Source organism: Hippichthys cyanospilos, chromosome 5, assembly GCF_059441005.1.
Source record: "Hippichthys cyanospilos isolate Australia breed blue-spotted pipefish chromosome 5, RoL_Hcya_1.0, whole genome shotgun sequence".
Classification (NCBI taxonomy): Eukaryota; Metazoa; Chordata; class Actinopteri; order Syngnathiformes; family Syngnathidae; genus Hippichthys; species Hippichthys cyanospilos.
In genome coordinates, this window is record NC_142373.1 from 24,547,792 (window position 1) to 24,619,880 (window position 72,089).

General features: G+C 39.0%; 1 protein-coding gene across 2 annotated transcripts; it reads left to right on the plus strand.

Annotated features, from left to right (window-relative positions):
- Nucleotides 1–12,673: 12,673 nt before the first annotated feature.
- On the plus strand, nucleotides 12,674–58,968 carry LOC148424077 (DNA-binding protein SATB2-like). Of its 2 annotated transcripts, none has more exons than XM_088415880.1 (14): nucleotides 12,674–13,007; nucleotides 20,267–20,482; nucleotides 25,126–25,311; nucleotides 37,538–37,664; nucleotides 39,492–39,615; nucleotides 40,165–40,267; nucleotides 41,574–41,624; nucleotides 41,698–42,290; nucleotides 45,106–45,318; nucleotides 45,410–45,493; nucleotides 46,604–46,756; nucleotides 48,480–48,674; nucleotides 56,191–56,391; nucleotides 56,683–58,968. In XM_088415880.1, the coding sequence occupies exons 2-14, from the start codon at nucleotides 20,311–20,313 to the stop codon at nucleotides 57,163–57,165; spliced, it is 2,685 nt and encodes an 894-aa protein (XP_088272006.1). In that variant the 5' UTR covers nucleotides 12,674–13,007; nucleotides 20,267–20,310; the 3' UTR covers nucleotides 57,166–58,968. The 2 variants fall into 2 exon arrangements, with proteins under 2 accessions (XP_088272006.1, XP_088272007.1); XM_088415881.1 differs by having other exon boundaries at nucleotides 56,212–56,391.
- Nucleotides 58,969–72,089: the final 13,121 nt, after the last annotated feature.

Consider the following 72,089-nt stretch of genomic DNA (forward strand, 5'->3'; position numbering starts at 1 on the left):
CAAATAAAAAACCACAAAGAATAATAATTACTAAAAAGTTAAATACTGTACTACTGTACTTTACAATTAGATATACAGTACTAAGGTACTGTGTTTCAAACCAGAATCGCAGTGGAAAGCAGGCTTTATTAAAGCTCCAGTTTCAGTCTGAAGCATAATTTCCCCACCATCATGTTTCATTCTGGGTATGGGCTTCTTCTGGCGTCATAGCCAATAACTTAAAAGTAATTATAAAACGAAGGAGCCGTGAGAAATAAAACAAGGTCTGTGATATCAGTCTGGCTCCATAGACTGTGTCAACAGTAATGTGGCCTTTCACTGAGTCATTAATCTACACACACAAATACACACACAGGTTCGCTAATGCAGATGCTTTGTCAACGAAATCACTGCAACTCTGATTGGTTAATCAGTGACACATGCTGGGTTCTGGCAATGTCATCTGCCATTCTTTTATTAGCACCATTTACATAAACAGCCTAAGCAAATCCGTCTGCATGAACGCTAATTCCTCCGTGAACTCCCATCACTCATCGTTTCCACCAGCATGTGCAAATGTGTTATTGCATTATTCCATACTCAACACATGCATGCACACCCCGCATTACAGTATGTCTTCTGATCTTTCTTGCGCTTTTCAGAAAATAAGCATCAGTCAAACAGTTCCCTGAAGAATATCACTCTGAATTGGACTGACTGTTACCCTGCATGTCACTGTGCAAAATAATGGTAAATCCTTATAACAGGCTATAAAGTGAAGTATTTTTGCACACATTCTACCCAAAGAAAGGGAAAAGTAAAAAAAGAAATTAAAAAATGGTGTTATTCTCCCCTTTTGTAAATTGTGATGGACATTTTTCCAATCACACATTGTTGGCACCTGAGTTCAAGTCTCTAGTTTCATTGATCTCCCAATACTAAGTCCCGAGCTGATACCTCACCATTACAATTAATTAAATTAAAATGATGAAATAGAATACGTTTAAATAAAACATCTGACCACGGAGGAGTGATGCCATTGACTGGAAGGGGGCAAGGTCCAAGTTTTCCCCTGTGGGCTTTTCTGTGAACAAACCACAAAAACCTGGAGTATATCCAAATAGCCAAGAAACTCAACTCATACCAAGCCCGCTCCTTTGTTTTCCACGAGATTTAACTTCAACCTTTCTTATACTCCAGAGTCCTGCATTATCAAGCCTGATAACTTGTCCAGACAGTTCCGGAGAGAGGACTCCGCAAGCAGTGAACCTGATTCTGATATTCTCAGTGTTTTGGGGAGCCCACCCTGGGAAAGGGACACAGGTCTGCAACTAACATGAGCCATATCTCCAGCTCCCTGCTGGCTTGTAGTCTCTACCCATTCCTCCCCATCCCTGGTCTCACATCTCTCTGGCCTTCCCCACTAGTGTGCCCTGTTCAAGGACCACAGGGTCACTTTCTCCATCAATGACCGGTCTAGGCTCCATTTTAGTGTGGCTACCGCTCCCACTTCCCTCTACTTACTGTCCTGGAAAATGACTCCTCCGGTCCTTTTGCCCTTGCGTTCACTGGCGGGCCTGGGCACTGGTGCAATTGAATCTGTGGCATCCGGGGCAATTGTATACCCGTTCCCCCCAACAGGCGGCTACTCCTGCAACTCCCTACGAAAAAGGACCAACGGATATGTCTGTGCACCCATGATCTACTGCTTCTGGTGGAGTCTCACAAGCTAGCACCCCAGTTCATTGGCACTTTTAACATCAAAAGCGTGGTTAACCCCTCTGATATATACCTCACCTTGACTCGCACTGCGCGCATCCACCAAACATTCCACGTGCCGAGGATAGAACGGGCCGGAGTGAGCCCCCTGGTTCCTACTGCTCAACCTTCTCCCCTTGCTCTGGTCTTCACAGTAAGGTAACATCTTCCTTCGCGGCATCAGGATAGGGGTCTCCACTACCTGCTTGATAGGGAGTGGTACGGCCCTGAGGAGCGGTCCTGAGTGCCTTCCCACCTGTTCCCAGACCCCATGATGATCTCACACTTTCACTGTCTGCACCTGAACCAGCCCTCCATCTTGTCTGCACCTTCTGTTATGTCTCGGCGACTGCGTATTCCTTCCTCCCCAGTGGATTTTCTGAGGATGTGGGGGACCTTTACGGTCAGCCAGGTGCAGTAGGTTCACTCTCTCATCTGTCTATCAGCCTGCAAGGTGGAACCAATTACTCACCCCGTGTATAAGAATGCCTGCACTGCTCTCAATGCCAGATTATCTTCACATTGCATACCTTCTGGGACTGACTACTTGGTTAAAGAACCTGATTACCCCCGACAACCCGAAATCCTGCTCTTCTGATACGAAGACTCATATCTTCCGGGATTTTGCCTGTCCATAAGAGGTTTCAGTAGCTCTGGACTGAACCTGTCAATCCTTCTCTCTCCTGAGTGTTTGTGCCCATGGAAACCTCAGTCCATCATTCCGCATCAAGTGGTTCACAATTTCAAGTCCTGAAGGCTACCTCATGCCATTTCCCATACCCTGATCTACGCCTTGCCAGCATCCCTATTTTCCTCTGTTGTCCCAGCAAATAAAGCAATTACTTAACACACCTGTCTGGATGCACATGCTCTTGGGTACAGCCTCTGATCGTGATGAAAATACGAAGTCGGTAGCTTTTTTGAAAATGAATGGAACTCTGACTAATCATTAGTATGAGAGCCTCCGTCCTCTAAGGAGGTCTCGAGGATTGAGCCGTGGATGGAATCGATTGACACGCTTTTTTCGTTCTAAATACTGTAGAAGTGTGTATCAAACAATTTGATACTTGATAGCTGCATCTCTTGTGTCCATGAATTTATTTTCAGCAGCAGTGAGTATGACATCCAAGAATCTGCGTATTCAAAACATAAACCATAATTGAATATTGTGCAAACGAAACAATTTTCCCAAACTTTTGAAACTAAAACATACCTACTGTCAAAACCATTTGCCCTTCCGGCTCAATCCTAACTCACCTCACCCGTAAGCTATAGTGCAGTGGTGTCAAACACATTTTTATTTTGGGCCGCATTATCGTGATAGTTTCTGTCAGAGGGCCAGAATGACTGTGAATTCAAATACATTTTAAGTGTGTTGATCACACATTTACCAAGATTTGATATCAGAAGTCAGCAAAAATTGTTCAAAGGAGATTTGGAGAATAAGAAAATGTTTGTTTTTCTTCCCCGAAATTTTTAAAAGTTAAAGACAACTTGCAATTTTGGTATTTTTGTCAGAAACCTGAAGTCAAATCAGCATTTCAAGGGCCACAAAAAGTGAGGTGGCGGGCCGGATCTGGCTCCCGGGTCTTGACTTTGACACCTGTGCTATAGTGCAACCCCAAGGATATATGCTTTAAATGTTCAATTTGCCCCTTACAATTACTATTATGGCTATAATATAGTCATTCTTTAAATGAAGGCTGGAGCGATATCTTGTTAAGTACTCTGCCCCAAAGTTTGAAGGGAGTTCTCTTGCACACTAAATTCATCCAAGCATGCCATTCCTATACCATGCTTCGTGAATCTTAGCAAGCTGATTTAGGGTGCTTCAAGGTTATGTTGTCTTAAAACTGTAATTTTGAAGGAGAATGGGGCTTTTAAGAGAGGTTACAAAGCCCCGTGATGATTTTAAACCTCTCGTGACGAAACAATAACGATTATGAGGTTATTCTTCCCTCTAAACTCTGCTCCTTCCCTCCAATATGTTCCCAATTAGTGTGTGTTTGTGTCTGCCATGTTCGAAGGATGAAAGTGGAGGAGTGTGGTCCGCACGTGTGACGCACGCAAAACTATCCTCTAACCCCATCAGCATACTTCAGTTTACTGAGCTACAATGCGCTGCTCACAATATTTTAGTGCTAAGAGACTAAGCCAATCTAAAACACGTTGGCTAATATGTATGAGGAGCATTAAATGTGACCAAATACTGCAAAAACATCAGCAGCATAACATGCAAACTTTTAACATTGTACTTTGTTACTTTTCAGAATCTCTACAAAAGAGTGGCTCCAGTTATTTAGCACATTTAAAGTTTTTTTTTTTTTCTTGTGATCGTGAATGGTAGTTTTATATCCGAACAACCAAACTGATTTGGAATGGTAATGCTCATGTCAGTGTGACAAGTCTATTTTAAATGACAGTTCAATATCAGGGCAAGAACTTTTGAAAAATCATTTTCAGTAGCCTACTCATTTTGAATGGTAATTCTAAAATAAGACAAGCCAATAAAACCAATAAGACAAGGCCAACTAATTTTACATGATGGTCAGTGCAATAACCCGAACTAATTAATTCACGTTCAGTATTGTTCCAGTCCAGAGTACGAATTGTATGGATATGATTTTTTTTTAAATTTATTTTTATGTGCAAGTTTTAAATTGAGTCAAGAGACCCTATTTTGAGCATTAGTTCTGTCAGATTAAAAGCCAAACTAATTTTAAATCAGTTTTATGACAGTCCAAAAAAAAACTTGATTGGTTTTGAATGATAGTCTATGTTAGGGCAAGAAGACTATTCCCGTTTTTTTTTTTTTCTTTTTAATGATAGTTCTTTGGCTGTTGTGAATGATAAGTCAGGGCAAGAGCCCAACTGATTTTGTCCAATTGTTCCATGACATGATTTTTTCAAGTCATTTTTACTTTACATTTTTATTCTATGGCTTTTGAAACAGAATTAGATTTATTTTTTTGTGTTTTCTAGTGTTTTTTTTGTCTGTCATTTTTTACTGCCTTTGTAATTAAATGACTATTTTTGCTACATGTACAACACTTTGTATGCAGTGGCGGTTGTTTGAAATTGCTCTATAAATAATTGAGTTGGATTGAACTGACAGACATTGTAACAATTTCATTGATTAAACTTGTTGTCAGTGTCAGTGAAAGAAAATGTTCTGACTTTGAATGATATTCTATGTCATAATCAAAATCCTGTTGTTTTTAATGAATCATCATGAAAAAATGGCAGAATGGTGGCAACTAGTTAGCACATCCACGTCACGTTGCTGAGGTCGTGAATTTGCTTCCGGCTCTGTCCTTCCTGTGAGGACTTTGAATGTTCTCCTCATGCGTGCATGACTTTTCTCCAGGTCCTTTGGTTTCCTTCTACATTCCAAAAACATGCATGGTAGGTATGCTGGACATTCCAAATTGTCCTTGGGTGTATTCGTGAGTGTGACGGGTTGTCTCTGTGTGCCGTGTGATTGGCTGGCAACCACTTTAGGGTGTATCCTGCCTACTGCCCGATGACAGCTAGGATTGGCTCCGGCACGCCTGTGACTCCCACGAGGATAAGCTGTTGAGATAAATGAATGAAGAAAATTCAACAGGGCAGTCTTCTCAAAAGCTCTGCCAGCAAAATCACCTTCAGACTTCCGAACATAATTTATTTTGAAAAACAAATTGTGGAACCTTGGGAAAGCGCCCCCTCAAAGCTGAACCAACCAATATTCTTTATAGACCCTCCTAGCAGGATGTAGGAGCAATCACTATTAATTTTTACTGGTACAAGCCTCAAGATGACCAAGCCATCAGTATTAGACAAATCTCAGCAGTCGACTTCCCAGCCTGGTTGAATTGCTTGCTTAGTTGAAAGGTCATGACTACTTTCACAGTTGAATATAAAATCAAATGAAATGAACACAAATAGATATCATTTGGACATTTGGAGGGTTCCCCCTCCCTATAGAATAATATGTACGGGCCGAGAAGCCTGTGTCTTCATGGTGGCCGTTACGCATACTACTTCTATTCCGTGCACTGATTCTCCAGCTAAAAGCCAGTCAGAGTAATTAATCGTCACCAAGGGCCATTTTACATAATGTCTATCAATGGCTGATTCGTGCTCGTGAACAATCTCATTCATGCAGGTCATTTAATTCTCAGGGCACGAAATAGATTGCAATGGGACTGCTCTGTTTGCCGGATTACACATTACACATCATTCCCATTATCATATTCATCTTCATTGCTTCACCCAGTTTCAACCAGTTTTCCTGTTAAAGGGATACATATCAAATTAGAGGTTTAGTTGTTTACCTTTTTTTGCACAAAGGACAGCAGACAATCTTTTGTTAAATTGCAAACTCACACTGCCACCACAGAGGTATCGTTCTGTCAAATTTAATCAAACTTTATTAATACAGTAAATACAATTTTCTAGAGCAATAATCCACATTCATTTTACATTATGTGGCCTTTTCACACATTAACAGCACTAGCTGAAACACTAGGTCTGCATTTCTTTTATTTTTCTTAAATTAAGTGCCTATTTTATCAAAAGTGAGATGTGGGGGGTTGATTTTTTTAACACCCACTTGAATTGGCAAACATCGTTCTGGATAACACTTTTTGACAGTTTAGATAAAGTCACTCAGGGCCCATCGACACACATGGAAGTGACCCCTTAAGTGTGTGCATGTGCGTGTGTGTGTGTGTGTGTGTATGTGTGTGTCAGAGGAAGTTCACATGCCAGCTGACGCACTCATGTGCTATGTTAACCCGTCCAAGGGCAGCAAAGCAATAACAAACACAGGATCACAGCGATGGGGTGACCTCTGACCCCGCACCATCCGCTTGGCCTTCCAGATCGCTATCACACACACACACACACACACACACACACACACACACACACAAACTCGCGCACACCCATACACACTCACACATACATCTAACTACACTACGAATGGCTAATAGGCGTCTGCCTCTGTGCATGTTTTCAATCATTGACTCTTTTTAGACAAATCGCAGTGCGGCCAAGCGCTTCCTCATTGGTGTCCGACAGTAAATGATTGACAGCTCTCGCTATAGCCCCGCCCCTGTCTTGGAACGTGAGAATCTACACCTTTCTTTACCCAGAAGGCTTTGGGATTTATCGGAAAGCGCGGACGAGCTTCTGGAAGGCCAAGCTTCTTCATGGTAGGATGAAAATCAAGTGCGGTGTTCTTAACATAGGAGTAGCCCCTGCTTTACCTTCCTTCCTTTTTAATAACGCACTCGACCGCCTCCCCCGTATCATTTTTCCACTCCGCCCAAACATGGGCCTTGAAAGCTAACGAGAGCCCGCTTTGCCACTTATTAGGATGGACATGTTGTGACTTTATTGTGCTTAAAACACTGCGCGCCCTTCAGTGAATCTTGTGTTTTCTCAAAAAAGTCTGAATGGGACGTCATCAAGGAAAGACTTAATGGTATAAACATATCTAACAAGAAGGGAAAGGATTCAGATTTAATTTGATTAAGGCAACTATTAGGGGCCAAGTTTAGAGGGCCTGAACCTGAGTGGCGTATTATTTTCCACATTTTAAGTTAATAACAGCAAGCTGGCAGAAAAAAAAAATGCACACGTTCCAAAGGCTCATTAGACAGACCTCCGCTGTTTTGCTGCACCAAACCAGGGGTTCACAAACTGTGGATCAGGGACCCAAAATGTTTCGCCTTGTACTTTCTTTCGCGTCACCAAAAGATTTTGCGTTCTTGTATACACTATACATCCTTAGTATGGTATTATTGGCAAGTTCAGACCTCTCAAAAGCTGTTACTAATGAAAACATTTTTGCAGTGTTTATGTTATCGTGTGTAAAGAGCACAATGAGCGGGCCGGGCAGCATGAGGGAACTTTGGGTGGAACGCTTACTTGAAATGAAGTATTTACAGATAATTCCAACTGTCAAATACTTGCGGCCTGTGACAAAGTGCAGAGTGCCGACACTCATAACCTCCTCGTTAGTGGGGGCCTGATTTCATTTCAGGTAGGGAGTCATATTGGGGGTGCTGCAGAGCAGTGGGGGCCGGGTGCCGGGAGCCATTTAGCAGAAAGAAGGAAGAAAATAATCGCCTGAGCTCCGAGGAGACACACAAGAGAGGCAATTCGCCCCCGAAAATAAGACTCGTGAGAATTGCTGGTAGACCCTCAAGGTCAACTTGTCATCGTCAAGTTTTTTTTTTTTACTTTCAGTTACCATTTGTGGCCCAAGGAATCACCCCCCCCCCCTTCACAAAAAACATTATTATTTCAAATCATATCACTTTTTTTATTCATTGCAAATGTTCCACAATCACTTTAAAACGATATAGAATATTTTAAAATGATTTATTTTAGATAAAATATCCCCACTCTCGAGCTTTGTTTTCAGTGCTGTAAAACTAATGATTGAATAAAATGAACTTGCTTTTCTAAATGTCTGGGCATATTGGTCAAAATTAAATTCAAATACAACTTATATTCATATCATTGTATTTATAGAATGTGATTATAAAGTTTTGCTTTATTTTGGGGGGAATTTTAATGGTGCATGTGTGTATTATGGCTTCATTTATTTTCAGATCTAAAGCTTCGGATGACTGACAGCCAATAAATCTTTTTTTAATTTTCTTTTTTTTTTTTTAGTGATGGACAGGAATCAGATTATTCTTACCTAATAATAATACTACTTCTAATACTACTACTACTACTACTACTAATAACAACAACAACAGCAATAATAATAATAATAATAATAATAATAATAATAATAATAATAATAATGTGACGAGAAATGTGTTTCAAATTCTAAAACATGAAATAAAACAGAAATTAAAACGTCAGACAGCGTCTTAGAGGGAGAGAACATTAATCGACACATGACCTGCAATACAAGCATGTAAGTAGTTTTGATTTAAAAGTGAACTCAAAGACAAATGAATGGTTGATGGAACCGAGACAGTCCTCTACATTGCCAAAACATAAATGCTACATTTCATGCACGTGCAAAAATAATACGTGATTAATTAGAAGTAATCTGTTTTTCTTTTTTTTCCATTTTATACCATTTCGACATAATTTTCCCATTACTCGTTCCGACGAAAACACACAATAATATGTTTGCAATGTTTGCAAAATGTTCGCTCAGTTGAGTTCTTTTTCCTTTCTTTTTTTTTGGGGGGGGGGGATTGTCCGTTGCGTGTCTGTTATTCGTTACTTTCGTTTTCAATTAAAGTTGAGTGGAAGCACGACGCGTTCAAGTGTGCAAGAGAAAAATGAAAAATGCAAACAAAAACAGTATACCCACACGTCTGCCACCCATGTAACCATTATTATTATTATTATTATTATTATTATTATTATTATTATTATTATTATTATTATTATTATTATTATTATTATTATTAATATTATTATTATTATTATTATTATTATTATTACACTTTAGTATTTCGGCCTAAGCTTGATGAAAGATTCGTTGGCTTTAGGTTCTATGTTTAATATGATAAAATTATACCACATTTTTTACGTGTTATTGATTATTCTTGTCAAGGCCATACCGATTAACATTGATGTTTGTGAGAGTGTGTGTGTGTTGTGTACTTATATGTGCGCGTGTACGTATGTGTCTCCAGCGAATTGATATACGCATCCATTAATAAAAGATACAACGCAACGGTGGGCCGTGTTGTTCATTCACAAACAAGGAGGCGCCATCTTCATCTTCATCTGTTTATTCAGCCTCGCTGTAATTCTGCTTTTGCTCAATTTGCCGAGAAACCTCCGTCTGTTTTATCATCGATGTAACACAAACACAAGAGCAGTCCACGTTTAATAGCAAAGAAATATAAAGCAATTGTATTATGCGTTGCTTGTCGTATGCTATTCTTGTAAAATAAGGAAATAATTACTCATCAATAAAATAATAATCAATTAAAACACTAATAAAAAAATTAAAAATGAAAATGAATAAGGATTTATATAATCGATGCAAAGATTTTCAGAATACTACAAATTGTTTATTCACATGATGCCTGCGATTCAAAGCGTGCAGTCCAAACCCCCTCTGCAGTTTTCTGCTGATTTTGAAAATGTAACCCTTCTTCAAATCCCAGTATTTTAATATATTGCGTGTTTTCACGATATTTCTTTTCCGTTGTTTGTGACACACGCTCTTACATGAAGTGCGTGAACGCGCACGGAGGCCACCCACGGTGACGTAAAATGAAATGCATAATTCATCATCCCAGTCCAAGCAGTTTCTTTATTTTTAAGATCAATATTTTATTTTTTTACGCTAGTTTGCGCGCCAACGTGCATGGAGACTCTCCTCATCCCCAAGAAGTGCAAACTAGACAAAGATAGATGGAACACCATTCCCCCGTGGTTGCCTTTAATTATTCAAACGCAAAGGATTAAATGTTTTTGGGGTTGTTGTTGTTTTTTTTTGTATTTTAAACAAAATGTCGCATTGCCCTCAAATCATTTCAATTGATGATTAAGTTAGTTATTTTTAAACAACACTTTTGTCTGTTTTTGTGCATCTGCAAAAGTGTGAACTGTTTTTTACGTATAGCAAAAAACATACAATAACAAAAGAGCTTGGCAAGTTAAAGACGCTAACAACTAATTAGATGTTGACTCTGCCAGTGCGTTTTAATTCAAGAAATATGCACTCGTTGACTGCCAGCTCGGTTGACCTTGTTTTCACTGGCACTTACAGGTCGACCACCCCCAACTCCCCCCTATCCCTCAATAAATATTTTACGTAAAGGTTCACAAAAATTGTTAACAAAAAGTGATGACGACGAAACCCCTCTTGCACTGTGTTTTCACCACATGTTAGTCAAGAAGCATTTGTATCGGTTTAAAACCGAATTTCAGAGCATTTTAACGCAGTGTGAACAATAATTTAGAACAATACAACCCACAGCTAACTTGAAAAAACGTTAAGAGAGATGAAAAACCTCCAGACATTGTTGAAAAATTGTTTACTCAAAGAGTAAAATAAACAAGGCTTGAGCAACTTAAAGTTAAAAATCTTTATGTGTCATTTCATCCATTGACTGAAAAAAAATAACGCACATCAATTTGGGCACTTACGGAAAAACAATGTTTTGTAGTGGCCTACATCATTATCATCATCGTCTTTCACATGCATTTGTGTGGTTTGGAGGAAGAGGAACCTTTAGTTCAAAGTGTCAAATGTTCTTCGCGTCATTTCTTACCCTTGACAATGCAGAGCACAGACACATGCATAGTGACACCCGTCCATCAATTTTTAGTCAGGAGGAGGCGCTGGATAACATAGGGCTGCTTGTGGCAAGGCAAGTTTATTCATATTTAAACAAACACATTTGGTGCACAAAGCAAATCGATGCGCTTCACACCAACTATCCAAAAGCATTTACAACCAGAACAGCTTAATACATTTGCAAATCAACAAGAACAAAAAGAACGCTTAAAGTGACTAACAAAAGATTTGACAACATTTTAAAAATGAAGAGGCAAATAAAAAATCGTATTGTGAAACGAGAATATCATTATTATTATTATTATTATTATTATTATTATTATTATTATTATTATTATTATTCTTATTATTATTATTATTATTATTATTAGGTGGGGGAACCTGAAATGGATGCCAGCCAATTGCAGGGCACGAAGAAACACGCAACCAATCACACTTAAGGACAATTTAGTGTATGTCCAATACACCTGCCATGCATGCATGTTTTTGGAATGTGGGAGGAAGCCGGAGGGCCCAGAGAGAACCGACGCAGGCTCAGGGAGAACATGCAAACTCCACACAAGAAGGCCGAAGCAACGTGGATTTAAACGCGGGTCCTTGAACTGTAAGGCGGACTAATAATAATAATAATAATAATAATAATAATAATAATAATAATAATAATAATAATAATAATAATAATAATAATAATAATAATCGGGGATGTGCGAGGCCCAATTGCATCTAGGTGTCAGGGATACATCTGTATATTTGTGATGGCAGACGAATAAAGGTCGGGTCCTTGGAGCAGTTTCAATTAAGAACAAATGAGAATGATAAAAAGTAACAAAGAATTTCCTAAAATGTTAAGGAAATATTATTGGAACACATTGGTCTTTCTTTGTCCGTCGTTATTGTTTGAGAGCGTTTGTGAATCAAAACTACTAGTCGTTTCGGTGCTTAATATCGGTATCAGTGACTCAAGCGTTGAGTTGAGCTCTGTACTGGTATCAATTTGAAAAAAAGTGGCATCTATTAGTATTAGTCTGAAAATCAAGTTGCATCTATAACTTCAATATCAATATATGAATGGTACAATGTAAAAACTGTACTGAATCCTACTTTTTTTCTATCAAAAAATATAGAAGAGTTTTTTACTATTAAAAAAATGTTGTAGAGCGTTTTATCGGGAGGACAAGGGTAAGGTAAAAACTTCAGAAGACCTTAAAGTCGTTAGACAAAGTAGTTGAAATAAAACTACAGAATAGACTGAATGAAATGTGTGGGTGGGGAGAGGGATTAAGAAAGTGAGAAAGTGATGATATGAAGTTGACAACTTTTATTTAGAATAACGAGCAGACGAAAACGCAACAAAAACGTAATAAAAACAATGGAAAGCATTCTTATAGTAACAAGTAGCCGCGTAATCCGTGGGGAGCTGAGGGATGTAAATAATGAAAATGATGTGCAGAGATGTATGTGCGCAATGTGTTTTTAGCAACACACGAAACAAAAAGAAAGAAAGATGATGAGATCCGGCCCCCTCACTGTTTTCATGGACTACAAGCGAAGCGACGCCCCCTCAGTGCCTCGCTCCCCCTCCCTCCCACCCTCCTCCCCTCTTTGTGTTTCTCCTCCCTCCCTCCCAGCTTCAGTCATTCACTCAGTGAGTGAGTGACGCGCACGCAGGCACTCATTGAAAGTGGCCGATTTCAAAGCCGATCCGAAGCGTTTCCACATTCCGCTTGGTGTCCTCGCTCAGTCCCACGGACCATGCACAGCTCGGTTACGCCACTCTGAATCCCAAAAGAGAAGACGAAAGTGCTTGGTTCCGGTTCGCGAAGACGAAAAGACGCGCATCTTCAGCTGCACTTGCAACTTTTTTTGGATCCCCGACCAGAGTGCGATACGTCCGGGTGCCAAACCGAACCAAGCCCAGCCCTGGATTCACTACTGCTGATCAATGGACAGAACCTCCTGGGCGGCCAGCAGCGCTACACACACGCCGTGAACCGTGAGTATGAAGACCGATAGCCGCAGACCTGCAGCCCGCATGCAGCATGCAGCATGCACGACCACTTGCACCGCGCCCCCCGAAAGCGGAACCAATCGGGCCGGTATACTGACACACAGAGACCAAAACTCGGAAATTGTCAGCCTCATATAAAATATAGTTTTGAAAACAAATAAATAAATGAAAACACTCGCCATTAGAAATTGCCGAATTATCGTATACTAATAGTTATTATTTAGTTATGATTTAGGTCTTTTGCATCGTAGTTAAAATTGAAACAAATTTCATATCTGCACAAATACTGTGCGTCCTTCTATTTGATTTAATATTTCATTCACACTGGAGACCGTTAGTGGTTATCCAGTTAATTTTGATATTTGCCATGCATGTTAAACACGCGCAAAATAATATTAAAATTTTTTTCACACAATTACGCATGGAGCGTTTATGGATAAAGATTGTGTAAAAGCGTCGCAACACCCTTACAATAATATTTTTAATTAGGATATTCTGATTCCTCTGAAATTACTATCATAAATTTCATCCCATACATCTGCGAGACGACCGCAGGCCTCCATGTATGAATTTAACCTCCAAATTGAATAGTTAATCGTGCAAGCGATTTTTTTTAAAGTCGAGTTGTATATCAAGTTCACACAACAAACGTACAGATACATTTTCTGCGTGCAGCAAAATGCGTACAAAAATTTACCTGACCTAAACGGAAATTGTTTCTTTACTATTTCAATCCCTCTTCCTCCAACATTCTCATCAAAAATAAACCTGTAAATCAAACCTCACAAGAATACGCAACAATACTAATACTAATACTAACACGAATACTAACACTAATAATAATAATAATAATAATAATAATAATAATAATAATAATAATAATAATAATAATAATAATAATAGGATGTCTCTGTTTGCCCTGCAATTGGATGGCAACCAGTTCTGGGTCCCTCACCTAATGCCTATAGTGAACCGCGATAGGCACCAGTAGGCCCGCGACCCTAGTGAGCATAAGCAGCTCTAGAAAATTGATGGACAACAATAATAAAATAATGATAATGATAATGATAATGATAATGATAATGATAATAATAATGATAACAAGTATTATTATTATTATTATTATTATTATTATTATTATTATTATTATTATTATTATTATTATAAATAGCACACATTTGTAAACATGAAGTTATTTTTGCGAAACGCCAACCAATCAATGAGAGAATCTATACATTGTAATTGTGAAAAATATTTTTAAAACTATTTTTAAATGACAATAAACTAATACATGTAAGACGCAGCTAGAGAAACGTTTGTTCTTAACTGTCTTTCCACAGTAAGTGTGTGAGACTTTCAAGTCGAACATAATAGTATAATAATAACATTCTTATAATAGTCTACACACAGATTTCACTCATAGTATAACTTGAACAAGCTTTCACTTTGGGACCCAACAGCGCGGTTTCATTTCATGTAGTTATTGCTACTAACACCTCCGATATAAACGATTCAGGCAAACTGGTTGAGACCTTATTTCTCATCATCCTTCCTTGTGCGATTCATGAGACACGCTAGTACACTCGCGTATCAGAAAACTTTGCCTCTGCAACTCAGTGGTAGACAGCACTTTTTAACAACCACCATTGCATACAAATATATATATATATATATATATATATATATATATATATATATATATATATATATATATATATATATAAACGCTCTCTTAACAATGTCATTGAGGTATACAAGTGAGCAGTACTCAAAGTTGTTACCAATATTTTGGTGGATTTAGAGCCAAGACTGGCAATAGCGCTTAGGAATAGGCAATAATTGTACTGTATATCAATGCGAACTGCAAGCACAACAATGAAACAACGGCTAAATTAATGTCCAAAACTAAACGTTAGTGCACACAGCTCCAAATAAAGTTATATAAAGTATACGTACAGTATGTGCCCCACACAATTACGGTAACTTTCTCTCTAACCTATTTGACTTTATATATTGTTTGACTGCATTGAGTACAGTATGTATGTCCACACGTGTGCCACTTAGTATGTGTGTGGTCCTTGGGAAATGAAGCACTGTGTGCGTGTGTGCGTGCGTGTGTTTGTGCGTGTGCGTGTGTTTGTGTGTGTGGGAGAGAGAGAGACAGAGAGCAAAAGAGACAGAGGGAGGCAAGAGACAGAGAGGACAAAAGGGCTCTCATCTTTGAGCTCTGTGTGTGTGTGTGTGTGTGTGTGTGTATATATGTATATATATATATATATATATATATATATATATATATATATATATATATATATATATATATATATATATATATATATATATATATATATATATATATATATATATATATATATATATATATGTTTGTGTGTATGCTTTATGGACGAACAAAACACCAAAACATACACAAGGTCAATAATGTGATCTCTTTTGTTTTTATGTCTCTTTAATATGGTCCTCTCCCCTCTTGCCCCACCTCACTTTATCAGCAGAGACAAGCATTAACCAATAGCGCCATAATCCAATAAAAGTGCATTTCGCTCACGGAAGACTGCTTCTTTTATCGTTGCTATCTAATAATTGATAAGTGTCAATTGCGGCTCATATAGAAAGAGATGAGGCAACTCTGTACTTAACATCTTCTGTGGAAGCTTTCTGTCCTATTATGTAAATTCTGACTCTTGGCTTCACTATGTCAAAGCTATTATTGATTTTCTACTTTTAGGTGTATAAGAAGGAATATGAGACTTGATATGAAACTAATGAATCACTGTACACAAAATCTCACAGTTTAGCTTGGCTATGATAAAACGTATATGCCTGTTATTCTCACTCTCCAGGCAGGTCAACTTTCTGGACTGCTTGTATTTGTTTTACTTTGAGAATGCAAAATTCAATATTCATCTGTTGATATGCAACTTTCAAATTTGGTCGAAATTGGAAACAAAAATCTCTATTAGCATTCGCATATCAAGTATCACTAAAAATTGTCCAAATGACCCAATGAGTGTCAAAACCTCTTGTGTCTTTTCAGGCACAAGTTCTTGAGATATGTTTTTGTTAGTATACTCATTTACCAAATTTCAAGCATGACAAACAGAACACGTCAGCAAAATTTGCAAAGTGTTTTAGTCAACAAAAGCCCACAAAAAGGAATTATAACCCTAAATGAAGAGAGAATCTTCACACCACATGCTAGTAATTAAGCTCATAATAAAACCTCAGAGGAATTATAATGAAACCCACAAATGCTCTTATATATATATATATATATATATATATATATATATATATATATATATATATATATATATATATATATATATATATATATATATATATATATATATATATATATATATATATATATATATATATATATATATATATATTGATGATCATTTCACTTGAAGCAACTGGAAAATGTCCTGAGTTTGTGCTTATCAAAAGGACATCATTTGTCTTACAGCAGATATATAAGAGTGCCTCCTATCGCAGCTTTATTAACAACTTTAATGATCTCCCAACAACACAGCACTGTGAAAAGCTTGTTTGATTTCCTCATCGATGCCCCGTACATGCCATTATTCACTTATCAAGTCGTAAAAAGATGGTACTAAAGAAGTTGCTCAACACAGCACATAAAGTGCAGATTACCATTATTATCAGTTGCTGGATGTTTGGGTAATATCGCACAGATAAATTAACATTATTATTTCCCTGGAATCAGATTGTGTCGTAACATCTTGACACAGGCGAAGGTCTGTGGTGACGCAACAATTTTGCAGGTAAAATGAGGTGTCAGGGTGTGTCTAATTTTGACAATACGCAAACAGTCTTGTCAGGGTAATAATGTGGTTTGAGGTACATTTCTTATTAATTCAAAAAATCTCAATTAACTCAAGCCTCAAGGCCAAAACCAAACCAAACCGTACACAAACATGAATGTGTTTGTAATGTGTGGCGGAGTCGAGATGACCAGGACTTTCAATGGGGATCCCGAGTGCTCTCCAGATATATGTTTGTCGCAACAAAACTGTCTGGTGTGAGGCACTGTGGTGTCACACAGCATCCAGAATGATGGAAAATAAAAAAATTAAAAAGAAAGTCAGTAGTAGTAGCAGTAGCAGACTGCGAGAAAAGATGTTATCTTACTTTGTAAGTGTGCCAATCCAAGACAATATATTTGTAATATTGTTGTGATTTTACACTCTTCTTCTTGTCATTTTACTGAGCTGAAAGACTTCCGGGTGGGTATCTGATGCCACTGCTTTTCAGACCCGTGGTGCTAGAAAACCAGCTAGAAATTGTAGTTTGGTTAAGTTTAAAAGCAAGAACAACACACTTGCGTACACTTTGTTTTTAAATCTCTACAGTTTTTATCTACTGGGTCAAATACCAAAAGGTGACATCATTGTTGAGAGATTAGAGACCACGATGCTGGATAATGTTGATGATGATAATGTGTGCAGGTTAGATGGCGAGATGTCGGCAACAACTAGCTAGCTAGCTCTTGATAGGCATCTGTAACAGGTCGGGGCCTGTTCTAGATGACATTGATGCAAACTCCAAGTTTTGACTTCGGAATAGAAAGTCTCAGTTGGTTTCTTCATTAACTAAAGCTTATGACAATCCTGGCAGGGATAATCCATTCTGGCTCTATATGACATCTTACTCTGAGAACTTTTTTCATTAATAGGTAGTTTGACATAGTTGTAAGGGCTCATATTGTAGTGTAAACCCATCTTTACAAACATTAAAATGCAACGTGTACAATAACTTCAAAGAGATATACATGTATACTATACATCTATACGGATAGAACGGCTTGGAGGAAGAGTGGGTAGCATGTCTGCCTCGCAGTTCAGAGTCCTGCGTTAACTCCGGCCTTCCTGTGTGAAGTTTGCATGTTCTGCTCGAGCCTTCATGGGTTCTCTCCAAGCATTCTAGCTTCCTTCCACATTAAAAAAAAAAACAAAAACAACACATAAAATATAAAAATAAAAGGCAAGCCATGCTCATTTTTCAACAACAGCTGTGATCTTTTCTCTTTACCTTTAATATGTGGATTGTCCATTTAGCCATCCATTTTCTATAGTCGCTTATCCTTATTTGGTTCACTAGCGTACTGGTGCCTATCCCAGCTGTCTTCAAACACGAGGCGGGGAACACCCAAACTGGTTGCCAGCCAATTTCAAAGCACACAAAGACAAACAATCATTCACACTCACAATCACACTTAAGGACAACAGGGAGGAAACCCATGCGGGCACGAGGAGAAACTGATTAGGAAAGGACTTTTTGCTGTACATTTGAACTTAATATTTAGTCACCATGTAGTATTAATTTCTATAATCATAGAGTTTGTGTTGTTGGCTATTTTGACATCTATGGGGAAAGCCTATGCAGCATTTCTAAATATGTATTATAGGCGTATGTGTCATTGTTTAATTGGACCCATCAATTTCTCCACCATGTATACAAAATGAATAAATTATAATTATAAACTTTATCTATGAAATACATTTATAAATGGAACATTTTTCATTAAACAAATTGGCTGATTAAAATTAGCTGAGGCAATTGTTTTTCCACACAGGGTTTGGACAGCTGGTGCATGAAAAAGTGCAGAGGGACAGGAAAGTGTAGATAGAGCACTTTCTAATCAAATAATCATTCAGTTCAAACAATAAGCATGCATTCTCATTTTCTCTGACGAATCAATGGAAAAAGGCTGTCAGCAGAGACGCCCGGTGTGTTGTCACCCTCTCAATTTTTATTTCTACCCTCAAATAGACAAATACAAGTCCATGCTCCCTTTCTCCCGCTCTCTCACTCACTCAGCGCTTCTTATCTTGCTCACCCCTTCCCCTTTACCACACATGCCAGGAGATATTGTCCAGGGGCCTAACCCAGTGTAAATAAGAGACATCCATTTTGCCCTAAGCAAGCTGTGTCAGACTTGGCACAGTTTCTAATGCATTAGCCTCTATTAGACACACACACTCACACAAACACACGCACACACACACACACACATTTGACAGTTTATTTGTACTGCTGTTCTGTTAAGTTTCTGTCCCATTTCTCATGCTTCCTTGACAATGTCCATACAAATGAACATAATATTTTTAAAAAAAGTCTTCGGTTCTCCTCATTGAGTTTGCCATTTTGAAATGGAAGCTCAGTTGCAGCCTGTCAAAACAAAGTACAGTATGGCCAATCATTGATGATGCGAAGTTTAAGATGAACTCTGATAAAAAGACGATAACCAAGTTAAGAAAAACAGACAAAAGTTTATGAAAAACAAATGCTGAGAAACTTAGAATTTGAAAAAAAAAAAACCCATCAGTTGGTCAGATGGGGATGATTAATTGACAATTTATGTATTTGAGAGAACTTTGAAAAAAAAAAGGTTTATAGCTAAAACCCAAAGAATGGTTTTGTGACATATTTAGTAGCAGATATTTTTAATGAAATACATTCTTTGTTTTTATTGTTTCAAATTGCAGTATTTAAATGTAATGTTTTGTAAAGCTTAAGCATGTTTTCAGTGTTTACTTAGATCCGTGGTTTCAAACTAGACTTACATGTAGACTTATGTAAAATAATAAATAAATACATGAATAAAAAAAGTTCAAACTTCAGGAACTGCTAAGATGCAAAATTAATCCAAGTTGAAAACATCAAGGGTGCTCTACAGTGTGAACAGGATCGGCGCATTCAACCCAACCATTCTGTCTCGTGTTTTCCTGGAGAGTGGCTTTTCCCACCAAGCTTTCTCTTAATTCAAGTTTTAAAAACGATAACTGTGACTTGATCGTATACAAATGTATTTTCCTTCCATTTGTTGTCACGTCAAAATCATCTTAAGTCAATGAATGCTGTCATGAGCCCGAGCTAGCCAAAAAGCAATTTAGAATAATCACGAAACAAGAAAACTTGTCAAACACATTTTTTTGCAAAACAAGTGTAAAAATCCACAACTACAGAACATACTTCCCAGTTTTCCCAGTATGCTGTATGTATGCTTCATATTGAAGTGGGGTGACACGGAGCATTATCAAAAACATTTGTGGATTTTTAAATACAAAGATTGTCAAATTAGGTTAAAATTTTTCATAAATTACAGCCATCAGTCAGCCACATAAATGTTATTTGCAGGTAAGGATGTTGTGAAAATGATAGTATGATTTCATATTCTGCTTTGTGTTTGCCCTTAGCCTCTTTCTCTCTGGCTGGAGCTCCACTGGGGGTCTGGAAGAGGATGGAGAGAGGAGGGGAGAGTCCCGTCACGCAGGACAGTCCCGAGTGCAGAGGGGGCAGTCCGGACCTCGGCAGCGTGCCCCCGCCAGGCAAAAAGGGCCGCATGGAACTCAACGGCAGCCCCACGGCGCCGCGCTTACGGCAGAATGGGGTGCCACTCAGACCCCTTGGAGGTAAGCAACGTGGTGGGCACTGTACATTTTCCACTTTTTTCTTTGTATTTAATAAAAAAAAAAAAATGGAGGAAATAATCATTTTACTTACATATGATAAAGATTTACCCTTCAAACTGTCATACAGTAGAAATTCAAGTCAAATGCTGCTCAGGTGCTGAAATACAATCCAAGTACTCAGAACATCATGCCTTTTAAGTTGTAGGACTTCAGAATTTGAATTCCCATCATTCAATGGTCAATACAAGTTAAATGACCTGGAAACTTGATGGGTTATAAAAATACTTTCTTTCAATGTTCCTTTGATATTAGAGTTTCTACAAATCTGATGATTATGTTTCTACCTTTGCGTTTGCACTGTATTTTGACCTTTCATTTGACCTTTGAACTCAGGATGCCATGAAGGCAGAGAAACGGTTACATTTAACACTATAATGTGATGAGGAAGGCGCTTAGCAAATAAAGATGATTGCATCATATACGCAAGATTTACATGAACGGCTGTGGGCTATCGATCCAGAGTTCATGGGCAGAATCATTCTTATTTATGCACATGTGCATGCTGCTGCCATATGTTTGCCCCAAGTTTCATCCCAAAGAGTCCTTTTCCTTTTGACTCACGCTAAAATTAGAAGGATATTTATACATTTGGGCGCTCCTCCCCAATATTTATCATATAACATTCCTGGGGTTCTTTTGCTGGAACGACAAACATAAAATTGAGCAGTTTTGTGGGGACGTAGCGGTTTTCACCATGGGTTGAAGAGGTTATCTAAGCAAGGAGGAGCTGAAATGGGGTGGTAAGGAAGGGGCAAGAGGTGACGATGAAGGAGGAAGGAAGAAGGAAGGGGTTTCCCGATTCAGGAAGAATGACGGCGTCTTCCTTGAAGACAGGAAACTCGACGTGTCTCAGCCAAAACCACGGAGCCGCAGCAGAGACACGCACACACATACAAACACACACACACACACACACACACACACATACACTTCTTATTTTAAACCCCCCTCATACATATTAGAGGGATTAGAGGTTTGAGGCCGCTTCGCATCATCCAAACCAGAGAGCAAGGACTGAAAATAAGAGAGAGAGAGATAGATAGAGAGAGAGAAAGAAAGAGAGAACGAGAGAGAGCGTGTTGACAGTTATATTTCCCTGTTGGGGAAAAATTCACTTACTCCAATTGGCACAGCGCTCTGGTGTGTAATTCACTCCATGAGCGCCTGGAGGGCCCGCGAGTGGAGTGATTAATGAGGAGGAAATAGAAATATCGGAATTGACTGATTAAAACAATGAGCGGGATGGAGCTGAAGTGAGGTGAGTGGGGTGGGGGCTAATGCGACGTTGCATTATTAGTGCTGGGACCCTGCCTAACGCTCTCAAGTCCATCACGTCCATACACACAGCTTTCATCTAGTGCCAGCTGACAGGTGGCTCCACAACAAAAGGCTTTTAGGATTAGAAGAAAAGTTAATCAAGATAGAAATACAGAAAGACGTTTACGGAAGCAGAGAGCAACAAGAACATGTTTTCTTGGTAAACAAGGTTTTTGTTTTTTTTAACATATTTTATGGTTAAAATGGCCCCATGTGCTGCACCTTTTCATCGTGGGAGAGCCTGATGCAATGAGTTGCTTACAAGAGACGAAGCTAGATACGCCACGAGCCCTTGATTGCCTTTCAGGGACGTGCCCAACTTTGCATTTCACTCGATAGAGTGAAATCTGTTCTCATATTGGTGAACTGCACACTGTTTAGTTCTTATGGTTTGATGTCAAGTCTCTACCACGCCTATAATCTCTACCGTCAATTTCTTATGGAACACAAGTCATTCCTGGTTGCTATCCTTCTATGAACTAAGATGCCTTGGCTCCTTGAAACCCTGCCTTGTATCATGTGGTTGCCATCTTCCTTCCATGACGTCGTCCAAGTTCACCGCTGAACTTGTGCAGAAATGAGCAGAAATGCACCAAGATACTATATGAGAATGTTGGGGAAAATACATTTGGATTGTCATTGGTATGTAAATAGCATTCTAAGCTCCAAAAAGTTGACTTTGCATGAAACAGGCCCTTCATGGCTCCAACTAGAAAAATATATCCATTAATCCATTATCTAAAGCCCGCTTATCCTCACAAGGGTCGCAGGCTTTCCGGTGCCTATCCCAGCTGAATTCAGGGACGAGGCAGGAGACATTCCCTGAGTGGGATGCCAGCCAATTATGGGCTTGGGGAGAATATGCAAACTCCACACAGGAAGGCCGGCGCAAGCTGGATTTGAACTCAGGTCCCTTAACTGTGAGGCGGATGTGTTAACCACTTGCTCCACCAAGGCGCCCTAAATCCCAATCCTTAAAACAAATTTATACTTCTTGAGACAGCATCCTGAAGGTGAATTATCACTGGATCTTATGCAGTTCCACCACAGTTGTCATTGATACTACATTCACAGCTAATTACGGTTGACATTTGTCCCTCCATTTCCGCTCATTTTCAAATCAGAGGTCACATTTTTCTTGGAAAAGATCTCAAAATTCCCAGCCTGAACGCATCCACTTACTCTATTATTGGGTTACAATACAGAAATCTATAAAATACAATAACCTGCACCTTTCCTTTTCTTGTTTGCAACTGCTATCTGCACACCACATGATAGCCCGCATTGTTGCATTCATTTGGGATAATAGTAAACCAGTACAATGTCAAGTGAATTGATTCCATTTGGTTCCATTAAGTTGTCAGGATTGAAGTTGAAGACCCACATGCAGGGAAGCCAGAAATCAGAAAGACTGTCAAGAAGGCAAACAAAACATACGGGGAAACAGTGACGAGCCCGGCAACACATTGCCGCATGTGTTGAGCTTATAAAGCGAAACCCCATGGCGGTGTGCATACCTCTTTAAGAAAGAAAGAAAAGAAGAAGAAAACAGATACAGCTAGTTGTATTGGAGCACGTGACCAATACAGCTGCTGTGTCTCTCAATCGGTAACCTATAACTGAGTCGCCAAACTGTACAAAGAAGCGCACCTGTCAGTGGGTGTGTCTTTCCATAATGAATCACAAATCTTTCAGTTCTTCCCTTTGTCAGGATGATACATAGTGATCCCAAAAGAGGAAGAACAGCTTGTGAGATTTTATGTTTTTTGTTTGTTTTGTTTTCTCCAAATAATACATGTTTCGTCGGTAATTAATTTCACTTAATAATTTGTCTCGCTTTCCACCTCTTCATATACAGTGGAGCAGTCTTCTTTTACTCTAACCTGTAACCCGTATAAACGCTGTAAAAAAAAGTAGATACAAGTTGTTGAAAATGGATTTATATTGCTTTTTCAAAAGATATAGTTTTAGGTATACTATACCATTTTAATGCGTAGTAATCTTTTTTATAGTTGGCGCGACGTAATTAGGAAGCATTGATACAGACAAAGGTACGAGTGCATTATTTTTATTTAAAACGCCATACTTGAATGAGGCAATTCCAAAATAGTTTATGAGCTATCACATTTTGCCACACATGGTTTGCATAGGAAATGTATCAATAGGGTAAGTAGTAGATATAATTCATGACTTTAGTATTTAATACATATATAATTTTTTTGCAGCTTCAAAAAATGAAAAAAAAATACCGACAAAACACTGATTTTTTTTTTTTTTTAATGAAAATGCATACAGCAAAATATTTTGCACTAAGCATTGCTGTAAAGACAAGTATCCTGCAACACAACATCATCACCATTCCACATTCATGACAATTTCACTGATTTTCATATTGTTCGTAGTATTTATTGAATACATACTTGAAAGCTATTTTAAACTTGGATTGAAATAGAAAGAATACAAGATAACATACAAGAATAAATAATATTGTGTAACGGTTGGATGCAATGCAAATAAGATCAGTGTAATGACACAATGCCAACACAGTGTCAACACAGTTTACCCATGTGTTGATATGCTTCAGGAGGCCTCATTAATGCATCACTTCCCTTGGAAGAACAAAATCACTAGATTAACAAAGTCCAAAACAATAGTGTGCAAAAATACTAAACACTAAAACTGGGAAGAAGGCACTGAACAGCAAGACCGGGACAAATGACCGATAAGAACTGAAAATAAGCAGGGAACTAAATACAAGGCAAACTGACGAGACATTGAGGAATACCCGAGACATTGAGGAACACCCAAACAAGACACATGCGGTTGAGGGATCTGATTGGTTGACACAAGCACAGAAGGATGCAATCCAACTAAATAAGACACTGTCAACTGGGGTCAAGACATGACAACTAAACTCTATACAAAATCAAAACTGTTTATTAACACATCAAAAATGCCTGAAGCAAAGAAATAACATATCAAAATTAAACAGATTTACACCAATTTATATGTGGTGTGCATTTTTCTTAAAAGATGAATCAGTTTGTTTCTATACATGGGTGTCATATGATTGAAGGATGACATTTTAATAAGTCCAATATTTCAACTTGGGTTGTTTAAATCAAAACCAATTTTCCAATTCCACTTCCAATTCATTGCGTGTATAATGTAGTAGCTGTCACAACTATTTCTTTTGTGCATTTTTTGTGATAACTGAAATAAAAGTTTCGAAAAGCTTAATAATATTTGTTTTATTTTTTTTTTAGGTCTGATGATTCCCGTCTTCTGTGTGGTGGAGCAGGCAGATGGAGGGATCCAGGCCGACGGATGTGATGGACGGGAGGAGCACGCAGAGTTTGTTCTGGTGCGGAAGGACATTCTCTTCTCCCAGTTGGTGGAGACGGCACTGCTGGCCCTTGGCTACTCGCACAGCTCGGCCGCACAAGCACACGGTAAGTCTCATCCATGAATTATGGTAGTTTAATATAAAAAGGAAAATGTGAGTGAAGTCTGGATGAGCAAAATTGGAGTAGTTAACAAAGTCTTCGAGTAGACTGTGTGTGCATCAATTTTCTTTTTTTATCTACTAAAATCCACAATTGCCCTTGAAAGCACTTCAATCAGCTTGCTTTATTATTACTCATTGTCAGTTTAGTGTTTTAGCTTAAACGCATCACAGCAGATGGGTGTCATTGTTGGGACGAAAAGAGGTCCACAAACACTACGCCGCTACAGTGACTATATGAATTCTTCTTGCACTTAAATATGCATCACTCAAAGTTCAGACTTGCCTATTCACTGTTAAAACCAATTAAATAGATCACCTAAAAATCTTCCCAGGAAAGATGATATTTCAGTGAGCATGGGGTACCACGATGGTGTTTATGATGGACATTGCATTGCAATAGTGAGCTGACACTATACTGACAGTGCTTACAGTCAAAGCTGCAGTAGAAACAGCTGCAGTAGAAACTGGACTGTTATAGCAAACATATTCTAAATTTGTGATTTTCAACTGGTAGCTCAGTCTTTGGTTGATGGGCATTAAAGAATCAATCTTTTATGTTTTTTTAACAAAGTTGAAAATCCATTTAAAATGTAATATAAGGAACACGTATTTCCCCTTTTTTTTTTAACAAAAAAAGGTTAGCGTTCTTCTTGATATTCTCAACTTCTTCAAAGTGGCTTGTGACTTTGCAGCAATAGGAAAATGCAGGGCCTAGGGAAGCAATATTTGAGAACCACTACACTAGACTGTTTTCCGAGGCCTCCTTTAAACTGCCAGCCAAATTGTGATTTTTATTATTTTGAAACTAAATGGCTCTCTAGTAGTCTGAACAGTCATATAGCACATGAAATCCATTTTTTTAACTGATGTAGTTACACCATTAGTATCCCCTGCCACTGGAGCGAACATACATTGAGTGGGAAACTAGAAGCCGTGTCACAGTGCTACGCTTAGTATTCTTTGATTTCATTAAAAACATTAAGAACACACCTGTGTGTGTTCTTTTTCTCATGGAAAAGCAAAACAAAAGCAATTACTCACATTTGGCAATTTATTTGAGATTCATTCAATGACCACTATCACAGTTTAAAAACACATACTGTCCACTCCCTCTGCACCCGCTTTAGCTCCTGCTGATCACCGTCTTTAAAGGCCCTCTTCTTCTGGTTCAGAAGGCCTTTGATGTCGCTCGTGATCCAGGGCTTATTGTTAGCATAGCAGCGAACAGTTCTTACAGGAACAACAGTGTCCATGCAGAAGTTGATGTAGTCTGTAGTGCAGTTTGCCACCTCCTCAATGTCTCCCCCATGTGACCCCTGCAGTACATCCCAGTCTGTAGATTCAAAGCAGTCTCTCAGAGCCTGCTCTGCCTCAGTAGACCACTTCCTGAATGAGCGTGTGGTTGCTGGTAGCCTCCTCACTTTTGGTTTGTAGTGGGGCTGAAGCAGAATGAGGTTATGGTCTGCTTTCCCCAGTGCAGGCAGTGGAGTAGCACTGTATGCATCCTTAATGTTTGCATACAGCAGGTCAATGGTCCTATTTCCCCTGGTGTTACAGTCCACATACTGGAAGAAAGCAGGTAATGTTTTGTCCAGAGTCACATGATTGAAGTCCCCAGTGATTAACAGAATGGCCTCGGGGTGCTGTGTTTGTAGTTTAGCCACAGCGGAGTGGATGACGTCACACGCTACGTCCGCGTTGGCGCGCGGTGGGATGTAAACAATGACCACAATGGCGGTTCCGAACTCTCTAGGCAAGTAATAGGGACGCAAACTTACGGCCAAAAGTTCGATGTCCCTGCAGCAGGTGGAAATCTTTGTATTTATATGTCCGGGATTACACCATCTTGTATTCACGTACATAGCGAGTCCGCCTCCTTTCCGTTTCCCGCAGGCTTTTGTGTCTCTGTCTGCCCTAACTGTGCTGAAGCCGGGTAGCTCCACGTTGGCGTCCGGGATGCTAGCCGTGAGCCACGTTTCAGTAAAGCACAGCAAACTGCACTCCCTGTAGGCTCTGATATTTTTCACCAGCGCAGCCAGTTCGTCGGTCTTGTTTGGTAGTGAGTTCACATTTCCCATGATCACAGACGGGACAGAAGGCTTGTATCGCCACTTCGCCGCTAGCCGCTTAGCCTTTAGCTTGGCTCCAGCTCTGCAGCCACGATAAGGTCTCCTTACCTCGTCAGGTAAATGTGGGATCTCACCGGCACGGGACTTTTTCAGGGCAAGGAGTTGCTTTCTCGTGTAAACGCGTTTCTGTGCGTTAAAGTCCATATCCATAGAATTAAAGTCCATATCCATAGAAAAAGAACGAAAAGTAACACAAAATAACACGGAGCTGCTGGAAAGGCTACCACTCGCGACGGCGCCGGAAGTTGTTCCGGGAGGCGAAGGAGCAGTACAGGAGGAAATTGGAGCGGAAGCTGCAGAACAACAGCATAAAGGAGGTGTGGGATGGAATGAAGACTATCACCGGCTGCAGCACAAAGCGGGGTGCTGCCATGGAAGGAGATAGGGGGAGAGTCAACCAGCTGAATAACTTTTTCAACAGGTTTGACCACCCCCACTCGTTCCCACCCCGGAGTACTGCAGCTTCCCTCCTAGCTCACCCTCCCCCCCTAGACACCAGCACAGAGGAGGACATCCCCCCCCCACCCAAGATCACTGCAGCCCAGGTGTGTGGAGAGCTGAGGAGGCTGCGACCCAACAAGGCAGCAGGTCCAGATGGAGTATCCCCGCGACTGCTGAAGGCTTGTGCGTTGGAGCTGGGAGACCCTCTACAGCGCATCTTCAACCTGAGCCTGCAACGGGGGAGGGTCCCCCAGCTGTGGAAGACATCCTGCATTATCCCAGTCCCAAAGAAACCACGACCGGAGGAGCTCAACGACTTCAGGCCGGTCGCCCTGACATCACACGTGATGAAGACCATGGAGCGGTTGCTGCTACACCACCTGAGGCCACAGGTCCGCCATGCCACTGACCCCCTGCAGTTTGCCTACCAGGAGAAGGTAGGAGTGGAGGACGCTATAATCTATATGCTACACCGATCCCTCTCTCACCTGGACAGTGGCAGTGGTGCAGTGAGGATTACTTTTTTGGACTTCTCCAGCGCCTTCAACACCATACAGCCTCTGCTGCTCAGTGGTAAACTGACAGAGATGGGAGTAGGCTCACACCTTGTGGCATGGATTACGGACTACCTGACAGGCAGACCCCAGTACGTGAGACTGGGGGGCTGTACGTCCGACACTGTTGTCAGCAGCACAGGAGCGCCACAGGGGACCGTGCTGTCTCCTGTCCTGTTCACCCTGTATACGTCAGACTTCCAGTACAACTCTGAGTCCTGCCACGTGCAGAAGTTTGCAGACGACACTGCTATCGTGGGATGTATCAGGAGTGGGCAGGAGGGGGAGTACAGGAAACTGATCCAGGACTTTGTCTCATGGAGCGACGCTAACCATCTGCACCTGAACACCACCAAGACCAGGGAGATGGTGGTGGACTTCAGGAGGCCTAAACCCCATCCGGAACCAGTAACCATCAAAGGAGAATGTGTAGAGTTTGTCCAGACCTACAAATACCTGGGTGTGCAGCTGGACAATAAACTGGATTGGACTACCAACACAGAAGCTCTGTGCAGGAAAGGACAGAGCCGACTGTACTTCCTCAGAAGGCTGGCGTCCTTCAACATCTGCAAAAAGCTCCTGCAGATGTTCTACCAGACTGTTGTGGCGAGCGCCCTCCTCTACGCAGTAGTGTGCTGGGGAGGCAGCACCAAGAAGAAGGACGCCTCGCGTCTGGATAAACTGGTGAGGAAGGCGGGCTCGGTTGTGGGCACAGAGCTGGACAGTCTGACAACTGTGGCTGAGCGACGAGCGCTAAACAAGCTGCTATCAATCATGGACAATCCAACGCATCCACTACACAGCATCATCCACAGACAGAGGAGCTGCTTCAGTGACAGATTGCTGTCACTGTCCTGCTCCACGGACAGGCTGAGGAGATCATTCCTCCCCCATGCCATGAGGCTCTTCAACTCCACCCGGGGCAGTAAAAGCTCACACTAAACTCTAAACCTCATACTCTGCACTGCACTATTCACTTTATACAAGCACCTTAATTATACTTGCACTAGACTCCAACGATTCACACTATTCTGTTTACACTGTTAACAAGCACCTTAAGTATACTTCTGTACTGGACTTATGTGTATCTTGTGTACTTTATTTCTCATATTTTATATCTCGACTTGAGGATACTGCTGGTAATGTGAATTTCCCTACGGGGATGAATAAAGTATCTATCTATCTATCTATCTATCTATCTATCATAGAAAAGCTCAATCAAAGAACCAAAAAGAAACAACTAGTACTTGAGCACATTACAAGTAGGCGTATTTTATAATTTTTTTGATCAACCAAAGTCAGAATAGCTGCATGTAAATGCAGGTTGCAGGGGCAGGGAATACCATTTTTAGAGTGTAACCACATTATGCTAACACCTTTGCTACACTGGACACCATAACTTGGGACATGGTGTCAAGCAATACAGATGGGAAGCAGCTCGAGCATGAGCTGCTGATTAAAAAATATTAAATTCACGGGAGTGGAGCACACTCTGCCTCTCTGAAGTCACCCTATCATGGACTAGTGCACTGGGGTCAGTGTGGACTTTTCAAACGCTACATTGCCAATGTCGCAACTACCGGTATATGACATCAACGAGTACGGTATATGTGCTGGACAAAACCCTCTTTTTGATGTCAATGCTATACAACCCGTCAGATGACTCAATAGCATGGTTCAGCTTGAACAGAGCCACCAGTGAGAAATTAATAACAGTGTGGACAGCCATCATCGGATTTGAGGAGGAATGAATGGAACCAGATTAGCCTGCGGTCTGATGGAAGCATAAGACCCCCTCAAGCTAAACAGCCACTCAGAGTGAAGATTCTTCAGACAGCCCCAACCTGATTCAACCTGCTGAATCGACCAAAAACCCTTTTATGACGTTCCAAGCCCAACTGCGATGTTCCAACGAGTTACGACTGCCGACATTGTCTTTGTGTGCAAAGGGGCTAAGACGTTGTACTGTATTGTGACAGTGAGTATACAATATACGTACAGTGTCGTTGCTGCTAGATTGTGGTCACCCTCTCATTAGGAGTGCTGTTCCATACGTTTGACTTTTACACTCAGCATTTTGCTATCAGATGCAGTACGCTTAAAGTAGATAGTGTAAATTTGATGAGAAACAGTCCGTGCGCTATAATGGACTTTTACATTTACATTGAGTCAGGATTTAGGCAAAGATTCAGAATAGTTTTACAGTGTTCCCTCGCTACTTCACGCTTTGTCTTTTTTTTTTCATAAAAAAAGAACAATGCGCAGAGAAGCGCTGTGAAGGATTGCAAGATGTAAACAGTCAACAACAGAATGTAGATTGGGAATGTCACATATTGTCAAGACACTTTACATCTGTTAGAAATCTTAACCAAATTGTTTGCATGTGTCATTGGTCACTGGTCCGGTTCAATTTAACAGATGGGTAAATACACATGCCCTTACCACTTCTAATGTGATCAAGTTTGTCGTTTTCTTCCTGAGTCGTAAACACACTGATGAAGGTATATTCTCTTTTACGGCCTTGAGGTCAGCAATTCTTATCAGGCCTGCAGATCATCTGTCGAAGCCTTGTGAAAACTAACAGGCACTGGATGCAGCTTACAAGTCACTAACCATCCATCCATCGATTTTCTAGAGCCGCTTATCCTCACAAAGGTGGCAAGCTTGCTGGAGCCTATCCCAGCTGACTTCGGACAGTAGACGGGGGGCACTCTGAACTGGTTACCAGCCAATTGCAGGGCAAGTCACTAACCATTTTTAGATTAAAAGTATCTTTACAGCCAAACAAAAATATGACATGTACAACCAAACTTCGAAAAATACCATACATTGATGCAATTACTTTTTTTGCCTAAACTAATGGGAGATGCACAATACGCTCATAACCTTTGGTCAAAAGTAGTTGAAAAATAAAAACTACCAATCTAGTGAGATAAGATGATTTTGGTTAATGCATTTATTGCGCTATAAGGCACACATAAATTTTCTAAAAAGCTGATAATGCGCCTTATAATCCGGTGCACCTTATACAGCGAAAAAAACCTTGAGTTTCTTTTTTTGAATGACAAAAAAAACATCACCATGTAAATTTTTCAATTTTTACCTATGCATTTCAGTTTAAATTTCAATTTCAATTTTATAACACCTGGTTTGAAATTTTGATACACTACATATGCTCCAATTTTGAAGGAATTTATATGGGAACAAGGGGTAAAAAATGTGTGTTTTTTTTTTATCAAAAGCAAGGGTTGATTTTGTCAAATATGTCCAGAAACTGATTTTAAATTAACAAAACAATATATTTGAAGGTTTTAGGTTGCAATTTGATTAAAAAATAAGTTTAATATTTAATTGAATCATCATTATATTCTTTTAAACTCTTGATATATTTTGGCCTTGATCTATACAGTCTTTTAAATTAATCAAGAGGTATGTTTTCCCCATCTTCAGATAGTACTTCACAGATCATTTTTTATTTTAATTTCTGATTGAAAAGTTTGACTTTTTTGTTTTGTTGACATTCCCTTTATTGCAGCTCCATCTATTGGATGCATAACACAACCACATCCACTACTGTAGCTTCTATTCTATGCGCCTTGTAATGCCATGTGCCTACATATGAAAAGGATTATAAAATTGGTCATTTATTGAAGGTGCACCTTACAATCCAGTGTGCCTTATAATAAAAATACGGTATATTGAATTTTATTGTTTTCCCAAACGACTAATTGATTGGTTTGTTACAGTTTATAACATTACATATTGTGTAGTCAAGTACACGTGTTTCAATAGCCAACTGTTTCGGGTGTCTATCACCCGAGTCCCAGCACAGGTATCCAGGATTTAAAACCAGACTATGATCATTCCTGTGTAAGTACCCTGGAACCACCCTCCAGTAACATGCACAATGAGGTGCTCAATGAGTCAATCTCGGTCAGCCAGTGGACCGACTAGCTTTTGTTGTTTGCCCACATGACATCACACTACATGGAAAAAAAACTCAGACCAAAAAAAACAAAACAAAACAAACAAAAAAAAAACACAGTGTTGTTTTCATCAAATGCAGCTCACTCGGAGATAAAGATCATCACGTAGCAGACCGTTGCCGCGACCTTGCTTCTGGGAGGATTTTCAAAATAAATGCGTCCCAAGGCCCTTTGCATTACTTAATATCCTGTTCATTTTGAAGGATTGTCTCTCTTTCTCACAATGTTTGCCTGTTTTACTATAATACAGTAAACAACAAACAACAAATACAGTAAACAACATGTAGTAAATTGAATGCTAGGCCATGGATGGGAGGAAAGCGGTCAAAGTCAAAAGACCAATTACTTACTTATTTATCAATTACAAAGTATGACTATTATCACAGTGATGAAAGAATTTATTAATTGACATTCTTTTCTCCAATGAATCCCGACATTTGAATTTTTTGTAGTTGTATTGAATCCAAATTAAATCTCCTGGATATGATGTGCATTGTTTGACTTCGGCTTAATGCTTGCGGGCATCACACTCCGGCAAAATACAAAAACAATAAGCGCAGCACTAGTCTCTTCCAGCACACACACACAAACACACACACACGCTTCGTTTTGATTTAACCTAGGCAAAGATGCCTTCAAAAACACATACGCACACACTGTGAATGTGTGAGTGTGTAGTCATGCAGCTTCGCAGACAAAATAGACGCGCCTCTCTCCGGCTTCTCTCTAATGAATACTTTTTGTTTTTTAAAACAACCATTTATGTTAACTGAATAATTTCTGGCTTAAATTATACATTTTTCCCTCTGCGGTCCACGACCAAAATTACACAGAGTCCCGGCTATTTTTTGCCTGTTTGAATTGTGTCCTGCATTCTTGCGTCCCACTGGTGTATTTAAAGGCCAGGCCGAGGACCACGGCCATTCTTTAATTAGCTCAGGCCGGCAATTAAGTGGGAGATATTGTTTATTTCAATTATAAGGGGCTGAAGGCTTTTATAGCACGGATGGGCGCAGACGTGTACTTTAGGGCTTGACGTCGGTGAACAGTGAACAGTGGTCAGCATTGTTGCAGTGCCACGTCTGACGGGTCCATGCGGCACCAAGACTGGACATTTGACTTTTTTTTTTTTTTTTTTGAGTTACACTGTTTACTCTTTTGGCTACTGTTTTCTCAGAGAAAATTTCAACACGCTTTACTCTTTAACTACTTATTACTCATTTATATTTGAACCAAGTGTATCAAACATTTGTGAAATCACTCAGTTACATTACATGTGACATAGCAATAAGAGGTACCTTTACCATTAATAATTTTGATAAACAACCCCCCCCCCAAAAAAAAAAAAAACTTACAGAACATTTAAGATAAAGACCCATCTTATCATTTTAAAAAAACACAATAAAGTTCACTAATATACAAAACAGATGTTCCACTTTTTTATATACATATAACCATAAGTCTAGTGATCTGTAATTATGTGACAGAGGTTGCATCTGCCTAACAGGAAGCTGACATATTTCACCACCATCTTTGTGCTATGCATACCCAAAGGATGAGAATGTTGCGTAGCGGTAACAGGTTTGCAAAGTGTCTCTCTGAGACGCTATAGTGTGCGTGCTTCAAAATTGCTGCATTCTCTTAGTTGACCATTAAGTGGCACTAGATTCAACACACTGTCACTTTAAATGTTCTATTCATCTAATTTGTCATTTCTAGTTTGGGATTGTAAAACCTCTCCAAGAGGGTTTCAACGCTATTAAAATAAGACCAGATATTGGCCCGATATCCATTCGCCCATCCCTAACTGATACGGTATGATTTTATCACGCACTATGTTAAAAGAGTAGGAATCATATTCTGTTAATGTGTTTAAAAGATACTATGTTGTAACAGTAACTCTGGACCAAACGTTACTGGTGATTTAGTGGAAACTGACAGAGTACCATTTTAAACAAGGGAATGTCACATTACTGGATTCACCCAGTTGCGCGCACCAAAAAATGATGAACTCAAAAGTTTACAGCCTAAAGGCATCTTTAATAGTAAACTGAGACACTGGCAGACCAGGACTGGGAGTGTGCACGTGGACATCCACGTTGGAGCACAGATGGCACTTGGAATGCTAAATGTGGGAAATGGGAATTTTAACTTTCAAATATGGACATGCAAGCAAATGTTCTCATTGCTGACCAGAAGAGATAAATCAATATTTCACAGACTTGCATTCACACTGCCAACATGCATGTCTATGTGTGTGTCCATGTGTGGTTGCATGCCAGTTGCTGCATGGACACGTCCACGGTGAGTTTTTGTGTTTGTCCGCTTCTTCACACGTTTGATTCCGACGTCTGATTATCGGGCAAGCTGAGCACACTTGATAACAACCGCACAAAGAGATACAGAGAGATGGATTTGGAGATGTGCTCATGTTTTTTGTTTGTGTTTAAAAATCACCATTTATTTCCAATCTACTTCCCGCAGGCATGTTGTAACCTATGTAGGTATACTACATTTTGCATCATTGGTTGGTCAAATTTGTTGTTTCCCCAATGAGAAGCAAATTCCTTATTTTCTGTTTGAGTCACTGTTTATATTGTTTATTCTTTATTGTTGCTTATACATGTGTCATGTCTGACAAATAATACAGTATAAGTATTATTGTGGTTAATTAAAAAATAACTGTAAGTAATGTTATGCTTGCTGAATACCTATTTTACATAACAAATCATAATAATAAATAAATCATAGATTATTATAAATATAAAATTAAATAAATACAAAATAAAATAAAAGAAATACTTATTATACAGTTAATATTTGGAATGAAATATTTTTCATGAGACAATGACAATACTAAAATTATTCAGTGAAAAACTGCTATAATTATGACATTCTTTTCAATAGATAAAACACATCTGGTTGTCTGCAGATCATTTATTCATGAAATCATTTTGCAGTCACATTTAATTAAGAAGTTCATTTTGAGACAGTCCAACAAAACTCATGTCCAAATTGCTTCTTTTTTTGTTATGAAAAATAAATGTTAGAGCATAATGTTTTCAAAATACATTTTTGAAAGTGAAACGTTTTGGCTAATGGTTAATGAATTCATAGTAAATAAAGAAAACGAAATCAGCAATGTCTAGTTCGGCTTTATAATCAGTCAAGTTAAGTCTTCCAACCAAATGTCAGGGTGGTCTTGTCCGGGGGCGTCTTTAAGTGAGGGGGGCAGTTTGAAATGGGTTTCAGAAAACAGTCATTCCAATTGACATTGAAGGGCCCTAAGTGAAAGTTTTTTTCTTCTTTTCTACAGAGCCCCAAATTTCTGGTGGCACCTCTGGAGGCCATGTCCTTTTTACATCTTCTCTAGCACTTATCCTAAGGGTCGATTAGTTGAATATCATTAGATTGTGCAAACATACCAAATGTTGTGACCATAACCCAGCAAGAGGGTTGCCGATGGATTAATGGGAAGGAGCAAATCCAAAAAAAAGAGAAGAAAGATGGGGGTTTGGGAAAAGAAAGATTTTTTTTCAGACTGGTCTGGATCTCATTTAAAGGACAGTAATGTGATTAGCTTTGTTTAGTTTTTACAGCTCCAGCCAGCGTGCAAGAGTGACATCGTTTCTGCGTTTGTGTATGTGTGTCTATACGTACATGCATTTGTATGAACTCTCTCATGTACGCGCATGATTTTTATAATCCTAATTCAGATGTTCAACATGTTGTTTGAATCAAGAGGCCCATATTGGCACACCAGAGACAAGAAACAACTCATTCCTTCACAACTCAAACCTCACCGCAGTCTAATTGATGAAGATACGTCTATAAAAATTAAATTAATGTTGAATTGACTTCATCATTCGTGTTGAACAACCAAATGTCAATTATGTGTTTGAAATGACAAAAAATGTCATCGATAAAATTATTTGACTATGTTACCGTAATTCCCCAAATACAAGACAGACTTTTTTCCCCGAAAATTAAGGCCAAAAGTATGGGTGTGTCCTATAAAAGGTAAATTAAAAATTGTTATGTTTTTCATCCAACATCATTTGAGGATGAAACGCACTGACGTGAATTTTTATACTGGCTGTATTCCTGCTTACAATATTTACCATAATGGAACGAGCTAGAGGAGGGGGAGGTCCGTTAGCTGTTAGCATCACATGCCTGTTACAGCTAACAGCAGCTTGTTTTAGCTGCCTTATTTTCAATAAAAGAAGTCGATAGAACCAACATCTGAGTCCCTCCTTGTTCACAAAAAGAAATATTACTAAAAACGAGAAGAAAAAGTTACGATGTCTCTAGCGGATTCAATTATGAGTGAAGAGTTTACAAGATGAGATTCTATTTTGCTGTAGTTTGTACATTGTTGCCAAAGTGCTGGTGCGTCTTATACAGTACATGGTAACAGAGAAAATACTAGAACTTGCCTCCAAAATTGAGGGTGCGTCTTATATACACCCGTGTCTGATATTTGGGGAATTACGGTATTTTATCAATTGAAAAATGATGAATGATGAAAATTGAAAATGTAATATCATATGCAGGATGAAGCCTTCTTGTAACGGAATACAAGAAGATTTGATGGGGTCTCAGTCAGAACATACACAGGGATTTCGTAACAATACTTGGGTCATTAGAACTCGGTTGCTAACCAAATAAGCAGCACCGACTGACGTATCAAAACTGCAAATTTCCTGCAGAAAATTACATATTGTGGTTGCTTCATCCTGCCTTCTTTTTGTAAGTATTACATTTTCTGTTGATAGTATTTTTTATTTTGGTTTAAACTCCACTTTGAGCACCAGTTTGGAAACACCTTTAAATTCCCGAATCTCAATCAAATAAAGAGGTCAAGACATTTGAGATATGCTGTTTATTGTAATATACCATGAATGTTGTTCAGTATACAAAAAACAAAAATGCATTTAAATAAAGAGCTAAAGGAATTTGGATCTGGGTAAACTAACCTGGTATTCTTATTAAAGCTCTTTGGTTTGTGCTAAGAACAAAATCACAGTTTAGCTTCCTCTCTGGTTTGGTTTACCCAGGAATTATCAAGGTGGGGAGGTGGAACCCTCTGCCCATTCACTTCCTGACGGACGCTCCTGAGGCCACTGTGGCCGACATGCTCATGGAGGTCTACCACATGGTCACTCTTCGTATCCAGTTACAAAGGTCAGACTTTTTCTTTTAATTTAAACTTTCAACTTTCATGGTCACACGCCAACTCTGTAGCCCGTGCGGGGACGTTCGTGCAACTGATTGCGCATCAAGAATTGATTACCAAAGCTCAATTGTAACTTTCAAGGGTTATCTATCATCTGACTCCCAGAAAAAAAAATGCGGAGCCAGGGCCCCGATGGATGGATAAAATCAGATAAATTACAGATGAGAGGTGTTTTTGTTGGTATTGTCTTGGCACATACCAGCCAGGATTTGTTGACATGTTGATGCTTGTATCCGTAGTGAGGGCAGAGTCTGGTCCTGGGTCTCTGAGACCAAATTTTATGGGGAGAAGCTTGTATAAAATCTAATGTTTCTAGAGAGGAAACCAGTGTGATGCTCAGCACAGTTTACATTTAAATTTAAAAAAGTCTGGGTCAAGAAATATTTATAAAAGTTGATCCACAGAATAATTAGGAAGAAAGTGTTCTCTGGTCTTCTGTGTTTATAATTGTTTTTCACAAAGCAAAAAAAAACAAAAACAAAACGAAAATAATAATTAAAGAAAAACAGATTCATTTCATTTGAATTTTATGAAGGATATCCAAAGGCCAAAAAAATACTCAATGGCTGCAGCCCTAGTATTGACAGAATCACCTTTGATGCGCTTCATGTGAAAACTGTACTACCGATTAACGTAATTCCCCAAATATAAGACTCACCTGCGTATAAGACACACACTTTGGCAATAAATCCTGGTAGTTTCTCTGTTAGCGTGTATAAGACGCATCCACACTGTCAAAACTAGAGAAAAACAGAACACATCTCAGCTTTTCTCAACTCCTCATATTTTCTTGTGTTCATATATGTAAGTTAAATATTTGTTGCATGTTAAGCATGTTTCAAATTTCCCACATTGTGAGTGGTCAGTGAATGCCTCATCAGTGTAATGTTGAATGCACTTGAAGGCGGTGTTTGTCCTTTTCTTGGTGACATGGTTCAAGTTCACTTTACCATAAATACCCAACAGCATCCGTATTTCACTAAGTTTATGATTGTTTATGTATGCCAAAAGACTGCAATGAATAAACGAGTCAAATGGAATATATTTGAGTGTTCTCCAACCCGTGCACTCTTAATTGGATCAGATGGAGACATCATAACTTTGACACGATCCTTTCTGTTTTAGTAATATTCCTGTGTGTGAACAAGGATGGACTCTGACGGCGGTTCAGCCTGCTCGCTTATATTTTTGAAAATAATGTCAGACCAACACGAGCTGCTGTTAGCTGCAAAAGGCACCCTCTATCTTGTCCCATTATGGTAATTATTGTAAATACGGCCGATATAAAAATGCACATCTAAGGGTCAAAAGTTTGTGTTGAAAAAAAATCAAATTTTAAAGTTACCACTTATAGGACGCACCCATAATTTTGGCATTCATTTTGTTGGAAAAAAATGGGAAAAAAAAGTGTGCCTTATATTTGGGGAATTAGGGTAAAATTGACTAAAATGACATTGGCGTTGCCTGGGGCTCAGAAAATCACCAATTACCTTTTACCACAGAGTGGTAAATTACAACAGTTATCACCACAGAGCCCTGATCAACTGTGATATAATTTTTAATCAACTGAAAGTGGCAAAATGACCACCACCTGAAATGTATAAAAAATTGTGGAATTTGGTGTTTAATTAATATTCCACAAATGCAGTCGTAACCTAGTTACTAGTTGTAACTAGTGGGTCTGCATACAATATATTATTGTGAAGAAGTGACTTCGGCTCAAAGAACAGAGTGTGAGTACTTTTGCCGCCTCTGACTGTCCTTTTCTGTTGTAGTTTTTCCAAGCTTGAGGACCTTCCCTGTGAGCAATGGAACCATGCGACCGTCCGGAACGCTCTCAAAGAGCTCCTCAAGGAAATGAACCAAAGCACTCTGGCCAAAGAGTGTCCTCTCTCCCAGGTTAGAAAAGAATCAAGCAAAATATCAGCTCCCGTCAGTCGTGACAAGTTGTCTGTATTTAACGCCACACACAATTGGAAAGCTGGAAAATAAAAATGATTAATAACTATTGCTACATTTTAATCAAATTCTGGCGTGTTTTAACTCCCCAGCTGCATGTTTAGCGCTCTCGCCGCATCATAATGGCTGCTGCGGGAGATTTACAGGCTTAAATGGAGCTCTGGTGGGGGCGTTGAAGGCAGCAAGCGGATCAATTGCAAGCATATGTGTGTGTGTGTGTGTGTGTGTGTGTGTGTGTGTGTGTGTGTGTGTGTATGTGTTGTTGGAGATTCTCTCACTGCTCACTGCAAGCTCAAGTTTCCACGAGTGGCTTCCAGTCATGATTACTGACTGCCTGCTTCAATTGTGTGTGTGTGTGTGTGTGTGTGTGTGTGTGTGTGTGTGTGTCACATGGCTTTTTTTTTTTTTGTTTTTGTTTGGCGTGACTGTAAACATTTGGTATCACTCCGGCTATTAATTATCTTTGTCCATGTCTTTTCTGTCTTTCAGAGTATGATCTCGTCCATCGTGAACAGCTCCTACTATGCCAACGTCTCCACCGCTAAATGCCAAGAGTTTGGTCGCTGGTACAAGAAGTACAAGAAAATCAAAGGTCCTCTTGACAGCCGCAATGTGGTTTTGACTGGCAATAAATTCAGTTCTGAACTTCACAACTCTAACACAATAAGTTTTGACCTTTTGATTTTGGTCAATTAAATTTTGTTTTCCTTTTGAAAAAAAAATCTCATGAATCCAATATAAGCGTTCAAAAAAAAGTGCCAAATGTCTTTTAAATAGTCAATTTTCCTTTGGAGCTGAAAAAAGTCATGCATTTAAGTGTGCACATGACAGTACTGTACAAGTACAGCATTGTATATTGATATCGTCAAACATCACAAAACAATCACTTTACAATAAAGGCCTCAATGATATGGCTGAGTTCACAAATAAATTACCGCACAATTCATGTAATAAACACCTAATACAGCCTTGATAAGCAGACATGAATTCCATTTAGCAGTTTTTAATAATAGGTGAGGCATATTGTTTATCAAGGTAAGGTGAAGTAAAATCTGACAAACTGATTCAAAGATTCAAAGCGATTTATTGTCACATGTATAGCAAAAAACCACACAGTGAAATGCTTACTCCAAATCGAACAAATAACTTATTACAGTATTAGAAAAAGAACAGTCCTGAAAAAAAAGTCCTGAAAAAGAACTGATCACATACTGTGCAGCTGAAATAACTAAGGGACCCCTATTGTAGAGTATGAACAATATTTATGGTCTGTAAAAATGTATAATATTTGACAAAGTAGTAGAGCTACAGTAAAAGTAATGTACTTTGTATGAAAGAACTATCGTAAAATTTGTGGTAAATGTCTTTTATTAACTTTAGTTAATAGTACGGTTCAGCTTTTTTATTAATGCTGCATGGAAGTTAAAAATGTAAGATTTTCATCTTATGATAAGTGAAAGAACTTCTCGGATAAACATTGCAGTCAAACTGCAATCGATTTAATGCTCTGACAAAGAAATGACCTGGATGAATGCAAAATTGCACAAGCATCTTTGAAGATTTGCTGCGCATTAGTTGGCTTTGGATTTGGTATCAGATATCAAATGTTGGGCAAATACAAACTTAGGTCACAGCAATGCCTTGCTCCACTCTTCTATCGTTGATGTGTTAAAGTTTAAAAATGGATTGTGATTTCGCATAGCTTAAACTCACAGAAACTGTAAACAAAATGCATACAAAATAAAAGAGAGACAGAGCAGGGTTTGGGATATTTTTCGGGATATATGGGATACTTCTTTAACAGGAGACATTGTGTTGCTCTAGTATTTATATGTCATACATCAATGAAATGAAATGAAATGAGGCTTTATTTTTTCTCTGTGTTTGTGTTTGAGCAGTGGATTATTTGGAGAAGATGTGGTCAGGGCGAGATCCCGCTGACATCAAAAGTAAGCAATCTTCTCCTTTTGACAGCAAAGGAAACATTTGGGCAAACAGCTCACACTTTGGTCTGCTCAACAGTCGAGCGAGACAACATGGCTGACTTCTGCATGCTGGGCCAAAGACCACCTCCGCACTTGACCGGTCTAGCACAGCTCGGTCACCTGGGCAGCGGTGGACCCCACCTCAAGGCGGGATCCGGAGATCCGCAGGCACCGTCGCAACCTCCCCAGCAGCCTCCTCACCCCCAGCAACAGCAATCGCCCCACGGCCCCCTCCATCACAGCCCCCCTCTCCACACGGGTCAGGTGCCCGCACCGCCGCCACCCCATCCGCCCGGTGCCCTCCAGCCCCTGCTGGGCCCAGGTGGGCTGCTCTCGCCTCAACTCTCCCCACAGTTGGTGCGCCAGCAGCTCGCCATGGCCCACCTGATCAACCAGCAGATAGCCGTCAGTCGGCTGCTGGCCCACCAGCACCCGCAGGCCATCAACCAACAGTTCCTCAACCATCCGCCCATCCCACGGGGCTCCTCCAAAGTTGGCAGCGAGCATCCGGGAAGCAACCCCTCAGCCTCTGAGGTTTCCTCGGAAATCTACCAGCAGGTCCGAGATGAGCTGAAAAGAGCCAGCGTCTCCCAAGCTGTGTTTGCGCGAGTGGCTTTCAACCGCACACAGGTAAAGAAACAGGAAGCGGCACGGCATGTTAGGAGGTTGGCAAAGTGTATCTTCTCATCAATTCTGATCAGACCAAGGATCACAGTCATGTCAATTTGTGAGAAAGGATAAATGCTGTACTTGATCAGGACCCACTGCAGTCATGAACGCAAAAATTTTCACGCAAGGGTGCATTTGCGGACACCCACATTGGAAGTATTTTCAGCCGTAATAGCGGAAGCATGGCGGGGAAGCTTGCCGGCTCATTAGGCCTCTTTTTTCCATCGCAGTGGCACGAGCACCTGATGCATCCAAGGCTAAACACTTTAGACCATGCCCCACTAGATCAATGCAATGATGGCGGTTATAAATTATGCAAGAAAAGGTACGAAAACATACTTTTAACACTAACTCCCGTTGGAACAATGGGTTCCACGGCTTTTCAAAAAAATCACAGTGGGTATAGGAATGGTAGCAATAAGATGAAATGACATCCCAGTGGTTCATAACACACCTATTTACAGATTCCGGAGGCATTTAGCAACTTTTTCCATACACAACAAGCCAGTGCAGGGATGACTGTCAGCAAGGTAGCTTGTGTTGTGAAATTTTTCTTCAATGAACCATCTAGTACTGCTGAAATATAGTCATGATATGTGCTATATATGCATGCCACTCTGGATTACACTGATTACTATGTATCGTAGGCATTTGGTGATCATTTTCACTTCTCTGGCACGTTTATATAGTTATTATTAAATAGCGATGGGTCGAAAAAATCCCAGGGCCTGTAACCTAATCTATGGAAGTGGAAATGTTTTTAAACTAATTTTCACTTATAAACAAGTAATATATGCTACATACAGATAAAACTGTTGGCGTCCCTGTGGTACGGTCACAAACATAACTTGATTCTGACAAAAGTAAAGATGCATAAAACTTAAATGAGGATTAAACATGGAATTTCAGACATTGCTTTTGAACACAATTATTTTAAATACCAAGCTTCTGTGGTCTCGACAAAAATGGCACCTCTAGAAAAGAATCTGAATAATTTGACTGTTCATTCGGGAATGTTCGACCAAGATGTGTCTTCGTTGCAATAAACAATCTCAGATGTTATTTATACGTGATAGGATATGAAGAAAAAGGCAAGTGAAGCAAAAGTGAAGCTGAATGACACTTTCTACAATTGCAATTTTAAACTTCTTACTTTGATATGTAGTCAAAAGCATTCACCATGACAACATAACGGCCACTCAGGTGTGATGTTAACATGCTACATGCATGTATGCTACACTGTAAAAAGGTAAGAAATGAAACAAAAGTGGCTGTCAGCCATTTCATGTTTTATGAAACTCAATATATTTGATATGTAAGTGTTCTGCACTTCTTAAACACTTAAATTATTTACATTGATAAAGAACTATATTGTACATTGCCTATGACAAAAATAAAACTGAGCGGTAGTCGAAAACACTACACATGTTGAAGTGTAAAGTAAAACAATATCCCAACTTGTTTGACATAACATTTTCTGATTAAATAAATACAGTAGCATGCCTTAAGACAGGCAGCACCTCAGTGAATGAATGGCGAGTAATAAAGTTTAAACTCATTTTCTTTCTGCGATCGGGCGGAAGACTCATCATGTGGCCAACATATGAAAACTAAGCTAGGGCGCTTGCGTTATTAAATCATTTGACCAGAGGGTGCGTTATCATTCAGTAGCGCCTGTACACAATCATCAAGACACATCAATTGATCAACTTTTATTTCATTTTACATGTGCAGCACACATCAGACTATCGTGGAGCCTCACCCAACAATTATTGGCGGCACATCCGCACGCTCACAAGACAGTTCTGTACTCCCACACGTTCATTACAACAGCAACACGATGAAGTTGATATTGTTGTTTCTTTTTTTTTTTTAAACCATTTTTAAGGTAAAAAAAAAAAAAAAAAAAGATCTAATACGTTGAGGCAGAAAACTGACCAAAAATTACATGCAAGTGTTAGAGTGATGATGTCACTTCTCAACTGCCCCCATGTGCCCCTCCCTCCTCACTCTAAGCGCCCTAAGCGAAATATGTAGAGTACTATAAGATGACATGTTGTGTATAACACTAAACATGGACCAGAGTAAGCAAAGGAGACAGTCCAACAAATCCACCCATAAAGTGGTTGCTAGTCAATTACAGGTAGGTACAGTATAGCATTGGTGGGAATTAATGACTACAGCCGTCACTAAAGGTGGTATCCCACCGAAGGGTGAACATTGGTTTGTGTCGACAAATGTGGTGTCTCTTTTGATCTCATCAGGGTTCCTCCGAAGTCGCAAACATTTGCTAAATGTTTGCAAGACAGTCGCCAGATGTTTGCCTGAACTGCTCTTGTCGCAAGGGAATTTTGAACATTCAAAGAATTCATCATTGACTGAATCCATCTGAACAATGCTTATGCGATAAACAGAGATGGCAAAATAAACAATGTGCCTTGCATTGGTCATATGGGTTTAAAAATATGAATTATTCTGAATACGAATTTTTGTCAGACATGTGGTTAGCATGGTTTATGGTTAGCATGGCCAATATTTCCCTCAATCTTCATAGTACTGTATTGATGCTGTTTTTGTACTTTTGTAGAGTTTTCAGAAGTCTGTACTTCACTTGAGTGAAGTATATCTTTAATGAGGAATTTATATTTTTATTCCCTAAATACACATGGGGACAGATTACTATCAACACCTTCACTGAGTAGGAAATTCAAGCTGCCAAAACCAATCATATACAGTGACCAAACGCCACAGTAACAAATCGCTGTTGTCAACTTAGGGTCTGCTGTCGGAGATCCTGAGGAAGGAGGAGGACCCTCGCACAGCCTCGCAGTCGCTGCTCGTCAACCTAAAGGCCATGCAGAACTTCCTCAACCTACCCGAGGGCGAGCGCGACCGCATCTACCAAGAGGAGCGGGAACGTACCATGAACCCCACGGTGGGCCTCCCTGCCTCCAACTCGTCCAACCCCAGTGCTCCACGCCTCTCACAGGTACAGAATGCATTGGCTCAGAAGTTAAATAAGGATAATGGCACGTTTGATTTTTTTTTTTACATGCTGTGTGTTATGTTTGTGTGCTTAGAAAGTGTGGGAGAGGAGCTTGGATGAGCAGATAACGCCTGATACCTGGGCCTCCATTTGGAAGAACAAAAATAAGATCAACTCTGTGAGTTGTCTGTAATCTTGCATATCATGTACATAATGTGAATAATGTCTACTGCTGTTATAAACAAATTCCAACGTATAATGGAACAAGCACTTCAAAGATATCATTGGAGTCTACTGTAAACATAAAGGATGTAATAGAGCATTTTCAGAGATAAGACCTTTTAACTCTGATGCCGTGTGGGCTATTATTTATTATGTCTAAGCCAAATTATCTCAGTATCTGGAATGTAAGCTAGCCCCGTCTGTGCACGTCTTTGGAGATGACTTCCAAACAGAGCTCGGCACACAAACAGCAGGGGCATAACACAGGAGCTAAATAAATGAGTTTAATATGTAAATTGTTGGTGCATTTCGATGCAAATCACATTTTATTTAAAAATGAAATCTCAACACAGAAGGCAAACATGATGGGAGGAAGTCCCCATATCTACAATTATCTGATTATACTGCACAAGATTTAGATTCAAGTGAAAGTACTGTCCACCAAAATAATACTTAAAATACTTTAAAAAAAAACTTAAAATATTTGCATTTTCATCCAAGACTATCTAAAAAAAAGTTTGTTTTTTTTCCTCATACAACAAGAAATGCAGATTTTAATTTCAGTAACAGGAGTGTGCTGAGTTTTCAACCCATTTTTTTTTTTTGTCCTGATGAGGCTCTAACCCACCCTAACCCTTACAGCTAACTCTACTTCCAGGTGAAGTTAGATGTTAGTTGTTGGTTGTTTATTACATCAAGATCAATGGGCCGGACACTTTGCTTCATGGAGAAAAAAAGTATTACTGTATATAGTTCATTTTAATATTCATAACTACATTAATGTACTGATTTGGTGGAATGGCCCGAATGTATTTCGCACATAAATGTTGCACAGCAAAACAATTAAATGAATGAATCTGACACAAGTCATACATTTGTCGAAGTTGAAACAAGAGCTAGTCTACCCTATTGGTCAATCTTGACAAGTACAGTTAAATACTATAAGAAAAAAAATGGGATCTACATTTCAAGTGAAATACAGCACTTGTGTTATTAGGCTATGCTGCTCAATTCAAATGTCCTTAAATACACACTCAAGGTGTTACTGTCACATATCTCTGTCCAGCCAAAGCCAACAGGTCCTGTGTCAGACCTACCCATCAAGCTGGAATCGTTGGTCAACATCACATCGGGTATCTATGATGAAATCCAGCAGGAGATGAAGCGAGCCAAGGTTTCCCAAGCGCTCTTTGCCAAGGTGGCTGCCAACAAGAGTCAGGTGAAAGAACTCAGAACACACAGTACATGTACTAGAGTCCATTGAAAACGAAAGAGAAGTGTTGAGCGCGTGTTCACCAAGCTAACTTAACTAAAACGACTGTTGGCTTGTGAACTCTGCATCTCTGTTGTTCTGTTTTTTTTGGCTACGGTCTCAAGTTTGTTGGACATGTGACAGCCTCTATACCCTGAGGGCAACTCCGGCCCCAACTATGGTCAGGGGATAGACAGGAATGGACAGCACGGGCCAAGCCTGGCGCTTCCAAAAACCTACCATTGCGGGGAACGGGCGTTGTGGTTCAGTATGGTGGTGAGAGGGTGGTGCTCATGGCGGCAGGGAGAGTTGGAGACGGCTCGCCCCGCTTTGGCACATTGTGTGTTGTTTGATGTAAAAGAAAATAAAGTTTGTGCCAAAAAAGAGGCACGTGGTTGTTCAGCCTCTGTACTATGGTTATGAAATCACCGGGCATGGGAAACAGAGATCGGCAAGGTTTTACTAAACACAATGCACAATATCCGTAAAGGGACAAATCCTACTTCACAGAATTCACTTACTGTGTGTGGGAGGCCTCAACGAGGAATTACTATATGCATAGAAATAGCCTAATCATACTTTGAAAATATCACAATGAAACTCAAAATATTTTTTTTACTCCATTCATGTTGCAAAGTGCTTCGTCTAATTGTCCTGTAGAGCAGAAATATTACGTCCCTGAAAGGGCAAAATCACAACCAATTGTCAGCCAAAGTTATGTGTACATGGAAGCATTAATACGCTTATTCGTATGAATGAGAAAAAAAAATCCAGCATTAAAAGAATCAAAATGTTTTGTTGTATGATGTTTTCAGACTATTAACTGTATATCTACGATATATGCACATGTGTAAGATTTGATGACAAATTGCATGTACAGTATTTGCTTGTAAATTGCTTGTACATTTCTGTGTCCAGATTCTTTGTAAGATTTAAGGCATAAGTCCACATTTCTGGTTTATAAGAAATGTACAGTAGCTATTCAACCAGAAAGATACTAGCGTGTAGCCGCTCTGGAGCATAAGACCATGAAGGGCTGATATGTACTTTCTATACAGTACTTGCATGCTTGTGTTTGCTTGCGTGTGTGTGTGCGTGCGCATGGTTAGTGAGGTCCCCCAGGTCGGGGTGGGAGTTGGTGGGTGGGTGGGGGGGGTCACAGTTCAGTGCACCCATCTGCTGCAGCTGGCCACCAGGACAGCGCGAGCAGCAGCAAGAGATGATCTGGCTATTAGCGTCGCACGCTGCCTGAGGTGGCGGCTTGAACACAACAGCTGGTGTCACAAACAGAGCCAGTCTTGCAGACATAATTGAATCTTCTCCATCTCCTTTTGGATATACACCTACCTTGCACACCCTGCACACTTTTAAGCATTTTTTTTCTTTAGTTTAATTTGAACCATTATTGCATAGCTAGTTTACTTCTATATTAGATGTGTATTGGTGTCTACTAACAAAGTGCAAATACTTTATCATACTTCATTTGATTCTTTATATTTGTTCCCTACAATTTAACAAAACTTGAATACAAATGAAAGCCGCTTTCCTGAATCAGTCCTTCAAGTTCCCAAAAGCTGTCAAGCTCACACATTGGCCAATTTGACCATTCTTTTTGAACCTCTTTTTGTCAAATTATTTCGCATGACTCTGTCTTTGTTTTTAATTAACCGGACCACCTTGGTCACCGCAGGGTTGGCTGTGCGAGCTGCTCCGCTGGAAGGAAAACCCCAGTCCAGAGAACCGCACCTTGTGGGAGAACTTGTGCACCATCCGAAGGTTCCTGGCACTTCCGCAGACAGACAGGGACCTGGCTTACGAGGAGGAGTCACGACACCATCACAGTGAGAGGCTTCACACCGTTCTCCACCTGCCACAGGACACACAGGTACAAAAACTGTCTCCAAATGTTATTTGACTGTTGTGCAGTGACTCTCTTTGATCTTTTTGAAAAATTTCACTTGTTCCTTGGCAAATTTGCTTTAGTCTGCAATAAACACCGTCTTAGGAGGACACACAAGTATAAAACCAGATGCTACCCTCAAATGTGTCATCATTTTGGTTTGACGCAATGACTTCATCACAATTGAACCTGGTCATCCCTGTAGTAAACATTACTCCAGAGACACGAACAAAAGCTTCCCTCAAATGTGCCGTCATCTGGATTTTGTTGCAATTACTTCCAAATTACGGAGACAATGTCTTTTTTTTTTTTTGTCCTAGCAGTTAGCATTGGCAAGGCACCAACGGGTACAAAAACACACACTGCTTTCAAATGTGTCTGCAAGAGTAGGGGGGATTTATCAAGGGCCTAAAAAGTACACTGAGTGGTTTTAAGCCCTATCCAGAAGTTCAGAAAACTTTGGGAGAGGATTTGCAGAGCTGGACGAATCAGATGGGAATCTTTTAGTACCAGAGACTACTGTGAAATATAACTTTGAGTGGAAATGTGCCTGTTGTTACATTCTCATTAGTTTTTGTCCCAGCAGTGTGAAGAAGAGGAAACATGGTTGCTGGGTGGCACAACAGGAAATGCCACATTAGATTTTGAGGAGGCCTTAAAGAGGGAGAGAATGCGTATGTGTTTATACTTCAGTTCTGGCTTCAAACACCATGACTAGTTAGTTGTAATTCAAAAGAACATGGAGCGCTTTTTTGACCCTCTAAATGAATTTAATTGTAATGCTTGGCTCTAACTTCACTTTTTAGCTAAATTAAACTCAAGGCAATACAATTACCTTTATGGATGAACCGTGTTTTTTTTTTTTTTTCTAAATAATGAATATAGTCTGCCAAATAGAAGAATGGTAATGAATAATTTAGTGCACACTAAAAATGTGAAAACCTAACAATAAGAAAGCAAGCAATTAATTAAATAGAAGCTTAAAGTGGCTTTCCCTCATTTAAGAAATAAATCACAGTGGAACCTTTTAAGTAAAACACCCTTCAGATGGCAAATTTTAGAATTTGACCAGTCAATTTTCTCAAAAGATCAAGGTAACTGTGTTTTGCTTTTGTTTGGCTTTTTGTGACACTTCTTCAATAAAGATGTACCCACAAAAGGGGTGTGAAGAAATGTTGACAACAGAAATAACAGTCATATGGCTAATGTCAGTATATGTGTCACAAGTTAACAACTAACGATTGAACAATTAATATGATGATGATTATGACTGATAATATTTGATAAACTAATTAGCTTTGTACTTACTGACAAATAATATTGAAAACAAGTGAGAAACGTGAGAAAACTCACCACTTTATTGACAAAGGGGTAAAGTTAAGGAATTTGTTTGTCTATTTTAATATTAACAGCTGTTAACTTGGCTGTTCAGTGTTACTCAAAACATTGCCTGAAAAGTAATTCCAAGTTTTTTGATGGGGACAGATTGATCCTGAATTATTGGCCTCATGAAATCCAGATAAAGCTAAGTGTCTGGGAATGGACCTAAATGGCTTTACTATAGCTTTAATGTAAGATCGTAAACCTTATGTTAATAATTAGTTAATGGGACAGCAATACATCTTATTGCTTACTATGTCTGATTCACAGTTCTAAAATTAGGGTTTTCCATCTCAGCCTTCCGCCATACAATACATAGACTATGTGTGAATATAAGTATGAATGATGGTTTGTATTATGTCTAGAAACAGACAATTCATGGAAGTGGAAAAGTGGAACCTCTATACAAAAAAATCAAACGTAAACACAGTGAACAACAGAAACGAGAATCGTAAAACTAGACTCGGAAACCAGATGCAGGGAAATAACTAGCTTGACAGCTAAGCGTTCTGATAATGGGTTAGAAAGAGCCTCGAGCTTAAAAACAGTCTTGCCATAATAAAGCAAACTTGGACCATATAGCAACTGCATTGGTGTCCGATACATCAAGGAACATACCAATGACCACCGATCACAACAGTTAAACAGGTCACTGTCGGACAAAGATGATTAAAACATAAAACAGCCCACCCGCAAGCCCAATGACGAGCAACACAATGACCTTTTGTTAACTCAGAAGGAGCTCAGAAGAAGAATCAGATGATAGCGTTGTTTAAAAGGCTAACTAGATCAACCTTATTCTAAAACAGTGTTCCCACGGCATTGCTAACTCCGAAGACTGAAAACAACCCTATTTGAACAAAGTAAGGGTCAAAAGCTACAAGTATGCTTAAAACGTGAGAAGAAAAAGTAAAAGGTCATAAATAAATATATACTCAAGAATCGAGCAAAAGTGTTAGCCTGTCACAGCACACCACATGTGCAAGCGGCGGGTTTTGTATTAAAAAGAATAATGACGGGACAGGAAGGAAGCTGTGGTGGCACGCGACGTCATTCATCCGCTCCTCTCGCGCTATTAAAACACTGTTGGCCCTCTTCTAGCCCCCTAATTCCCCCCACCCATGGCCACATGTGATGATGGCTGCTGACTTATTAATGGCAAATGAAATGTGCGCCATTGTGTGTTTAATACTTCTAAATATATATAGGACATGTGTGTATGTCTTCATGGGAGGTGACCACAAACCCACCACACGTGTGTCCCATGTGTCACACACGCACTGATAGTTTGAGAGTGCCTTTGTCTTCGGACAATGGGGCATACGAGCGCGCGATGCCAAATTAAAAATGAATGTACAGTGGGGACGCACACACACACACAAACATGTTTTCACATTGTGTGTACTTTTTGCTTCATGTCTGAGGGGCTTTGGGATTGTGTGTGTATTAGATGGGCAGGTGAGTATGTGTAGGTATTGGTGGTGTGTGCGTCCGTGTGTGTTTGTGAGGGTCCCTCCACAGCAGCCTCACATTTCTACGTGAGTGACACAGCCCCCACGCTCGCTGTACAGCTTTTATTCATATGGCGTTTGCAGTTAAGTGCATCCCACAGCTAATTTGGCACAGCTTGCCCTTATAAATAATTTCTTTATTGTTTTTGCTAAATTGATTTCTGCTGCAAGACTGTGTGTGTATGCGCGCATGTGTGTGTGTGTATGCGTGTGGCTGCGTGTGTGTAGAGGCAGCTCGGACCCCAGGAGTCCAGGACTAGAACAAGAAGAAACAATTCCTGGGCACATGGTCCCCTTTGTGGGTCTGACTTTAATAGAAGAGATGTCAAATTGGCCTTTTTCTTGCTTATTCTCTTTTTTTTGTTTTTGCCATGTTAATAGAGAAATGCTGATTCACAGCTACTCTAGATTTTCAACGTGGCACAGTTGCTCACTGACATATTGCATTTTTGAAACAAAATGAGTTGTGTAACCAAACATTGATAGTGTTCGTATTATAGGTGGATTACACACGTTGACAAAATTGTTGCTACCCTTTGTTAATGAAAGGAAGTAATACTAATAAAAGAAAGAAAATATGTTTCATTTAAAAATAATGATAAATAAATTTAATGTACATTTACCACTGACAATCCTTGTGAAGTTTGGCTCTACAGAATTATTTTAAAAAATAAACTCAGGCCTGGAGAAAATTGAGTAAACTAGAAAAGATATATAGTAATAACTTGACCTTTGGAACATGTTCACCCAAGTTGCGTCAGAGTGGTCTTCCAACTTGTAATCAGTCAGCCTATTTAAAGGGTGACAAGTCACTGTTTTGTTTGGCAACATGGAGTTCAAACGCGTGGATCAGAGGAAGCAAAGATGATGGTCCTGTGATTGCAGTTGTACCTACAGTATTCTGAACTGTATGATCCACTGGGCTGTAACCAAGCTCCCTGCAAGTGGCCACCGAGGAACATTAATGACAAATAGATGAGAAAGATAATATAAATAGTCACAACCTCCCAGCAAATTAAAGGTGAACTCCAAGGTCAAGGTATAGCAGTGTCAGATCGCACCCTATGTAACTATTGGAGCCAAAGGGAACTTCACTTTTTATTTGGGAGATAGCCAAAGGACCTGGAAAATGTTCACATCGTGGATTCAAAACCAGAACCTAACAATCCGGAGGCAGGGATGCAAGCTTTAATTTCAAATTCCTGGTGGCCTCTTGGTGCCTTCTGCAGGGTGGATGGAGCCTACTGTTTTTTTAATTTTATTTATTTATCTTTTTGGGCAAGCCACAATTCACAGAATCATTACATTGCAGATAAACTAAATGAATACCACACACAAACACTGAATATTACACTCACAATACACTCAGCTCTAACGCTAGCTTGTCTCGGTCACAAAGTGTTCACTGTCTTTTGGTCTAAAGAATCATTTCACAATAACCGAAGAAAGTACTGTGACTCATCCTTTCCACACACAAATGCATGCGCGCACACAAATTGAGCAAACAAAAAACCACACTCACTGATAACTGTCTTAAGTCAAGCACAAAACTAACAGAAAAGTGATTTTTCTCTTCATTACAAATTTATCTCGATGTTAATGGCGTCTCTGGTGGTCACACGTGTGCACCTCCCAGCCCCCCTGCCTCACAGAACGAGGGCTCATTAAGGAGAAAATGAATATTTGATGTTTTATAATTCTTTTATCGTTCTGCGCTGTAATTTGCCTCAATTTACAGGAAACTTGATTTTTTTTTTTTTTTACAGCTGCACATTTAAAGAGAAGAGCAGGCTCAGTAGGGTGGGGAAGTAGAGTTTGAGGTTCAGGAAATAAATACTTTGTGAGTATCACGCGATGAGAACTGCTATGGCTCTTTAAAACAACAACAAAAAAACTGCTGTTGTGGTTCACGGAGTTCATGGTTGTATTGTTTTGCTCCAAATGTCATTGAAGGATGTGTCAGTCACAAGTTGGGATTCAGTAAACCCAAATGTACAGCAGTCCTAAAATGACATGGGTCAGTCGCATAAACATCTAGACGGGCCACTCTTCAATCCAGTCAAAGACACATTGTTTGACACCTCTGTCTCTCTACGAGAGAATGAAATTTCAGGAGAAATTGCATACTTGGCTGAGAGGCGGAGTGAAAAAAATAAAGTGAAACATTGAAGTATGTGGAATGATGATGAATTATTTGAATGATATAGAATAATATAACATGGTGTAAGCTCAACATGGTGAAGTTGCAACAGTTTGAATCAGTCAAGTATTGTTGAGAGAAAGAAATGTAGCAATATTTTGTCAAGTTAAAAATCACTCTCTAGGTGAATGGAATGATGTGAATATTTGGAATTTAGATCAGAGTGAGGTAAATGGATATTGACATTGGAATAGGTGAATGGATGGATGGACGGATGGATGGATGGATGGATGGATGGATGGATGGATGGATGGATGGATGGATGGATGGATGGAATATGTATTTGCAATTGGGATGACCCTATTAGGCCTGTTTCTGGATGGGTGTGGCATTTAGAGATGCCTATGGTAGTTAATTGCCTTTGTGATTTTGAAGTTGTCCATGAAAACATTTTGGGGAGAATACTACTTTGAATCATTAACGTTTTGAATGGGATATTCAAACGTGAAAAAAATGTTTGCATGAGATTGTTTTTTCAATGTTTAATGTATAAAACCATCATTTGCAAAGCACATTCCTCTAAAATAAAAGATTTTAAACTTGAAGTCTCCAAAACAATATTTTAATACACAAAAAGCCAAAATGTTTCTTAGAAAATGCCAGTTTGATTCTTTTTATTTTTTTTTCTGATTTAAAGCTGTGTCATTGTTTCATCCGACATGGCATCGCAACAAACATTTCGAATTGATTTCATGTGAATTAAGCAAAATAACACTTTCCATCGCTCGCAATATCTTTGGAAGGCTTCATAATCAGAGCATTTTACCTTTTAGATTTTATAATAGCTACATTAATATTTTTTGATGTTGATATAAAAAACATCGGGTACCCGTGTAAGAAGACACTGATCAATAATCCAATTTGGGATGAGAACAAACTGTACTTTTCACAAGAGAAACCAGATTTATGGATTTCGTTTTTCTAGATTTATAGTTTTTCTTCTTATTTCGGGAACTGGAGGTGTAAAAAGTGGGAATGAAGTCGAAGGAGGAGGGGATACAGAGTTCCTGGCATCATCCGGTTTGAGTTGGCTGAGCTTGACAGAGGCCTTCTTCAACTAATCATTCATGATGCATTAGATGTGAGCGGGGATGGAGGGTGGGGGAACGTTTTTCAAGGAATTCCTCAACATCTAAATATGTCACTTTCCGTTAAAGAAGGCGAGCACGGGTCAGGGAGGAAAATATAAACATAGCAAATTCCTGTAAGTTGACCATTCACCCCCCCACACGATTGAAACTGGAGCCTGCCCTCGCCATTATTGAAGTAATACCCTGTTATTATTGAAGAGAGAATGACTATTATCTTTACGTGACTCCTTTAATTTTAATGCGCCGCAGATTTATAGCTGGACATTCCAGTGGTGGAGGACCTCGCCCTGCTCTTAAAGTGACACGACCACAACACGCCGCCACCTTCTGACAAACAAGCCAAGTCTCGCAACACTTGATCCCTGAGCTGTTGAATCGGCAAACGCGGTCACAATGCCAGGCTGATTTTTATCCGCATACAATAATTTTCTCTGCAAAGCAACTCTCACAGGCTGAAAGTAAATTCTTCCAAATTGCTCAAATGGTACTCACGTTCTCAATAGATCAGTGTTTTTCAACCACAGCGCTGTGTCACAGTAGTGTTCCTCAAGATATAGTCAGGTGTGCTGTGGTAATGTATCCAATTTCACTTTTTTGGGGGTGGTGGGTAATTTAGGGAATCCTGTGCAGTTTTTGGCTGTGAAAGTAGTACGTTGTAATAAATAGTACTTTGAGACAAGATCTTAAGGGGTGTCAAACAATGTTTTTTCAAATAGCTATTGCGCAACGTATACTTAAAAACACACGCACACAAAATGTCACAGACTTGACTTACTATAATGAATATAATTCGAAATTAAAAGTATTACATGACCACAGTACATCCTGCTGGGCACCTAGTTGCTATGATGTTGTTCCAATAACAAAAACAGCCCTTGTGTATCCATGAGGAAAAAATGTCATACATAATGTTCTGCTTTCTTAATAATTTTGAGTGCATCAAATGAACAACACCTCTATCCATTTTCTCTCTGAGGTTTCTGTCCTTTCCATGAATGTAATTTAATCTTCAGTGGATGATACACCCTTTCACCTTGAACGAGTTAACATTTTTTAATAACTGAGAGTTTTAAGTTGGTGTTTCACTAAAAGTGCCACCCCCATCACATTAGGTCAATGGTAGTTAGACTGTCCATTCGTCAAGCAAGTTAATAGTGCATGACAGGCTGTGGACTGTGAACGACCTCACTTACCCCGAAAGCCCTGGCTACTGTGTGCTCCGACAACAGGCTAAGAATACAGTCTGGTGTGAAAAACTTTGTCGTTGGTCTCATTTCTGCAATTTTCTCGATCAGGGGTCATTGCGCCCCATTAATTAGCTTTTTTGCCTTTCTCGACAGGCGCTCCACAGACCAACCCCAACCCAGATAAAGGAGCACCGTTCGTCTCCCATGCGGGAGGAGCTGTTATCGGCTCCTGTTAATGAAGAGGGCACTCAGACGGTGGTAACGACCTCTGGGGGTTCACAGAGCACCACCGGTTGCTCTGGCAGCAGCAAGAAGCCAAGATTACGCACAAAGGTATAACCTGGAGTGACCTATTGTCCAAACATTTTAAGTCGCGTTCCCTGTCAACCTCATGAAGGCAGTTGTGTTGGGACATGCCACTCTCCACTGCATACACCTAATAAGTAACAGCAATGGCATCATGTTCAATCAAACTCGGTCTAGAACTCATTAAACTGGATCGCGGCATGACAGTTTAGCAAACTCTGGTACTGTACTAGAGTGATAAAAAGTATTATTCTGTGTTGAGTTCATACATTTGTGGCTGGACTAAATATTATATCCCAACCTGTGTTTTTGTTCCAGATCTCCCTGGAGGCATTGGGCATCCTTCAGAGCTTCATTCAGGATGTTGGGCTGTATCCAGACCAAGAGGCCATCCACACCTTGTCGGCACAGTTGGACCTGCCCAAGCACACCATCATCAAGTTTTTCCAGAATCAGCGGTACCACGTCAAGCATCACGGCCGGCTCAAAGAACTTAGCGAGGGGGCTACCGCCAGCGGAGGCGTAGATGTCAGCGAATATCGGGAAGAGGAATTGCTTTCAGGGTCAGAGGATCCGGAGTCAAGTGAGGACGGAGCCGAGGATATCTATCAGTCTGAAGGGAGTGGTGGTGGAAGCACAGGAGTATTGAACCAGCCTCAAGCTTCTTCTAACTCTGGTTCCTCCGGGAACAACTTGGCCCAGGAGGAGGGCAAGGACAAGAGTCATCTCCGAACAGGGGTTCCCCTGGCTCCAGGAAGCTCATCTTCTAGTCCCAGGGAGCAGCCTGACTACCAGAGGTAGAGACCACCGAATGCATCGGCGAAACAACAAGGGGACAAAAGTCAGAAAGGACAATGAGAGTGATTAATGTATCAATAACTGTAGTATGGTATAAATGTATAGCTGAAGTAGGCACAGGAATCATAAACCACTGGCCAGAAACAGTTCATAATGACAATGCTGGACTAGCTTTTCAGTTTAGCCCCAAGAAACAATTGGTGGGCACTGTGTAAATGTGAAACATCTCAAAAGCTCAACTAAAGCTGCTCATGTGTTCAATTTATTCAAGAGCTCCTTAGAAATGGGTTGGCAGGGTAGGATCAGCTCGAGCCAAAGACAGTCGCATTCATCTCTTGAGTCTGAGCAGCACAGTCACGTTGGACCCTCAGAGTCGAAGAGCGACTCTTACGGACTTGGACTCGGGCCTCGAGAGCTCTCGTAAAACTCAAGATGGACATCCGTGTTGCGATTGCTGCTCCTTGCCTGAGAAGACCCAACTAGTCATTCCACGTAGCCCTTCAGAATCACTACCAGTCCTATCTAGCACTTACAAATATTTTGTGGATGTGATGTACCCTTGCCTAGCCTCACCCTCTAAGCCACATTACCATATGCTGTCAAGTTTCACCAAACTGTGAGCTTAATAAAGAAACCACAAGGGGACACCATGGACTGATTTGCAAAGGCACCAAAGTCAAGAAGGATGTGGCGCAAAAAGACACTCAATTCCATGCCTTGAATCTTTCCCGGCACCATCCGCATGTGTGGCAAGAAGAAGCCAAAAACAAAAATAAAAAAACAAAAAAAGAAGTACTCGTGCAAAGATTCAGCAGCCAAGCAGTAAGGCAATTTATGAGGTGCAGTCTATCCTTTCCATCGCACCCTCAACCCTGCTTTTTTCCCTCTTTAATTGGTGCCCACGGTCTTGTGTCTAACCACACATCCCCGCACTTAAACCTCACAACCGTATTTATTGCTATCTTTATCTATGATTATTATTATCATTATTGTTATTATTGTCGTTATTATGGTTGATTGCAAAGTGCTATTTCAAATTTTTTTATGTCCTTAGTTTAAAAAATGAAATAAAAGGGGTAGTTACTTTGAAAATAAGACACGAAGGATGGCGAATGGAGGGATTTAAAAAAAAAAAAAAGCAGTTACTGAGTGATAGTATTTGCTAGAAAAGAAATTCTGTCATATTGTGTTATTTTGTTTGGTGCAGCGGAGTCCAAAAGAGAAACGCTAAAGAAAAAAGGGAACTTGTGCTTTACTTTGCTACAGTTGATGACAATCTACTTTTTTGAGCCATGACAGAAACGTGGCAAACATTTTTCTGTTCTGTAATGTCTGTAAATGCCTCAAATGGGATTAATTGTAATCAGTGTAGTGTGTGTATTTTTTTTATTCTTCAGAGCAACCTTCAAGTGTTTGAGCCAGTATGGAGCGGCAGAGGAGTTTTTTTTTTTCTCAAAGTTTCGTTTTGTTTGTGTATCAACTCAGTGAGATCGGTTTGTTTCATTGTGCCAAGCAAATTCAATCTTTTTTTGTTTTGTTTTGAAGAATATTTAAGAAGTGAAAAATGTTTAGTGTTTAACGTCTGGTGCAGTGGTGTACACATATGTTCAAAACATTATGAGAGTAAATCGCTTCTCATGATCGTACACTCCGACAGACCTGCCTTCTAATTATCACGTCAACACGGATCGGATAATGATGTGCTTTTCTGTAAGACAGGAATCAGGGTTGAATAAAGTTCCAATGAAATAATTCATTTAAAAATGTTCATTCAGTGTTGAAGTGAATAAAATTTATTAATTCAAATGAAGTGTCTTTTCTGCACAAACTCTCACTTATTCTAATTTCACTTGATAATGTAAAGTACTCATGGTGTTGAATATTAGCTAGTCCTACTGCAACCCCCCCATCAAAAATATTAATCCAACGCAACCGAACACAAATTTAACATTCATGATGCACAGCGGGTTTTCATGAGCAGACAAAAAGGCTAAAGAGTTTTTTTTTTTTTTTTTCAAACAAAAGAATCGCTATGAAAATAAAAATAAAACATGTATCCATCAATACATTACATTTTGATTTGAATAGAGTACCATCTTGCCTCTGGAGAAAATATGATAAAATTTCCTCATGCAGTTTTACTGTTTAGCAGAAATTTCACAATGCCAGTATGACGGGATTGACACAGCTTGTGATGAAGTTGACCTGGCAATTTTTCGCTTTGGAGGTTGTATCATATCCATTCCAAAGGCATGTAAGGGAAATGTCAGATCCTGGCTGTGAGCTTTAACACACTTCTTTTGCCTTATTGTGTTGAAAACAATTGCTTGACTAGTATTTTACACGTCCTGTGCCTGATTATCTGATTGTATGCAGACCAATCCGTTATATTGAAGATGCAGAGTTACAGCAAAATCCCATGTCAGATTTAGATTAAAAGGGGAATAAATTGTGGATCTACTGATTATGGCTTTTTATTTAGGCTCTCCCCGTGTTAAAGAGGCTTTAGAGGCAGCTCTATGATTTTATATAGAAAAAAAAAAAAAAAAAAAATATATATATATATATATATATATATATATATATATATATATATATATATATATATATATATATATATATAAAAACTTTAGAGAAAAACACCAGACCTTTTTTTTTTTTTTAAATATTGGTACACAGGGGGTCCTCGAGTTACGACGGTCTCTTCTTGGGATGTTTTAAGGTTACGAACGCGCAGCAAATGAAATTGGCCTTCACCATGGGAGTGAATATTAGATATTATCAAGCGATCTAAAAACGGTGAACAAACAAGTTATTGTTTGAGAGACCGTTCAAGTGCAATGTTCCATTTTTGGGTTATGTTGATGTAATAAAAGCCACGGTTGAGATCGATCCTGCCTCAGCCGGAACGTCCGCACGGTTTATAACAGACTGATGTGCACGAGCGAGCCGGGGCAGAAATAGTCACTGCGCTGTTAACTCCTTCTTTGAGTATAGTTTCTCACAAATGCCCATCTGTGTCACTCAAATGCTGGGTGTTCTCTAGTTTAATTTGGCGGAATTTTTCTCACTACATTCTTCTTCTTCTTCTTCTTCTTCTTCTTCTTCTTCTTCTTATTCTTATTATTATTATTATTATTATTATTATTATTATTATTATTATTATTATTATTACAACAACAACAATAATAATAATAATAATAATAACAATAATAATAATAATGCATCACTTTCATAACATTTTTGTTGCTGTTATTAGCTGTGTCACAGACAGTTGGGTGCTCGGCAATAGTGTGAAATTCGAGCTGCTTCTTTGTTCAGCAAAATCATCTGAAAATCATCAAAATCTTTCTTAAAAAGGATTCATATACCTTTATAAGGATTCATACCTTTGTCCAAGGTGCCGTCAGAGTATTTTTTTAAAATTTGTATTTACCATTCATTGGACCAACAAACCTCACATGTTCCTCCATTTTCACGTCTTGTGTCTACCCGAGAACATGCCCTTCCACCCATTTCAGGAACCTATCAGGTTATGCCAAACAAATGACAGTCATATATATCCACCTCAGAGTATGATTGACCTTTCTTTTCCAACCCACTACTACTCATCTTCAAGAGGCCCAAGGCAGAAAAATGAATTGATTCTGCACTAAGAAAAAAAAAAAATAATAATAATAAAATAAAGATTAGAGTAATGATTTAAAAAAAAATAGCGCTTTACCAATGACATTGATTCAGTGATCACAATCGATATGTTACTCTGACACTGAAAATTACTAGTAATTCCAATAGTAGTCATTAGGACTGTATCCAACCAATCCTTTGTAAAACAATAAAACATTTTTTTTAAACTTTTTCAGTTGTTTCTACAATAGATTTTCTTTAGAGTAATATCACTTGTAACATAGGAATATTCACACTTGAGTAAATCATTTTAAGGATTTTAAATAACATCAGGTATGCAGATTTAAAAAAAAAAATAATAATAACATAGTCCTGGTTCGGACTGGACCTGAGGGCTGCCTTTGATACAGTAGATTGCCCCCCCATTTAATTAAACAGCCTTCTAAACCTGTTTGGCCTCTAGTACTTTTTTAAGGTAACAAATGAAAGTTACCTCCTTTACAAGTCAACTACAAGAGGCCCAAGGCAGAAAACTGAATACCAATGACATTGATTCAATGATCACAATCGATATGTTATTCTGATACTGAAAATTTCTAGTAATTGCAATAGTAGTCATCAAGACTGTATCCAAACAATCTTATGTAAAACAATAACACATTTTTTAAGTTTGTCAATTGGTTCTGAAATAGAATTTCTTGAGAGAAATATCATTCGTAACATAAGATTATTCACAGTTTTGAGTAGTTCCTTTTAAGGATTTTAAATGACATCAGTTAAGCAGATTAAAAAAAACATTTTGGCTGGGACTGTACCCAAGTGCTGCCTTTGATACAGTAGATTGCCCTCCATTAAATTCAACAGCATTCTAAACCTAATTGGCCTCTCTAATACTTTTTTTTTTAAAGACACAGATGAAAGTTACCTCTTCCAGAACATGTGAAATTGAGTGTGGGGTGCCACAGGGATCAATTTTAGGTCCTATTCCTTTTCATTTATACATGCTTCCCTTTGGGGTCATCATCAGGAGACATAACATCAGCTTCCACAGTCTGCTGATGACAGAGAGACAATTTTTATTAAACCATGAATAGCAGTGAATAAATGACAGCTCAACCAGGACAAAACAGATGTTTTAGTTTTTGGCCTTCAAGACAAGAGGAAGAAACTGTCCTAAAATAATATAAGACTTTAAACCCTCACAATATGCAAAGAATCGGTGTCATTTTGGATGGAAAAGATAGATATAGTTCCTACTTGTTGTCATTTCCCTTATTTAACAGCACAAATTTAACCGCAACAGTGCTGGGAATAGAATGGGGGCTAAACAGGCATCATTTGAACTTTCCAACCTAGTTTTTGCCTCGCTCACGTCGTCATGACAGAGTCAATTTGGCTCCGAGTGGAGTCTGTGGCTTTGTGGTTGAAAATTGATGGGTCACGGAGGTTTCTCTGAATTGGGTGAAACTACCTTAACTAAACTGAGTCAAGATGGGCTGTGGTTCACACTGTAGGATAGGCAGAGTGTATCCTAGTTAGATGTGTCAATCAAGGGCCATTTGGCGGACATAAAAAGTACATTTTTGCTGCGCGAAATCATCTAAATGCCTCCTCAGATGAGTTTCAGCACGGTGGGGGAGAAAAATCTTTTTAAGCTACAAACAATAGCCCCTAAGTGTTGCTGATGATCTGTACACATGAATAGGAAGGACAATCATCTCATGCTGTGATTTTGACACAATGGGATGATTTATACCTGCAGAGACGCACTTATATCAATGCACCAAGAAAATGTACTGTCAATACGGATGCCTGCAACGCTTCTTAAATTACAACACCTTTTCCTGCTCCAGTGAGCGTACCAGGATTCAAAGGACAAAATGACTTACTTTTACTGTGAGTGATCATTTTAGAAGCTAATCAACCTTGGTGGTCAGCTGTGTTTCTGAAAAAAAAAAAAAACTTCCCATGGAAAGTTCTTTCAGAAACAATTTTAGCCTCTTACTTTGGAATATATCCACAAAAATCTATGGAAAATTGTGAAGGACATTTAGAGCAATTTATTTTTATTTTTATTTTTTTTTACATTTTAATCTCAAGCACCACCTGGTTTGCACACATCACAGTACAGTGCTGCATGTGACTGTCATTGGAAATAATAGATATTGCAATAAAAATCTTTATTAGAGACACATATTTTTTAAAACATTTTAACATAATCGAAGAAGTTAAGCAACTACTCATGTCAGATTTTTTTAGGGTGGCTAGGGTGACGTATAACCAAGGAGGGGTGGCCAAGGGTGGCCATGCATAAGTACAGATACCTGCATTCTTTATCATGCCAGTACAGTTATGGTTTTATTAAACACATAATAAATGCCATTTAAATATTCAGTCAATATCAATAATTCAAATTCAAGTATGCCTGTAAAAATGGCAGAAAAATTACAGGTAGCAACATTTTCTCCTGGGTGTGGGCGTGGCCAAAGAGTGACAACCTGGCCACCATGTATATCCCAGATACTCTTCATGGTTTAAATATCTGTAATTGTAGCTTTTAAAATTGTATGTCAAAACTTGCGTCTTATGTCTTATGTCTTATGTCTTATTTTACCAGTGTTTTTTTTTTTTTTTTTTTTTTTTTTTTAAAGCAGTAAAGTAGTTACCGAAATGTCATGACCCCTGTAATGTACTTTCACTAATTCAAATCAAAGATTATTTGAGCACGGATGAGTTGCTTCAAATGACAATGGTCAATAGGCAATTTTTTTTCTCTGCCTTTGTTTTGTTTTTGTTTTTTTCTTGATGCATTCTGATTTGCGCTGAACTGAGGTGTCGTGTGATGTTATCCATGATGGATTTTAAGCTTTTTGAAAACTCTAAACTGACAGCCAGATGGAAATCTTGCTGAGCTGGCATTTTGCGTGTTTGTGCTTTGTTGGATTGTCTGCTAGTCATAATGAAATAATTGTAACAAGGTGGAGAGATTTTTGTCTATTGACTACCTTTCCCACAAATTTGTTAACTGGGGATTTATTTTCCTTTCGCAAACATTTGCTTTTCTGACCTACATCCAGACAAAAATATTTTTGTTTTCATTAGTGCCATTGGTATTTTTATTAGTTGAACAAACCTGTCGTCAGTATTTCCATTTGAGCACAAAATAAACTTCACTGAGAGAGCGTGTTTACCCATTTTGTGTCACAAACAACAATGTGCATTGTCTAAAAAGTGGCAGGGCAAACCGGGGCGAGGAAAACGAACGAGGGAGACAACGCCGCGGCCGCAGGAACCAAATGTTGCTTCATTTGTACATATATGCAATCAGCGCAAACCAGAAATGAAAAATATACCCCAAGATGTTATTTTGGCTTAATTTACTGGAAATTGTAGATGACAAAGCAGCTTCTTGTGCAGACTAAAAAAAAAAAAAAAAAAAGCATGTGTTTTAAATAGATGTTTGTGAACCACAAATAACTGCAAAGGTACAATCTGGCTCGCACACAACAACAACCCTTTCCAGTTATTTGAAATGGTGAAACTAATCCACTTGAAAGGGACAACGTTACGCAAGAAAAGGCTAATAAGTGGCCCAAATCCCAATATAACTGCAAATGTTTTGCACGCTCTCTTTTGTTCTGAAAAACAAAAGCAAATTACCACATGGCCTCTCTGTAAATGTTTCGAAAAATTAAATAATAAAACTTCATCAAAACACTCGCCCTCCTTATTTCTCATAACCATACAGCATAAAACCCCAACCGGTAATAAATATTATGTAAAATAGAATGGAAGGAGATGACATTGAAATGGAAATGTCACTACTGTCTAGGGTACTTCTCGCAATTGTGATGAATGCAGTCGGTCAAATGCAAAACATCTTATTCCCTATTTTCTGCAGCCTGAAAAATGAAAATTAAGAAGCACGTTGGAGTAGCGGTTCAAACTTCTTCCTCTCTGTTTGACCTTCCTTGCTTGCAACGAGGATACAGTAAAGATTTAAAATCAACCCCAAAAGTTTTTGTTTGAAATCGCTTCACAAAGCCTAGAAACACACTCTTCACTATATTTTTGTTAGTTTTATAAATGTAAAATGCAGTTTCTGTTTAGCTATAATAGCACAATAACAAGTTAAGTTTTCATGATATATTTGCACTCTAGTTTTAGTTGTGTCATTCGCTTTAATAAATAATAAATAATATAATAAAGTATGCTAGCTTCAAGCTGTCACTTGAAGTGTACAGTAAAACATAGCATACCTGAACAGTGTGTGAACATAAAAGTGTTAAACTAAATCATATCATTTAATAGAAGGAAAGTGAGATAGGTTTATGAAAATTGATGGTATGTTGTACTACACTGTAGGTTCACAACTCAAATATTTTTCTTATTTTATTGTTAATTAATCTGTCAATTGTTTTGTTCTTTATCATATTTGAATATGTTTTTTCTTTCAGTTTTTTTTATTCAAAAGAATGTCATTGTTTTTAAATTGACAATCGTTCTGATTTGATTATTAGTTTCAATCACGACATACCATTTGGTTCATAACAGAAAATATCCCAAAAAGTTGATCTTTGTTTTCCAAAGTAAAAACAGATGTTGACAGTACAAACAAATATTGATTAAATGCAAAGATAATGAATCTGCTTTCATGGAGGACAACAGAACTCCAATCCGTTTTTAATTAATTGTTGCACCATTACACTTTATACCGTGGGGGAGCAAATGACAAAATGTGGGGGAACACTGTAGTCAGAAAAACAAATAATGTAAGCATGAGACTCAACCAAGGACATTTATATATCGATGCTAGAATGACAATAAATAATCATCAATGTATGAATCTAAAAGCAATTTTTTAATTGACTATTTTTACAATGCGTTTGGAAATTCACTTAGATGCATTTGTTTATTTTTTTCCCTTTTAGACTAACCTGTATAAACGCTGTAAAAAAGTAGTTAACATTTGTTAAGTTGAGCTATATGAGTTAAGTTATATCACTTTTTTTCTTTTGTTAATGTTAAAAATGATCCAGTTTTAGGTATACTTATACATTTTTTTTAATGAATAGTAATCTTAATTATAGTCAGCGAGGCATGTGGGGGGGGGGGCACAAAAGGTTTTCTCTTTCCTGGAGGGGCTTTGGAAAATATAATTGAGAAGCACTGGGTCAAAGAGAACCAAAGATTTTTCAAACACTCCGAAAATATATCAAAAATTACAGTGCATTGTTCTAATACATCCTGCCAAATGTTTGCGTGAACAAGACACACTGTATTCCACAAGGAGTAGATTTAAATTCTCGTCTGTCAAAATGACTGCTGTAGGATCTTCAAAACAAGAGTAATGCAAATGTGCTTGTAAGAGCATTCCGTGGAAGATCAGCATGTTTTGCGCTGCGTTCACACCGCAGCCTCAGTCACTAGGCCGGGATCTCCGCAGCCCACTGCGACAAGCACCTCTGGTTTTTATCCCGCTCCAAATAAACCATTCTCCCTCGACCACCTCATCCCTAAATCTCCCGATTCAAGTTATTACCCGCTCAATTGGTGGGCTTCAAATCCCGCCTTCTACTGCCTTAGGTCCTGTGGAAGCTGGTAGTCATTAGCAGTCTCAAATGTGCACGTATACACACACAAACGCACAAACAGGCATGCACGCACAAACTGTGAATAAGTGGGTGCGGAGCAGCAGTGTGTGACATCAGTTAAACACATATCAGCCTCTTGGTGTTAAACAGCAGGTTTGATGGGAGTGGACAGATAGAAAGACAGACAGTACTGTCACACCGCAAGACCACCCAGAGGTTCTTGCGGTCGTCATTGGGTTGATGTGTGTGCAGCATATGCCCCACCGAAGCCTTCTGGGAAGTCTTGACGGGGAATGAATTTGACCTCGCATTGAGAGGAGGCGCATTAAGCTTTAAAGCTCAAGTGATCACATCCTCTGTGCTTCCCAGTTGTCATGGAGGTCAGTGGATCAAAGGCAAATTCAAAACAAACGACAATTTAACACTTCAGATGCATTTGCACCAGCACGTAAGGTCACTTCCGAGTGATCCTTTAGTCAATTGTTTGAATTTCCACTTACCAAGCTCTGTACCAAAATGAATGGTATGCCACACTTATTGGTTTTATTCGGTTGAGGACCTAACTACTGTGGTAGGATACATAAAAGTTATTGTGATGTAAACCCAATTTAGAGGTTTTGTTTGAGAGTTTCGTATTAAAGATATACTGAACTTACTTAAGCAGTTTTTTTTTTTTTTTTGCATGTACTTCATTTGATAATCATTTCTCATGTACATACTTTCAAAGACATTTTGTTACTTGCTGTCAACTGAAAATGGCATTGGATGTACTCAGGGTTCAGGTACTAACCAATTACAACAAGCAATGTCACATGACCAGATCCAGAATATGCAATGCAAGTCTTGCGCTTGATATCGTTTTTAGTTGACAGCAAGTGGAAAACCGTCTCTTCAAAAAGTAGTAACTGCACATGAAAAATATTTTCATTCAATTAAACATACATGAAGACAAAGATTTAACTTTTTACGAGCAGTGCAATGATTAATCTAATACAGTAATCAACAATGGATCCAATATCAAGTTAATTGATAATGATGTTTGATAATCAATTAATCGTTTGGATACCTTTCTTAATTCAATATCACCCAAATCGTCAAATGCCAAATATTTATTGATCTCTGTCATCTTCCAGGAAAGGAGACTGATAATCATTATGGTGATAGATTTGTTTTGTTTATTTTAACAACGGTCAGTGCAGTATTTTTGTTCGTTACAGATCAAAGCATTAACTGAATTATAATTATTTTAAAAAATTGCTCTGTATTTTGAAATAAAATGTTGATTTCTGAACAGATGGAAAAAAGTTTTTCATTTGATTTATCAATTAGCAATTAAATAATTGTTATCCGCAGCTGTAATTTTTACTAAAAATGGTTTCACTAAGTTTCACATTTACTTACTCGGCCATTTTGTTTAACATGTTTGTCCACATCCATTTGTCTTGGGCACTGTTATCCAACTCAAAGCTCTGGGGGCCAAATCTGGCCCACCACATTATTTTATGTGGCCTGCAAAATGCTAATTATGACATCAAGGTTCTGCCTAAAATATCTATTTTGCAAGTTTTCTTCCACTTTAAAAAATATTTGGGGTGACACAACAAGCATTTTTATGTCACCAATCCCTCTGTGGAACAGTTTTTACTGGCCTCTGATCTCAAAACTAGTCAAATATGTGACGATCATATTTAAAACTGATTTGACTTCACAGTCATAATGGCCCTCCTTCAAAAACTACAGGTACAATTTGGCCCACGACTAAACTGGGTTTGGCACCCCTGGTCTATGATATGGGTTACCATTTCATTTAGGAGCCAACTATTTGGATGGATGCCTTTGTTTATGCAAACGTTGAGCGTAATAATGGCAAATGGAACATCCTGATATTTTACTGCCTGCAAAATGGGCATTTGCACTAAAAGTGTCATCTGCATGAGCAGTGAGGGCAGTGGCTGGTACCATCAGTGGATCAACACGAAGGACAAGTGACACAGAGGTTCAAAGTCGGCTACAATTAGCCACTTTGTACGTCGTATGTGCATGAGATTGACAGGTGTGCGGATACCCAGGGCTCCTAAGGCAGCTGTGAGGGCACCACTGTGGACTATTAGGCCTGAAAAAGGGATGATTAGAGAACATTAGGGGTGAATAGGGGGGAGGGAGGATTCACATCTGCTGTTGCTATTATTACCCACAATGCAGCACCAGAGGGGAGGCCCGATATGGAGGCTGCTCACACACCTGTGGCCTCATGCTGTGGCCACAGGAGACGTAAGCGTGCACTCCTACTTCACTAAGGTAAAGCTTAGTTACACAAATACTGAAGGATGTCACCGCCCGGGGATGTGATTTCGAAGTAGCTCTCACACACACAGAGCTGAAACACTCTCAATCAGAGTACTGACATGCTCTCATGCAAACCACTTAAACACTCTCATGTGCATGATTGAAATACTCTTAAACACATTCAGTTTTTCTTATATACACTACTGAAATGCCATCATTCACAATCAATAAACCCTCACAGATATTATTGGATTTTTTTGTTTTGTCACACCCACAAATGAAAAACACAAGTCAAACTGAAATGTGCTAATAAAATAGCATTCATACACTCCCATATGTACTTGAGGGAGCTGGCGATCCTTCCTCATTGAGTGTAAGCCCTACTTATGCTTCTCTTATTCTGTATACAGTATTTATGTCTAGTGTTTCTGCTTTATTTTCATTCCTTAAGTTTATACAAGTAAGACACCACTTCAGCTATTAGTTTAAATATAAATCTTCTACATCCTTCCAATAGAAAACTTGACATACACTGTAATGTCAGTTTTGAAGAGTTTTATGATGATTGTAAATTATGGATTTATTAAAAACACCACTGGCTGCAGAAGGTATGACTGAAAGACAGCACGAGGCGCTGATAATGTCAGCACAAAAATAGTGTCAAGAGAAAGTATAGCAAATGTACAGGTGTAAGATTCAGGTGGGCATACATAATGAATCAAGCTAGCAGAAAGCTCCAAAGACAGTGGAGAACAACCAGGCCAAGATTATGTGGGACTTCCACATTCAGATTGGCAAACGGATAAGAAACAAACAGCCTGGTATTGTAGTGACGGCTAAACATCTGAAGACAGAAACTGTGATCGAAAGTACTGTAGCAATCCCGATAGCAACATCTGAAAAAAGGAACACCAAAAGTTGTCAGAGTTCTGAAGGCTGGAGGAAGAACTAGAGAAAATTTGCTGGGTGAAGGCAATAGACGAACTGGTAGAGATCAGGGCAATGGGAGTGGTTACACCAAAGCGGCATGAATGGCTCACACAGACACCAGGAAAAACATCTGCTGTTTCTGTACAGAAGAGTGCAATTCTGGGATGTGAATGGAATGTAGTCAGTCAGAGCTGCGCCTTAATTCAACAATAAATTGCCGATAACTCAAATGTCATCCTACCTGATGTTGTTTTCATATAGTATTTTTTACAGCAACCCTATCTTAAAATGCCAACCGAAAATTAAAATTCATGGTGTCGCTTGACAATTTATTGATAATACAATAAATAAAGTGGTTTTTTTGGATTGTGGCAGGGTTAGGGTTACCTAGCCCAGACCTGAGGTATAAACCCTGGATGTAAGAAATGTGAAATTGGGTAAGGGAGAACCCGAGCGTCTCGGTGAAAGTTCTGCGCTTTATGAGGCTCAATTTAAACAGCAAAGAGCAAACAACAATTTCACATGCAAAAAGTTGAATGCGGTGTGAATAAACAATATCCCGTGTTGCACCAGGTCACATGCGTCTCCTTCAATCTGGCTCTTTGTCAGCCTAGATCTTCAATACGAGAAGGCAAACAGCTGCTGTGATTAAAAATAAATCACACTCAGCATTTCTCTAAACCCTGGAATAACTAATCTGGACTGGGACATGAAAGATGCATGAGGGAAAATGTAATGATTGCCCCTATCAAAAGATTAAACCAAGAAGACTGAACTGTGCAAACAATGAGAAAAGTACCCATGGCAACATTGCAGGTATAATTAGTTTAAAAACTCACCTGGGTCATAACTGGCATGAATACGCGGTTTTAAACAAATAAAAAGTTACATTTAATGCTACCTCATTCACACAGTTTGATTTATTTCAACAGAATCCCATCATTTCCTTCATTTAGAGTTTATTTCGATCCGTTTACCTGAAGCTCACAAACATGACACACACACTGCAGTAACAGGGTGGAATCATTTGAATAATTCCAGAATGATACACAGCAATAAAAATAATGTTCACTAACCTCAGCCTTCTTCAGCAGAGGAGCATTTTTTTCCATCATCTCTATGTATGCTGCCATGAAGGAATGTTTTCACATGTATATGAACCGAACAATTAAATTAATAACATTTCAGCCAACATTGCAATGTAGAAGAATGTATTTTTCAATGTTTAAAGCCTTCTACCATTTGGGAAGAAACATAATTTTGGTCAATCAATAGGCTTCATAAAATACAGCACCAGTCAAAAGTTTGTATCATCGTTTGTATTTGTTCATCGTTTAAATTGTTCTATATTATAGAATAATACTTAAATATTGACACTGTGAAGAAATATTGATGGAATTATTTGGTTAACAAAATGTTAATCCTGTTTTTTTCTGTCAGCTTGATGAGGTGGATGATGCTTTTTGACTTTCAGGTCACAGCTGTGCATTTTCAAGAGTTAATCGTACTTTTGTGACATCCTAATATGGTTAAGACCATTTGAATTAGACGTTTTATATATATATATATATATATATATATATATATATATATATATATATATATATATATATATATATATATATATATATATATATATATATATATATATATATTGCTTCCCTCTTGAGGTGTTTTTAGGTAATTGCCCTAATTTTCTGTTGGCATCAAACTGCCTCCGCTGCAACGCGTCACTAAAATGCTGGTCTGCTATTGGTCGGCGTCTTGACTCCCTAAGATACTGGTCTACTATTAGGAAGCGTGATGGGGTCACGAGGATGCTGGCCTGCTATTGGTCGGCGCACAGGGTCACAAAGATGGCTGCCTAAAGACTTGATCTCATGTGAGAGTGCTTTCAATATCGTATTTTTTATGCATTTTAGTGCTTAATTCAAACTTGAATTGGTTATCCGTATTTATTATGCATTTTAGTGCTTAATTCAAACTTGAATTGGTTATCCATGAGTCCTGAGATTGCCACTGATGTTAAAGAGAGAAGTATGAAGAGGATTTATAAGTAAATGAAGCTGGAGATAATCAAGAAATACGACAAAAGCTAAGAAAGCCTTGCCTAGGTGTCCCTTACTAGGGATAATGGCCTTAACAAGCATCACTCAAAGGTAAATAAATCCTTTATATATATTTTTTATTTATGATGTTATTTAAATGTATGCATGCAGATTTTATATAAGTAGCACTTTATTATTTTGATACCAATTTTTAATATGTATATACAATTTTACAATTTGTATATATATATATATATATATATATATATATATATATATATATATATATGTGTGTGTGTGTGTGTGTGTGTGTGTGTGCGGGTGTGTGCGTGTGTGTGTGTGTAAGTTGCTGATTTTGTAGACTGACAGGTTAAACCCAGCTGCTGTAGGCTTGGGCAAGTTTCCCCTCAGGCAAGCATGCGGCATGGGTGGGCTGGCCACC

Coding starts and splice junctions, on each gene's coding strand:
- LOC148424077 (XM_088415880.1), top strand. CDS start 20,311: ATGGAGAGAGGAGGGGAGAGTCCCGTCACGCAGGACAGTCCCGAGTGC. Junction 42,291..45,105: donor TGGCTTTCAACCGCACACAG/GTAAAGAAACAG, acceptor TTGTCAACTTAG/GGTCTGCTGTCGGAGATCCT. Junction 45,494..46,603: donor ACAAAAATAAGATCAACTCT/GTGAGTTGTCTG, acceptor ATCTCTGTCCAG/CCAAAGCCAACAGGTCCTGT.